The 72,089-nt window shown below is 40.4% G+C and overlaps 1 protein-coding gene across 2 annotated transcripts; it reads right to left on the bottom strand.

The window, feature by feature from the left end:
* Positions 1-35,477: 35,477 nt before the first annotated feature.
* On the bottom strand, positions 35,478-58,113 carry LOC148016671 (serine/threonine-protein kinase SAPK2-like). 2 transcript variants are annotated; one of them, XM_087663708.1, is made up of 10 exons: positions 57,839-58,113; positions 56,786-56,950; positions 56,607-56,681; positions 56,432-56,533; positions 56,281-56,334; positions 56,093-56,185; positions 55,862-55,954; positions 36,559-36,663; positions 36,371-36,469; positions 35,478-36,268 (listed from the first exon to the last, which is right to left on the bottom strand). In XM_087663708.1, the coding sequence occupies exons 1-10, from the start codon at positions 57,887-57,889 to the stop codon at positions 35,999-36,001; spliced, it is 1,107 nt and encodes a 368-aa protein (XP_087519834.1). In that variant the 5' UTR covers positions 57,890-58,113; the 3' UTR covers positions 35,478-35,998. The 2 variants fall into 2 exon arrangements, with proteins under 2 accessions (XP_087519834.1, XP_087519835.1); XM_087663709.1 differs by having other exon boundaries at positions 56,813-56,950; positions 57,839-58,109.
* Positions 58,114-72,089: the final 13,976 nt, after the last annotated feature.

The following is a 72,089-nucleotide window of genomic DNA, read 5'->3' as shown; positions in this document are numbered from 1 at the left end:
ACCTCAGTCCTTGACTGTTTATGATAGTTTTTTGCAACTATTCTCTGCAAAAAACTAAGGTATTTCAGCCCTTTACAACCTCAAAAACATCCCAAACATGTGGTATAACCCGTAGGTACATCAGTCAGTACATAGACTTTGCGGGTATTGTAACTCTGTGTCATGCAAACTTATTGCAGTAAAGAGAATACGCAATCTGAAATCTGTAATTTTTCAGTAACCAGCAGTGAATTTACTGTCAAAAACCACTTTAAAACATGTCATACATGCTCCAAACTTTCCCAGACATTTGCTAGTATATGTAGCCAACTAGACATAAAAACATGCATATCCAGCAAGTACAAGTGACATAAATCTGCTCACAGATTGTATATAGCCTATAAATTGTCAAACCAAGATGTATTTCAGCCCAAGAGATCCTCAAGCCACTTCAAACATATGCCACTATGTGTAGGGATCAATACCTAACCATACGGGCAGTCCCAGACTCTCTGTCTTCAAGAAGTAATGTCAAAAAGTACATGGACTATTTATGACCAGCCAATACCCTGTGAATACATTTGTTTCCAGATTTAGATTTTATTTTTTAAGAGCCTTCAATGCTCATCTCAATGCTCATAGCATTCAACAATCATATCCCGTACCATACAACTCCGTGTAGGTAACAAAAGGCTTGTACTTCTTCAAGGCAATGAGTATATGATGGTGACAGTTTTATGACAGGATGATTGTGAAGAAGCCTTTAATACCCTAAAATAGTGCCTTATCAAAGCACCTATCTTACAGCCTCCTGACTGAACGAAGAAGTTTCATGTGCACGCAGATGCATCAGTCGAAGGGCTAGATGTTGTCCTATGTCAAAAGGGCCCCTCTAAATTAGATCAACCAATTTATTATGCAAGCCGAAAGGTCACTGATAGAGAATGGAACTACACAGTGACAAAGCTTGAGTGCTTGGCAATGGTGTTTGCACTGGAGAAGTTTCGACACTATTTATTGTCAATGCATTTTAAGTTCTACGTGGATCATGAAGCCATGTCCTTCCTGATGAACAAAGCAGATGTCAAAAGATGACTGCTGATGAGATGGTTGCTCCTATTCCAGGAGTTCGATTTTGAAATGGTCACTAATCCTAGCTGTTCCCATGTCCTAGCTGATCATCTATCACGGATCCCTCAAACTGCAGAAGAGGAACAGGATGATCCAGACCTTCCTAATGCTTCCTTGTTTCTAGTTGAAAGAGTTACTCCCTGGTATGCAGACATAGCCAACCTCCTGGCAACTCAATAGTATCCTAATAGCATCTTAAGCTGTGAGAAGAAGAAGCTTCTATTAGAATCAGCCCCCTACACCTTGCTAGGCGATGCACTGTACAAGAGAGGCAAAGATGAAGTGCTGCGAAGATGTGTTGCAGGGGATGAAATCGGCATAGTATTGAAAGCATGCCATGATGAACCATGTGGTGGACACTTCGCCAGAGAAGTGACAGCTAGGAAGGCTCTGTTAGCAGGATACTGGTGGCTGACCCTCCACAAGGACGCATATGACTACTACAAGAGATGTGATGCTTGTCAGCGAATGGGGAAGCCCACCAAAACAAGTGCCATGCCACTGCAACCCATTCTTCCCCTAAAGCCGTTCAAGAAGTGGGGGATTGATTTTGTGGGTCCCATTGATCCACCCACAAGATGGAAGCAGAATAGATACATATTAGTATGTACAGATTATGTCACAAAGTGGTGTGAAGCTAAAGCTCTGAAGCGGGACGATGGTAACAGCATAGCTCAGTTCATGTACGAGAATATTATCACCCGTTTTGGCAATCCCCTTGAGTTGATAAGTGACAGAGGTACTCATTTCCTTAACAAAATCATGGAGGAGCTGATAGAGCTGTATAAGATCCGCCATCGCAAGTCCACTCCCTACTACCCCAAAGCCAATGGCCAAGTTGAAGTCACCAATCTCATCCTTTGCTCGATTCTGACAAGAACGATTGCCGTACATCATCGTGACTGGGATGATCGACTTACAAAGGCCCTTTGGGCATACAGAACCTCCTATAAGATAGCTATAGGACAGACCCCTTTTCAGCTAGTGTATGGTACAGAAGCCATCTTCCCTGTTGAGCTGGAATTTCCCTCTTTGCGAATGGCAGTTAAAGAACGCTTGGGAGATGATGAGTCACTACAACGCCGCCTCCTGCACTTGGAATGCTTGGATGAGATATGATAGATGGCCCTACAGTGCGTGGAAACCACTCAACCGCGATGCAAAGCCTATTATGACAGTTTTATCAAGCACAAGGAGTTCAAAGAAGGTGATCTTGTCCTGGCCTATGAATCGAGATTTGGCAAGTTTCCTGGCAAGCTTCAGCAATGGTGGATGGGCCCATACAAGGTACTTGATATCAATCTTAACGGCTCTGTTCAAGTGCAGACCGTTGATGCCTCTGATGATCCTTTCCTGATCAATGGTTATCATTAGAAGAAGTACTTCCCTCCCTGGGGATCTTGACAATCACAGTCGACTTACCCTCTCTCTTTTGGGCATCACAATGTCCTTCTCATCGTGCTTTTGATAGCCCTTATGATCTTCCTCATGAGGCGGTCTCGTTCTGCTAATCCCTCGTAGATACATCTCAACCCGACCTTGTTCTCTTCTCATCTAATTCAACAACGGTGGCGAGGTTAGTCCTGACATATGGTATTTCTACCATTCTCTTTCTTAACGAAAAAAAAAAGAAAAGAAAAAGAAAAAGAAAAAAAACAAACAAACTGTTATGGGAGAAAAGGAAGAAATTCCCTGTCATAACAGGCCTCGTTTCAAGAAAATGTGGAAACACCCTTGGGCAGGAAGCTGACTGTGGAAAAGGTGGTAACACCCCGCAGTTCAGGATAGCTAACTCACCAACAGAACCTTTTCAGCAAGAAATTTGAAGCCACCTCCCTTGGTGTACTGTCTTTGCAATATTAGTCTGTCTACCCTTATTAATAGATGATATTTCTTACAAATCATTGAAGTACGAGACTTGTTGGTTGCCTCCCTGGGTACGCCTCGTCTTCAATATTCTGCTAACAGGATGGGGACGTGAGTATGGGCTGCCCTCTGTATCTTTCAACAGAGTGTAAGACAGAGGGTGGGATGAGTGACCAGTATTTTCCTTCAAATCAAATTAGAGGTGCGATGTGTGAACAGAGTGTTGCACGCACGGGATGGGCCTCTCAATGCACAATGCACGATATGTTCATGTGCACTACACCATAAGGCTCCCTGGCCTTCCTTCTTGCACTGTATACCGGCACAAGGCGGGGTGGACAGTTGCACTATCAAAAGCGCACAAGCCATATGCCCTCTACACAAGTAACAGTGAGGATTACATCAATGGGGTTCAGGAATGGACTGCTCTCAGTATCTTTCAACAGAGCATGAGATAGAGGGTGGACTGAGTGTGACTAGTGTTTCTTCAATCAATTATCGAGCGGTGAGGATTGAGGGACGTTACGACCATTGGCATCAGGTATTGCATTTGTATATCTATTATGGATGATAAACCTTACTGCATTTGGTCACCATGTCAAAAGGGCCTCTCTAAATTAGATCAACCAATTTATTATGCAAGCCGAAATGTCACTGATAGAGAACAGAACTACATAGTGACAGATCTTGAGTGCTTGGCAATGGTGTTTGCACTGGAGAAGTTTCGACACTATTTATTGTCAATGCATTTTAAGTTCTACGTGGATCATGAAGCCCTGTCCTTCCTGATGAGCAAAGCAGATGTCAAAAGACGACTGCTGATGAGATGGTTGCTCCTATTCCAGGAGTTCGATTTTGAAGTGGTCACTAAGCCTAACCGTTCCCATGTCCTAGCTGATCATCTATCACGGATCCCTCAAACTGCAGAAGAGGAACATGATGATCCAGACCTTCCTGATGCTTCCTTGTTTCTAGTTGAAAGAGTTACTCCTTGGTATGCAGACATAGCCAACCTCCTGGCAACTCAATAGTATCCTCCTGGCATCTTAAGCCGTGAGAAGAAGAAGCTTCTATTAGAATCAGCCTCCTACACCTTGCTAGGCGATGCACTGTACAAGAGAGGCAAAGATGAAGTGCTGCAAAGATGTGTTGTAGGGGATGAAATCGGCTTAGTATTGAAAGCATGCCATGATGAACCATGTGGTGGACACTTCACTGGAGAAGCAACAGCTAGGAAGGCTCTATTAGCAGGATACTGGTGGCCGACCCTCCACAAGGATGCATATGACTACTGCAAGAGATGTGATGCTTGTCAGCGAATGGGGAAGCCCACCAAAACAAGTGCCATGCCACTGCAACCCATTCTTTCCCTAAAGCCGTTCGAGAAGTGGGGGATTGATTTTATGGGTCCCATTGATCCACCCACCAGATGGAAGCAAAATAGATATATCTTAGTATGTACGGATTATGTCACAAAGTGGTGTGAAGCTAAAGCTCTGAAGTGGGACGATGGTAACAGTGTAGCTTAGTTCATGTACAAGAATATTATCACCCGTTTTGGCAGTCCCCTCGAGTTGGTAGGTACTCATTTCCTTAACAAAATCATGGAGGAGCTAATAGAGCTGTATAAGATTGGCCATCGCAAGTCCACTCCCTACTATCCCAAAGCCAATGGCCAAGTTGAAGTCACCAATCACATCCTTTGCTCGATTCTAACAAGAATGATTTCCGTACATCGCCGCAACTGGGACAATCGACTTACAAAGGCCCTTTGGGCATACAGAACCTCCCATAAGGTAGCTACAGGACATACCCCTTTTTAGCTAGTGTATGGTACAGAAGCCATATTCCCTGTTGAGCTGGAATTTTCCTCTTTGCGAGTGGTAGTTAAAGAACGATTGGGAGATGATGAGTCACTACAACGCTGCCTCATGCACTTGGAATGCTTGGATGAGATACGGCGGATGGCCCTACAGTGCATGGAAACCACTCAAGCGTGACGCAAAGCCTATTATGATAGTTTCATCAAGCACAAGGAGTTCAAAGAAGGTGATCTTGTCCTGGCCTATGATTCGAGATTTGGCAAGTTTCCTAGCAAGCTTCAACAATGGTGGATGGGCCCATACAAGGTACTTGTTGTCAATCTTAACGGCTGTGTTCAGGTGCAGACCGTTGATGCCTCTGATGATCCTTTCCTGATCAATGACTATCGTCTGAAGAAGTACTTCCCTCCCTGGGGATCTTGACAATCACAGTCGACTTACCCTCTCCCTTTTGGGCATCACAATGTCCTTCTCATCGTGCTTCTGATAGCCCTTATGATCTTCCTCATGAGGCGGTCTCGTTCTGCTAACCCCTCGTAGATACATCTCAATCGGACCTTGTTCCCTTCTCATCTAATTCAACAACGGTGGCGAGGTTGGTCCTAACATATGGTATTTCTACCATTCTCTTTCTTAACAAAAAAAAAGAAAAGAAAAATAAAAAGAAAAAAAAACTGTTATGGGAGAAAAGGAAGAAATTCCGTGTTATAATAGGCCTCGTTCCAAGAAAAGGTGGAAACACCCTTGGGCGGGAAGCTGACTGTGGAAAAGGTGGTAACATCCCGCAGTTCAAGATAGCTAATTTTCCAGCAAGAAATTTGAAGCCACCTCCCTTGGTGCACTATCTTTGCAATATCAGTCTGTCTGCCCTTATTAACAGATGATATTTCTTACAAATCATTGAAGTACGAGACTTGTTGGCTGCCTCCCTGGATACGCCTCGTCTTCAATATCCTGATGATAACAATAGCCGACATAATCTTCCTCACCAACCCCTTGAGTGATGTGAGCTTTCATCCTAACAGGATGAGGACGTGAGTATGGGCTGCCCTCTGTATCTTTCAACAGAGTGTAAGACAGAGGGTGGGATGAGTGACCAGTCTTTTCCTTCAAATCAAATGAGAGGTGCGATGTGTGAACGGAGTGTTGTACGCACGGGATGGGTCTCTCAATACACAATGCACGATCTGTTCATGTGCATTGCACCATAAGGCTCCCTGGCCTTCCTTCTTGCACTATATGCCAACACAAGGCGGGGTGCACAGTTGCACCATCAAAAGCACACAAGGCATACGCCCTCTACACAAGTGACAGTGAGGATTACATCAATGGGGTTCAGGAATGGACTGCCCTCTATATCTTTCAACAAAGCATGAGAAAGAGGGTGGACTAAGTGTGACTGGTGTTTCTTCAATCAATTATCGAGCGGTGAGGATTGAGGGATGTTATGACCATTGGTGTCATGTACATTTTTGTTTCCCTATTTCACCCTATCCCTGGGGCTGTTTCTTGTCCGTTTGCCTTTATTCTTTGTTTTGTGATTTTTCCATACGAACGTACCCTACGTTCACTGAGAATCACATCCCACCTTACATCCGTGTTCGTCCCTTTGAACTGCCCATTTTTCCTTTTTACCAACCCCTATTTCGATGAACGGTTCTAAAGTTATTAATTTTTGAAGCAATTCTCGTAAATTGGCCGGTTTTCTATGTGAACGCATCTTTCTTGCTTCGGAATACTAGTCTGATGTGCTAGCCTTGCCCTATCCATTCCCCTGACATTTTTCCTCTTTACTCCATGTCATTCCAATGCACGGTTTATCCGTTATTAATTTTTGCGGTTTATCGGGCTCTTTTTCGTGTCTATTTTCCACATTTTTCCATGTGAATATGCCCTATTTTCCTCGAAATTCCAGTTTAAATTGACAAACGTGTCCTACCAGCTTCTCCCTACTTTTTCCTTTTTCCTCCCCCCTCTTCTGACTATCGGATTTTTTGTTATTAATTTTTTTGAGTGTTTTCGAATGCATTTTTCGTGTTTTACCCATATGAACCCCTCCCAATTTCCCCCAAACTGATGCACTAGCCCTGTGAATCCCTTTCTTTCGGTCATTTTTTCTTTTTATTGTCCTCTATTCTAGTGCACGATTCTTCCCGTATTAATTTTTGAGTCCATTTTCGGGTCCGTTTTTTGGGGTTTTTCCCATGTGAACGTGTCCTATCTCGATCAAAACTGTGTTTTTCCATGATAGGATCGTTGAAAACATTATTCTACATATTTTTCCTTCTTTCTGCACTTCGTTTCGACTCGCGGATTTTCCGATATTAACACACGTATGTGTTTTCGGGTTTATTTTTTGCGTTTTTTCCATGTGAACATCCTGATTTTTCCCCGGAACCCGTGTCACATTTTTCTATTATCTTTCCCTTGTCTCCTGACACATTTTTTCTTTTTACGGTTTTTCGATCTGACGTGCAATTTGAGTTTTATTAATTTATCTTCATTTTTGCCGTGTGGCCACGTTTCTCGTGTCGGGCGTGAACGCGCCTGTTTTTGGTTTAACACGCCTTGGGACGCCCCCGTGGCGTCTGTGGCTCGCAGGTCGTCGTCCGCGCCCCGTCTGATCCCGCCGATGCAAATTCTTTTACCAACCATCATAACTTTTAATTTTTTTAATTAAAAAAACAACAAAACAAAAACAAAAACACACCACCTACCACCCAAAAAAAAAAACAGAAATGAAAAAAGAGAAAAAAAACCAAGAAAAAAAATGAAAACAAAAAGAGAAAATAAAAAGGAACACAAAAAAGAAAAAAAGAAAAAAAATGCAAACAAAAAGAAAAAAAACAAAAAGAGAAAAAGAAAAAAAAAAGAACAGACCACATTGTGTCCGTTGTTTCAAGATAAAGTGGAAAGATTGCAGTCCAGGATGGATTTGTTATGGTCTACATTTGAGCACTTTCAGGAGTATGTTCCTCCGAACCATTCTTTCTTTGTCCACTATCAGTTGCAAAAGTTGGCCTTCTATATGAAGCTTTCAACGATGGATCTCCCTCTTCCAGAGGATGGTTGGAGTGGGGCTTGGTCTTCTGATTTGCTGACAGAAGTTGTCCATATGGTCTTTAAAGATTATGTGACGACAGATACCATGTTGTTGTCTTACATGTATCTACGAGGTGATCTGTTGATTTCAGATGATGTAGATTTGGCTTGGTATGTGGGGGATGTGGTTTTGCAAGCTGTCTTATATGTCAACTATTTGGAGTTGAGGATAGATGACATGTTCTAGTGTTATTCTTCTAAAGTGGCTACTTGCCCTGACACTTCATAGCATTCAATGATTGATTCTGTAGTCCTGAATCAACGTCAGAATACAGCTTCTACTTATGTGCAGAGCACTAACCAACTGAGGGTGGATCTCCTAACTTATCTTTCCAAGAACCATCCATTTGATTCATCCTTCTTTGATGCCTACCAGAGACGATCTATTTTAGGTCCCTCTATTCCTAGCCTATTGTACTATCAACAAATGGCTCATCGCTATGATACTTATTTTTCCCTTTATCAATCCAACTCGGCAGCTATCTTACCTCTCCTTTTCCAACCTTAGGGTTTTCCTCAAATTCCTATATTTACCTATTGTTCTTTCATTGGAGATCGAGTATTTTCCCCTTCTCCGCCATGTCCTTCTCTATCTATTAATATACCTTCTACTTTTCCTGCTTATCAATTGACACCTTTCCTAACTGATTCACTTAAATTTTCACCCACTCCTTTAGCTTATTCCTCCTTTTATGATTTTGCCTACCTATCTCTTCATCCTCTTTTACTTATTCCACTTCCATCTCCTGCCACTTCTATTTCTCAACCCCCTCAGTTGGTTAGTGGGTACGAAGGATTTGATCAGCAGAATTTGAGAAGAAGAGGATGGAGCTCAACTGATTCTCTCATGGGACCACAGATTAACTAGCCATTAATTCTAGGGTATTGGACAACTGCTAGTCAAGCATACCAGAATTACCTCCATTTTTCTCACCAATATTCACAATCTCTAGATCCTTCAGTGAGATTGACAGCTCATTTTGCTTGATATCTATCATGTATGCATAGGCATTCCCATAACGATCAAAAGGCCATTCCAAAGCTTTGTATGAATGTCAATGTGAACATTGATCCCCAACAGTTGGATGTTCTATATTTTCATGCCCTATGTCTACCTAGCAGATACCTTGTTTTGCTAGAAAGGATGTGTTGCCTTCAGTTCTTTCAAAATCCTCCCAAGACATTTGTGGATGAGTCCTTATCCATGGATCATTTTCGAAATCACCAAGCCTTCAAAAGGGATCACATTCATTGATGCCTTTGCAATGTATTTTGGGTGATTCTTAATGATATATATCTCTTTTTGGAGGTGTCATTCAGATAGTTGTTTTAATATGAAGAACTGGATGCATAGCACCTATTTTTCATTATGATGACCTACTCTTGAGTGTGTGAGATAACCTAATCTGTAGGCTAGTCGATCAGATTTTGGGAATTGTTTGGTAAGGACACATGGTATCTCCTAGAATGTGTTCAAAATGAAAGAGTGGAGCTTGTATTGTGTGTACTTTATGTTGGAGCAATGAATCTTGGGGCCAATCCTCGAGGTGTAGGAGAGTCGCAGTGGAGCCGCAGCAATCAGTCGAGAGATGCTTTCCTATGTTTGTGCTACGAGGTACTATGCCTATATGTTATGGCATCTCCCTCTGAGGAGAAGGGATAGTAAATGTTGGACTATGACTTAATACAAACACAGGATCGACATTATCATTTAGTGTAGAGCGAGTCTCAGACGCTCCTGGCCCATGAGGCCGTGTGGTGGGGTTGTATGTTGTGTTCATGAGGTTCGGCTAGTGTCATAGCCATTGCACGTGGCCCACTTTAGGTCCCATCAGGAAGAAAGTAAAGAGCAGGCAGAAGCAGTAAACAAGATCTATAATCTTTGGGCTGCATTAGAAGAAATATCATTGACTATTAACCTTTGACAATTGCTAGAAATAGTGCCTACATGTCGAAAGCAGCTTTATCATAAATTAGTTCGGCTTCGAAGGAAGAGGATCGAGATTAATGCTTCTAAAGGAAGTGCAAATTCTTCCAAAAGAAAAGCAACTAAGGACGTAAAAATAGTAGATTTGTTTGTGGATCCATGAGCTCCAGCTATAGATGCTACTATTAATGGCCACTTGCTGAACGAAGTACACTTAGATGGTGGCTTAGCAATCAATTTGATGATAGAACAAACAATGCAAGAATTACAATTGAAGAATCTAGAACCTACCCATATAGTTTTACATGTGGCTAATCAAAGGAAAGTGATTCCTTTGGGGTTACTTCAAAATGTGAAATTTGCAACTTCTTGCCTAGAATTTCATGTGAATTACTTAGTAGTTCGCTCATTGTCAAATATCTCTTCATATTCTATGTTGATGGGTAGACCTTGGTTATACCAAGCAAGGTGCACTCAGGATTGGTATAAAGGTTCAATTGTGATTAGTCCTCGAAATGATCGGGTTAAAATACAAGTTATTTAGAAAGGATTTTTGAAAGAGTCAAGAGATAAGATGGTTAGTGAAATGGATGAGAAATCCAACAGTGAATTCTATGATTCAGAAGTAGAGAGGACCGATAATGAAGGGCCTTATGCATGGTTATTTAAAACATAGCACCCAACAATAGCAAAAAAAGTAGAGGTAAATACGTTACATCAGCCTCACAAGGTAGAACAGATGGGTATTGGTGAATATATTGTAACATTTTCATCAGACAATGATTCGAATAGTGACATTACTCACTAGTTGTCTATGTCAAAAGATACAACCCTAGACTACTTAATGCGCTCTACAGGGGAAGTGGAATAATTTAATGATTCGCTTGAAACATATTCCTGATTATCCATGGATCAGGAAGAAAATAATCAAGAAGATGTGTTTTTTACATATAGCAAGGCAAAAGCGATTTCTATGGATGAATTAGAAGAGGAAGAGATGTCTGAGTTAGTGACATTTCATGTAGATGACATCTCAACTACCTCTTTGGAAAATATGGACAAATTTGATGTTACTGAGAATAATAATGGCATGCCTGAGAGTAGGGTTTTTACAGCTTTCCCTTATGAGGAAAATGCTCTACCCTTTAGATTTGAACAATTGCCAAATATAGTTAAAAGAACTTATTGTCACCGGTTAGAAAGAAAGGAAAGAGAATGGAGGAGTAGAAATAGGTGCAAACTGTTACAAAGACCAATATTGCATGATGATGAGGATGACTCAGCTTCAGCTTTAAATAGGTTTGCATAAACATCTAGTGAACATCATGGTAATTATGTTAGGATTATTAGAGAATTAAACAAGGCATTGGAAGTGGAACGTGAGGCAACACTGACTATTGTAAATGAAGCAATGAAGAAAATTGTAGAGTTGTATTTAGAGAACAAAGGTCAAAATTTAGTAGTGGGGAGTTGCAGATGGAACAAGCCTTACCTATAGATAAGAACTATTTGGATGAATATGAAAAGACTAATAGATTTTGGGAAAAGGATAAGTCTGTGTACTTTTAAACCAGAAACTCGAGTGAAACACCCTACTAGTGCTCCTTGGTTGTAAAATCCCTTTAAGCACTTCAGTGGAATTACGCAGAAGATGTATCATTGTTCTAAGGGACCACTAGTTGGTTATCAACGAGTCCAATCTAAACCCACTAAGATCAATATGCAAAATATGCCAGAGGTTGTATTACCTCATCCCAAAGAAAGGGTGATGGATTTTACTGTCTATGGGGATGGAAAGGAACCACAACTTAGATGGTTTGAACCTGCAACACCTAGGGATTTTGTAGAACTTAAACAAGTCACACATTATCTGGGTTGTCGAATTCAAGGTGATGAAAATGAGGATTTGCATTCATTAATTCTCAAGATTAAGGGTAACCAATGGTCTTGGAGTTTAGATGATCAAGAATGTTTATAAAAGAACAATAAAATCTTACATCAATATTGTCATAAGTTGCATGCTCAATATCCATGTGATTCAAAGCAGATACCTAGCATAATTGATTCTATCAAATCCTCATTTATAATGAAGTCTAATAAGGATTTAAATGCCACTAATGGCTGCTTGGAAAGATATATTGCAAAATCCTTTTTTGAGATAGCAAATGTCTATAGAATAGAGGTTGATGGTGCTACTCAAGATAATCTCGCTATTATAATTCCTTATAGGGCTTTACCCTTGGTACATTCTGTGAATGCGAGGGAAGAAAAACTAGAATCCAGTGCTAGGAATAGTTTGATTGAAAATGTATCAATGGGGATATCTGAGGATGTACCTACAATCAAGCCTCGAAAAATAGCCTCTTTGTTTCTTGAAGAGCCTGAAGTGGAAGTAGTTAAAATAGAAATGGCAGAAGGAAATTATTTAAATCTAGGAGCTCAATCGGAATCCCAAGATTGGGAAAGGTCGGGGAAGATTCGAGGAGGTATTATTAGCACATGTTAGGGAATTTTCTTGGTCTTATACTGAACTTAAAGGTATTAAAGCAGAACTTTGTCATCATTATATTGATCTAGAACCAGGTACAAAACCCGTATGTCAACGCCAACGATGAACAAATCTTGTGTATGCAGAACTGGTCCAAGCTGAGATTACTAATCTTCTTGATGCAGGATTTATTTATCATGTTTCATATAGTGAATGGGTTTCCCCTATTATGGTAGTACCCAAGAAGAACAATAAGAAGATTCGCATTTGTGTTGATTATAGAAAGTTGAATAGCAAAACACGTAAAGGTCATTTTCCTTTGCCATTTACAGATCAGGTACTCCAAAACTACCTTTACTACTGAGTGGGGTACATTCGCTTATAAAGTAATATCTTTTGGTTTGTCTAATGCACCTGCGACATTTCAAAGAGTTATGATTGTAGCCTATCAAGATCTTCTATGACAATGGATGGAATTTTTTCTAGATGATTTTTGTGTCTATGGGACGGCAAAAGAAATGCATGATCAATTGGCGCAAGTGTTTGAACGTAGTGATGAAGTAGGTATCTCCTTGAACCCTGATAAATGCATTTTTGGAGTGCCAAAAGGAACGTTGTTGGGACATATCATTTCTAAAGAAGGCATTGCTATGGATTTGGCTAAAATTTCTAAGATTTCTGCACTTCCACCTCCAACAAATCTTAAGCAATTATGTGACGGTCAGGTTGAAGTAACCAATCACATTATTTGCGGGATTTTAACTAAAACAGTTGCTTCTCACACACGAGATTGGGATGAGCGTCTGTATGAGGCATTATGGACCTATAGAAAGGTGACAGTGCAAAATACACCCTTCAATTTAGTTTATGGAACTAATACTATTTTTCTTACTAAGCAAGAGTTGCCTACTATATGAATCGCCCTCTCGTTACGATAAGGTGAGACTGAATTGTTGAAGAAATGGATTTTACAATTGGTAAAGTTGGATGAGGAGAGATTATTAGCTTTACAGAGCTTAGAAGCAATGCAGAAACGTCGTAAGGCGTGGCATGATCAAAACATTCAAATATGAGAGTTTGAAGAAGATGATGTAGTTTTATTATATGACAGTCGTTATTACAAATTTCTTGGGAAGGCTTAAAATTCGTTGGTTAGGGTCTTTTAACATTGTTAAAGTTTATGATAATGGTTCTCTTGATGTACAAGATATTCATGTTGAAAATGAGATATTTAGGGTTAATGGCCTCCGCCTTAAACATTTTGTGACTTAGTTTAGTTAGGTATAGTTAGGTAAGTGGTTAGAATGACCTTTAACTAATCTATATTTGGATTTCTTTTCTTTTCTTTTGGGGGTTTTTAATGGGATCCAGGTATGGCTTTTCTGTGGATGGATGTGCTTTACCCTCGTCTTGATGCTGATAATTCTAATCCTATTCATGTCAGCCTTATAGTATTCCATGTTTTCAAATGCATGACAGGATCTTATATCCACCGAGAGGAGAGGCATGTTGTAGTTCTTCTTTTGTGATCATTTTTTGTTTGCAATACCATCCACCCTTTGGTTATAGACCGTGTCAGCAGCATCTTTATATGCATGCATAGCTCTTGTGTTGGCAGTGTTGTACTTACTTTTGACGCTATGGAACCACTATAATGCAAGATGTTATAGGCTACACTTATCAGCACCACAATTATGATAGTGTATTCTCACATGAGCGTGGTGTTGCTCAGTCTAGGGTGGGTAGAGAACAATGGGAATTTTCCCGATATCAAGTTGTTTACCATTTCACTCCATCATATTCCGATGATCAAGTAAATGTTAGTTGTCCCTGTCGGGATTATATCTGTTGGTAGATGGATACGACCAAGGGCTACTCTTTAGGATGTTTACCAGTGGCATCATGTTATGACGATGCAGCTGCGGCTCCACTCCATGATGTGATGGAGGTTTTTAGCGATATTTGATGGTTTAGTTGATAGGCTTAACTTAGATAGTGCTATTGTTTGCAGTAGAAGATCTTAGGGAGTTTGAAGATTTTAGTTTAGATCTTTTGTTTTCTTAGAGTCTTTTGGGTTTTTACTTTATTCTACATATTTTTTTAAAAAAACATACAAAACAAATAATCCTTTTTTAAAAAAAACTTTTTGGTTTGTTGATACCTTTACATTTTAGGTTTTAGCGCACTTTCGTTTAGTTCGTCTTCACATGCTTAGATAGTTAGTTGCAAGCATGATTGGGATACTCCTTCAGTGTTGGGAGCTCATTACAAGAAAGTTTGACTAGATGGCCAGTTTCTAAAGGAGTTTCACTCTTTATTGATCTAACATATTAATGGTTTAGTGGTTAGTGGTTGAGTTCTGTGCAGGTTTTATGATTATTGTAGTTTGCAAACCACTATGTGATTATCTTCGCATTATCTTGGAGTTGTAATATCCATGTACATAACAGGTTGTTTTATATCTAATCTATCTATTTATGTTCGTTTGAAACAAGGAAAAGTTTAAAATATAACTTGATTGAAATCGTTTAGAGTTTTCCAACCTAAATACCTATAGAAGAAACACAAAATTCAATTTTTAAAACACAAATACAACGAAAGATACATAAACAATGAGACTCCAGCCCCATGGGATGGGACTTAACACCAGAGAGTGATTAAACAGGGGGTGATTTTGTATGGGTGTCTGATTAGGAATCCCATAGAGTTTTCCCCTGTCTTTTTTGTCGCTTTTCTAGCGATATGTGGGGTAGCTAACAACAAGGTTCTCTCCACGAAATTTTGACTAGGAGTAGCATGGATGAGAGATGTTGAGCTGATGAGTATCTTTGCTTATCATTTGCCCAACCAGAGTGACTAGTATTATGTGCTAGATTAGATTCCTTGAGTGAAGTTGTTGAGCTCACATGTTTGACCGTTCAATTAAGTGATGCATTATTAGCCTTCTAGTTGATCCTTTATAAAAAAAACTTTAAATCCAATCTAAATAATAATAGTTCTAAAGAGTCTATATATTTATTCTTCGGAAGGCAAAGAAAAAAAAAGTTTAAAAAAACACCCTAAGACTACAGGATTAAAGAAAAAAAGGGGGGGAAAAAACAAAAAAAAACACCAAAAGAAGATAACCATCGCCTCTGAGGTCCTGGTAAGCTATAGGGATTTCCTTGATGGGTGCCCTGCGTCTGATGCCTTGCATCTCTTTAGGGTGGGACCTTTTGGCAAGCAGAATAAATGTTACTATTTTGGCATTGAAAGAAAGCCACTACTATTTAAAACAAAAAAAACAAATAAACAAACACTTTGGACAATAGGGACCATTGACTGGTTGTTCTAATAGAACATGGAGGGTTAGCAACTAAACCATAGGAGTCCTATTTGGTGTCATAATATTAGATTGCTTTGTTTGGGTTCTTTGTTAGGCCTGGGCGTTATCAGTGCGGCTATTTCAGAAGCAATATTTTCCTAGTGGGATAGTAGTGTGGCATTTTCTTGCCTAGAGGGATTATTGTGGTTTAGCGGCTCTAGAAAGCTTCCTACTTGGTATATTCTATGCATTGGATGAAGCTATGTTATGCACTTAAGTTAGTATGCACAAGTTTTTATATAACTTAACTGAAATATTTGCTTCATATGACACCACTAAATATTTTCCTATCTTTTCAATGTCTACTAGTTTTCTATGTGTGGTTTTGCAACTCTTGTAGTTGTGCTTGCAAGGACACTTCGCAATTAAGTGATGGAGAGTATATTTTTTATTTTGAGGTTGCCTCGCAATGCTTGTGGTAGCTATGTGTGATGTTGGATGTTCATGATATAGCTGTGCTTGTGAGGACACTTTGCAATTAAGTGGGGGAGAGTGACAACACCTAGAAACAATGCCTAATATTACAAAACATTTTAGCGAAATTGTACACAATTGGCACATTGTTACCGACTTTTTACATTAATTTCATGCAAATGCGGTGTTTGTTGTTGCTATTTTTGGAGGATGTCTTTGCAATCTGGCCAAGAGATGTCAATACAAGGAAGTTTTTGTACGAGAGACAGGCGGAGTTTTAGACAAAATCTGATAGATTTCCTTAGTGAATCCCAACCATGACCATCTAAAATTTTCCCACAGGGAATTATTATCACCTAGAGAAGATAAGATCTTGTTACAAATTAGAGGTTTTCAAGGGGTTTTTAGCTTTGCCAAAGTCTTGAAAGGTTGAGATGAGGATGTTAGGAGTGCAATTTTGAGACTTGAAGCTAGGATATCTTAGTATTAAAGTTTAGAGGGGGAAGGGGAGGGTCTTCCTTCTCTCCCATGACTCCTCTCTTTCCAACACCAAATTTGGTTTTGCTTTAGTGAAAAGAGGTAGGCCTTGGAGCTTTGTGGTGGTTTGGAACATCACCTAAGTAACACTTGCATCCCCCTCGTAACCCGCAATGCAAGATGTTTCCATAACCAAAGTATCCTTGCCTTGGTCACCAAGCCAAAGTGTTACACTCTATGAGCTCAATGTGAGGACCATTGGACATACCCTTATTCTTTCAAGGGTTTGATGCATGAATCCTCTAAGAATACCTTGCACCTAGTCTACCCACAACTATATACAGATTTAACGACTCTATGTGATTTGGTGGTCAACAATGCGAACGAGATTTAAGATCGTCAATTTCAAAGTTCTAAAGGCTCTTTGGAAGAATCTTATGGTAGCAATATCTTCAAAGCTAAGTATTCATAAAAAGCTCATGAGGATATTACATTTCCAAGTAAGTCAAAGGCACATTTTATTGCAAATTTAAATGCAAAAGGTGCATTAGAGCTCTAGTTAGGATTGTACCATTAGAATTTAAAGTCCTTAAAGGCGTCCATTCTAAGGTTTCGAGGAGGGGAGGGAAAGGAAATGAATTGGAGGAAAATTTTAAAATTTAAAAAAAAAAAACGAGGCCGTTGCATAACGTCATGGGGAAGGAGGGGTTGTGAGGCAAGAAGGGGCACCCTAAATCTGCAAGAAAGAGAGAGAGATATCTTATCATCGTCACTCACTTTGGTCGACAATGCAATCCTTGGAGATGCCACAACCCATTATTGATAACCCAGATAATCAGAGGCAATATATTGATCATGGCTTTCTCTTAATCTGTCAATTCATGTTTCATCAACGCCAAGATGATGGTGGTGATGATGATCCCATGGTACTTTATACGATGGGAAACCAAATGGTGAATATAGCCTTCTATAATTCTGCCAACCTGATTCAAGACCAAGTCGAACAATAATGACGTTGTACATGATAAGATTGGATGATTTGATGATACACCGCGAATGAGAGAATAGGATTTATTGAGTTAAGCAACTGCATGAACGCTCTTGCATGATTAACTTTGATTGCTCATGCATAATTAGTGTTGATTACTGCAATGTGCAACATCACTGCATCTTCTCTCATAGAGAGAGAGAGAGAGAGAGAGAGAGAGAACATTATGAGGAGGCGCCATCTTGTTGGGTGCATTGGAGAGAGAGAGAGAGAGAGAGAGAGAGATAGGAGGCTTCTCGAGCCTAATAAAAACCAGGAAATTGACCAAAAAAATATAATTGGAGAAGAGAAAAAGGGGAGAATTAAATTCAATGCCTTGTGGAAGATCATCGCCATGCTTTCTCCCTAAACACCAAACTCGAGCTTCAATGTACCCACCTAAACTGACATGGTAGGCTGATAGAAGGAATCTCCGACTTTCAATCGCTCTATCTCACGTGCAGTTTGGTACCCAGATTGTCAAGATATTGAATTAGTCCCCTCCCCCTTCATACATCACCATTTCTTTCAAGAGAGAAGCCATAGTAATTAAGCCATTAATTAGACATCTTAATCCTAACTCATAAAAGACCATCGATATTGCAATAAAGACATGGGCGAGTTGGTAGTCTCGGGATAAGTGAAGGTGAAGAGCTCGCATTTGAGATAACTGGGTGGAAGGCAGACCTTGCCTAGACTACGAGATGCGCACCTCCAAAGACAGGATTTCGACTTGCGTGTTTTCAAGTAAGTGTCTGAACTGTATAACAAAAATGAGTAGTATGAAGTTTTAGCTCTATTGGTTTATAATTTTTATAAAATGTCTATAAATCTAAATTTCAACTCTGAATAGTTGTTAGTATTTATATATGTCTGATTCTATATTTTAAAAATAAAAAACTATTAAAAATACTTTAAAATGGCTTTCAAATGACATAAATAAATTTTTATAAAAGATTTCATTGAACAATTATGTGGTATAATATTTTTCTCATAAACTATATACTACTAAAAGTATTTTAAAAATTTGTATAATATTTGGAAGATATTTAATATATCTTAAAAATTAAAATCATTTATTTTAGATAAAAATTACAGTATTTATTGATAAAAATCATATTTTCAACTCAATAAAAATTAAGATCTTGTATAGAAAAACTAAGAATTTGGTTTCTGATGCTTTATAGAATTTTCTTGGGGTTAAACAAAAAGAAAAGTAAGTTTATGTTATTACTTTGAAACACTATTAATATAAAATATGGTGTTTTCGACTTCATGCAAATTAAGAGTGTTGACAAAGTATTAGGTTATACCATATGGGACAAGAGAAATATTCTTAAAGGGAAATTAGAGTTTATGGATTTGTGGAATGTTAAATGATTTGTTTTGAATGTTTGTTGACCAATAAATAATATTATATAGAAGCAGAGAAAAAATAATTTAAAATAAATTTAAATGGAGATGTGCAGATAGATCCATTGGATCTATGCTATGAGACCAATTCCCTAAGGGATAAACATTGCAAGCTTAGTATCCTAGTGTCCAGTATAGAGACATAGCCGTGAAGGTTAAAAACAAAAGCAAAGTACAAGACTAAGTAGGTTTACTAAAGTCTAGATATTTGCATGAGATTAATTGGACTACTACGAACGAATGTTGTAACTATCGAGGAAGGCTAGATAAATCATAAGAATTAGTTACCAATATCACCTATTCAGTGCAACAACTCACAGGAGTTGGCTTGGCAACCCAATTAAAAGTGGCTCGGTCTTTGGTCAATCATTTCTCCTTATATTTATTCCTTATTGTGTTTTTTCAAAAGACTATGAAGTAAGTAGCTCAGAAGTGAGCAATGAGAGAAATGCATTTGAAAATGTATATGTCTAGTAGAACTTGACGAGCAACTAATTGATTCAAATATTATTGTAGATAGATTAAACTTATCTATTTGCTATAAGAGGTAACTTCATATTAAGTCCTTGGATATTCATGACTTTACTTTAAATATATTTTTAAGGATTGCAACATGAAGTACATGAAGTTCAAACAATTATGGGATCCTCTTCCATAGAACATCCATCTCTTTACATTCCATCACATTGGGCACGATTGGAAGCTTGATCTTGATACCCACATAGTATATGTAGACTTGTACCATTTGGCTATGTCAACACGTTAGAAAGAGGATCTAGCCCATCTTCAACACTTCCAAATATTGATGGTGGATCAAGCATGCTTTACTTTATCAAGGCCTACCATTGGGTATATGCTTAAGCCAATGACACGTCTCACCTGCAATTGAATAAACTATATTTTTAAGTTCTTACCCACTTCCTTAGATATCAAAATACAAATGTTATTGATAATCCACCATGAATCACAAATTGATGGTTTTCTCTCGTAGAAGATTCAATACTCTCACAAAAGAAGAGAAGAGAGAATAGGGTGACATAAAAAGTAAGTCATAAATAAATTGGGTGAAATCTTGCCCCATGCATTGAAAGGGCTCTCCCCAATTCAATATTTATTAAATTGTTATTCATCTTCTGCCCAAAATAGCATATTGCATCCATGCTTTATTCTTGGCTTCCCTTTCCCTAATATCTAAACAATATCTAAAATCCTATATTATACATTTGGGCTCAAAAATAATAATAACATCCAACTTTAGAAACATACAACAAAATGTCCTACGCTCCAAGTGCACAAGTAGTACATTATAAAAATGCCATAAATAATTATTCACTCTCCATCCATGCTTCCCTTGGCGAATCATAATTTAAATGATTTTCCCTAATTCTTTGATCTAAATATTTATCCACTAACAACATTAAACACATTAATTCTCACAACGTCCATCTTGCATAATGCAACTAGTGCTACATGTTCACACATGCAAGAAGTCATGATTATGTGACAAATTTGGTAAAAAATAAAAATCCATACAAAATAAAATCAAGTCACTTTAAATAATTCAATAATCAATAATCAAAACATTACTTGGGGATAGAAAAGCAACTCTCCTCAATTGATAAAATAAAGAAGTTGCATGGATGATTAGTCATATGCAAGAACTGTCTCAAAGCAACAAATCAGTAGTAAGTCAACTTAGAAATAATAAAGGAATAAATCCCAATAAATTACAAAAGAAAAAAATAATTATTAAGTGTCATCTTAGGTAGTGAATTGGCACAAGAATAAGTGACCAAGGATTACAAGCATTATCTCGTGTGATGAATCAATGTTTGGTTAAATTTTAAGGTGCTTAGTATTAGAAACACATAAGCTTACTGAATACTAAAAGTACACTATCTCATATGTTTTTAAACTGTAATTAAAAACCAAATTACACTAAAACTAAGCAAGTTCTTATACATATTTGCATTAAATACAAACGATGCCCAATTTAATATATTATCAAGATCAATGTCATTTACTATAGGAGTAAACTCTTCCTCATATTCAATCCCCGAGAGAATTGGCCAATCATTTGCCTTGTCTTGTTCTTATGATTATTCGTTATTGATTTATTTAAAGTGACTTGATTTTATTTTTCATGGATTTTTATTTTTTACCAATTCATCGCACATACATGACTTGTTGCATGTTTAAATGTGTAGCACTAATTGCATTGTGCAAGGTGGATGTCAAGAGAACTAATGTGTTTTGTGTTGTTGTTGGACATTGTTTTGTGATTCGCCAAAATGGAAGCATTGGATGGAGTGCAAAAAAGTATATTTAATGTTTGTATAATGTATTACTTATGTTCTTGGAGCATATGAACTTTATTGTACACTTTTAAGGATGGGCATCAATATTTTTTATCCCAAATAGTTGTATATGATTTTAGATATTATTTAGATATTAGAGAAAGGGGATCCATTCACAAAAAAGAATAAACTATGGATGGAATATGCTATTTTGCTCATAGGATCAATAAATATTAATAAATTGGTTGATGAAAAAACTTTCACCATTGATTGAAGTTTGTCTTCTTATTGCATTGTGACTTGTGTGTGGAAAGAGAAATAGTTGAGAGAATGTCTATGGAGGCACACTTAAATTTGTAGAATGATCTTCGCATATATAATCATTGAATTCTCATCCATTAAAGCATTTTGTACAGGCATTTGCTACTTGATGTTGCTTTTGGTAGTTCCTCAAGGGAATGATAGTGCTTGATTTCCTAGGTATATTTGATTGGTTAATTTAATTACCTATATTGTTTTGCATTCACTCTATTAAAATGTAAGAGTACATGCAGTTGACATGCTTCAAACTCCATAGATAGGGCTTTGTCAGAAAGAAGTACCACTTGCTTGAGTTTAGTTTTATTGACCTTGATTCTAATTATCTCTACTTGTTGATAGATTGCTTGTAGGGTGTGTGGAATTTTTTTCTATTTATTTTGATTTGTATACAATTATTGAAAATATGTTTACTTTATGTACACATTTACAATCCATGACTCCATGTTACTCCAAGATGTTAAAGCCAATTGTAGAACTCAAGATTATACTCTAGTGTGGTGCAACAATCAAGGAGCGGTGGGAACTTCACTAGGAAACATAGGTATTGTGGGACATCGAGTAGTATCGTTCCTTGTCCTAGTCTATTAGCAATATGTAGCAAAGGAAGTAGAACTACATTGGTTGGGTCTCTTCGAGACTGCCATACGGCTCATTCACTCCCCCAAGATAGTCATTAGCTGGCCTTTGAGCTTAGCTATTGAAGCTTGATTATTGAACCAACATCTCTTGATTTGGCTTCCTTCCTTAGCTTGTTGTTTAAAGCCCTTTATCTCGAATAAGTCATGTTGACAAAGCACTTTGTTGAATATAATTGTTAAGTAGCACTCTTCAACTTCATTGTCTGAGATGTGCCATAGAAGTTATCTAGAATCTTATCATAGTGCTTGCCAAGATGTTCTTGCTCCTCCCATATTAGCATATATGCTAGGTGTTCCTCATGTTCTTTAGGCAACGTGCCCATGTCTTGTGGACATAGATGTGTGTGAGTAACTTCAACTTAGCATCCAATTCCATAAGATACACTATGGCATTCCTATTTTCTAAGCATGCTTGCTTTACTACCATTTCTTCCATGGTTCTGTCCATTGCCTTGAGCTTTAAAATGGCAAGAGGTTTAGGATGAGATAGCCAAGATTGAACAAGCACATGATTACTTGTGCTTTCAAGGTTCTTGTGTTTATCCTAAGGCTTCCTAACTACTATGTCTTGTTTCTTATCTGATGTGATAGGTTTAGTCACAACTAACGGTTGTGTTGACTGCTCTTTTTCCACATTTGATTGGGCATCATACATTGTTATCCGTGGATTAAGTTTATTAGCCATAGTTGGAAGCATCTACTTCTTAGAATCCTTGGAACTTTTGGACGCATTCATTGGATTAGCACTATGGGTAGAGGTGGGAATGGAGATATCTATGGATTGGTTGTGTGTCAAGGCTATCGACTTCTCGCTCTTCTCCTTAGGGTCTATTTTTGTGGCTTCTGCAATTGCTTGCTGCTATCATTGTTTCCTTTGCTTCCTTTTCTTTCTCTTAGATAATGGAGGTGAAAAATTAGTAGATTTTGTGCCTTCAATTGGTTTGGCAACTATATAAAGGGATAGCTTGTAAGTGATCTCCTTTTCTTTTGTCTCTTCATGGGGCTTCCCCAAATCATGCTAAGCAATCTTGTGAGATTGTGACAATTGAGCTATATTTTGTTTTAAAGAGTCTAGCTTTTCAACTATGCTTCCTTTATTAGGCATATTAACTATGGATGTTGGTGATTCTTCTTGCTTAGTTTCCACCCCTGGGGATTTATCCTATCCGATTGTGGATGGCTTGTCCCTGGGGATCTCAATCAGCATTGTCTCCCTTGGCTATTCCTTTTTAGGTTTTTTTTTAATGTTTAGGTTTGTTTATATTCCATTGAGGAGGCATTTGTTTGTGGTGCAACAAAGGTGGTCTTACAAGTGGTTTGAGTAACCACAACCAATGGTTTCCTACATAGTATTCTAGCATGAGGGATTGTGGAACCCATATCTTAGTACTAGCTCTCCGCTAACATCTTTATCTATGAGGTTTGGGCCTTTTTGTGGTTTTCTACGAGTTTTGTAAGTCCATCTTGTATCCTTGGTATCTCACTCCCTAGATTGTTTGCTAGAAGATTGATCATGCTTCATTTGGTGTGCTCTTACAGTAGCTCCTTAAGCAATTCCTTGCTTCTCTCACTAGGCTTTTCATCCATGTCAAGGAATTCTTCCTTGCTTTTCCCTTGAGGACTAGTTGCATTCCCTTTGTTGAATGTTTTGATTATCCACACACTTGAGAGTGTTAAGTGTATTCTTTGTGCTATATAGTTGACCTCACATTTCATTGCTCGCTTGAAGGCTCTACCAAGAAGTACTTCATTTCACATGCCCTCATGGTTCAAGACCACATAAAATAAGATAAGCAAGCTTTCAATCTCAACAGTTATGAGGATTATGTATTTTCCTTAGGAGAGAATATGGTTTTTCCCCATAGCGATTGAAAATTGCATTAGTCAGTGTAAGCTAGAGTTGGCCTACTTCAATCCAGGCTTCATAGATTAGAATATTGAGTATGTTCCTTCATCAATAACAACATCAATAGCATGCTCCCTTTTTGTAATAAAGTAGATCTTGAGATTAGCAAGAGATATTAGCATGGTCTTTCGAGTCTAGATCCACAAACTCAACCTTTCGAATGCCAATATTGGAAGGAGACATTAGCTTATTGTCTCCCGAGTCCAAATCCACAAACTCCACCTTTTGAATGCAAATATTTGAACTTCTAGTTGTACTATTGAATACAATTTGCATATTGGAATCGTGGCTTTTCCATGCAATGTTGCTCGTACTACGTTCAAGGTCAAGGTTGTTGGGTCTACTCATCTTTGTGGTTGTCTTCTAAGGATGATATATTTTGTTCAAGCTAAGTGCAACATGAACATAGTGTGTATGTGTTCCTATGTGGTCTAATAACCCTTGATAGCTAGAATGGTCCATTAGAGTCCTATGGTCTCTGTTTCCTCTATAGTTGGGTGTGAGATTCCCTTGTTCTTGAACATTCTTGGCCCTTTCTTTTGTATGCAAAGCTTGTGCTTCTGAGTCTCTTTGATCTTGGCTCATCTTTCATTTGATTGTTCTTGGTGGTTTTTTGTACCTCTCGTATCTACGATCATTCTAGCATGATTTGTTGTTTCCTTGTCATTATTTCTGGTGCGCAAATCGGATGCCGTATGTGTACATAGCGAGCACTGGAAGGTCCCCAAGAACAAAGAACTCTACTTTTTGCTCAAAAACCAAGAGAGAAAATTTGCACGACATAAAGCAAGAAGACTAATTAGGTACAATCTCCCCCCATGCCTTGTATGAGTGCTCCACAAAGCATGTATTTAATATATTATTCATCTCCAAGCTCAAAAATAGCCCAAATTTACAATTAGCACGCTTTAGCTTTTGTGTTTGCTTTTGTCCAAATAAAGAATAAAGCAGTTGGGCACCCAAAGAGTCGGGTTGTGCCCAAATACAATGTCCAATAATGAATATTTAAATTGTGCGCCCATGCACATACAAATTAATAAATATATGTCAATCGCTTTAATAAATAAGCGTGTCAAAATATATATTGGTGCCACGCCTAAGATGTGCGTCCATCAAAAATGATAATTTCTTCTAAATAACTTGAATGCACGCTATCGCCCAGTGCTTTCCAGTGCCACCACCACCTGCTCTACACATCAACTGAAGCATTCACAATTGTGAGAAATAATAAAATTAAACCGACAAAAGTGAATACCTAGAAGTCTTCAGCTACAAAATAAATAAATAGGTTGGAATTCATTCCTAACCTTAATTTATTATGAGTGCGCACTCTAAACTTATAAACGTCCATTAATTTAAATATGTATTTTGCAGAATCACCCGCTATGGAATCACCCACTTGCACATTAAATTAACGAGACACCCAAAAAGGACAGGCGTCCCCATCGACTTTTCGCACAAGAAATCCACCTTGTGTACGAGCCCCGACAATAAATATAATTTTACGAAATCCACCGCAAAACCTCACGGAATCCACCGTGGAATATGCCTCCTGGCATCAGTTTCTCATGTATTATCCTAAGTGTGACCTATTGCTCAATTAGGCTTTCCACTTCTCAATCCACAATGCCTCATGCATAATCAACTTCCTAACACCATGTATTGTAGCCCCTTTCTTCAGTTCTAGTAGACACAATGGTTCCTTTATTTGACTATAATATTTTCAGCACCCTTAGATAAAACCAAGTGGATTCTAAAATGGAATACGATGTTTCTCATGACTAGTGTATATGGTGGTGGCCCTACTTATAAAAATCAATGCCAATTATTGTGACTTCTAGTTGTAACTTATGTGAAATTTGCCCCAAAACATGGAGTGCTTGGGTTATCTGGACTCTTATGATGCAGCTAGTTAAGGGTAGGGTCTAACCATGGGAGTAGCCTAGGGTTTCAAGATCTCCTCATAACTCCTAAGCTACTATATACATTAGTTTCATGCAACTATGAGCCATGTGAGTGAACCATGGTCACAAGTTACTTGCGATTGAAATTCTGGCTTTGAGCTTTGGCAAGGTTATGGATCAATGTGTGAATCCACTACCATGATTTTCATGCTAGATGGCATTGTTATGTGAGTTTAATTTTTTCCCTCAACAAAAATTTATATGAGATATGTTGAAGATTTCACTCATATTGCATGAAGCCTATGTGGGAATGGAGTGCTAGAGAAGTGGTTTGTGTCGGGGCACCCAAGGTTGAGGAGTTTTGATTCCTTAAAGTCAAGAAAGGGTATTAACCAAATATTATAGGAGCTTACTTTTTTCCTCAAAAGTTTCTTAGGCAAGCATGTAAGCTTAAGGTATTCTAGTTTAATTCGCTAGTGTGTGTGAATATCATACCAATGCTTTCTCTCTTGATAGTACTTGTTCACCGTAATGCTTGCCAATTTAGGTCCTCCACATATACAATCTTGTTATCCAACCCCTTGTGTTGTTGCACTAGAGTCAAAGCATAAGCCAAGCAACCAAAAATATACAAGTGAGCCACAAATTATTTTTTACCATAACAAGCCTCATACAAAGTGATACATTGCAATGTCTTAATGGGACAATGACGGCCCCCTAGAAAGCCCCTAGATTTAAGGTTTAAGGTGGATATTTATATATTCTTCATCTTTAAATTATCATCATAAAATTTATATTATCATCTTTCTTAGTATTCCAACTAATAACCTTTTTTGCATACTTAGAATTCACTAAACATCTCTATTTAACTTTCATTTTGAACTACAAGCTATAATATATAATTCCATTATCTTCAAGATTTCTACCAGAGAAAGAACTTATTTAAAAACTCTTAATTCATACTTAGCTACTAATACCTTAATACTATCACTAATATTTACTAATTACTATTTCAATCTTGAACTATATTTAACAAAGGAAGTACATACAAATGAAGTCCATTCTTAATAAAAAATTGATAATCAAATTTTGAACAATAAATAAACTATAGTTTCTTTTCAATTTTTCTTCTAAATCACTCATTATCAAAAGTTATTGATTTTTCATTACTACTACTCAGAAAAATAAAAATATTTATAATGATTACATCTTATAATAATACATCAAACCCTATTAACCAGGCATTCCTTATACTAGATGTAGTTTTAGTACCAATTTTCATCCATAAACTTTTCCATTTACTCTTAATATTTACTAATTACTATCCAAAACACCCAAAAACTGTTATTTTCACCATTAAAATTCAATAACTTTAATTTTAGAAGTTTTTTTAAGTTAAGATTTAATAGATAAATCCATCATGACTTAATTAATATCACTAACTACAGTGAAAAACTATCATTTTTATACTAAAATGCATATATCTTTTGGTAGATTTATCTCCAGCATATAAAACTTAGTTTTTTGGTTCCTTTCAATGCATTCTAACTCTGTTTTAATTTACTTCTTATCAAATTATACAAAACTCTTAATTTTTCCTACTTATGGCTTTAAAATGCAATTTGAATGCACACAACCATAGATCATACTTTCTATTCATTTTTTATTCACTTTTCAATGAAAACATTCATACCTGATTAAAAAGATAATTAAAGATGATCCACCATAGTTGAGAGTGCTAGTGCTTGCTCCTCCTCTCCCAACAATCTTCATATTCCTTAACCTTTCACTTCCCCCACTAATACGAACTAATCTCTCCTTAATCTTACTGAAAATTTCTCTCTCTACACTCAAGAATCATGATCGAGAATGGTATGAGGCTGAAGGAGATATAAGAGAGAATCAAATACAGCCAATCCATATTGGAAATGAGGCAACACCTATAGCAAATCAGCAAGAAACTCCCAAAACGATGGCACCCATTTTTTCTTGTCTTCTTTCTCTCTCTACAACTCCCCTCTTCACTTGACAGCCCCCCCTCAACTTCTTGAATAACCTCTTTTCAAAAATGATTGTTTTCCCACCTGAACCAGTTTCTTTGATATCTCTGGACCTAATTTGTCCCTGTCCACGCAGCTTCTTGACCCTACTCCATGTATACATGCTAAATTATACCCATATTTATATCCATCTCCAAAATATCTACGCTTTTCACTAAAAATTTTCCTGCATCTGCCTTCTATCACTTATTATTTTTGCGCTCCCTAAATTCTTCATCTAAAAATACCCCGACTCTCAACTTCTAATTCCACCTTAGCACAACCCAAATATGGCTTTATAACCTTATTTTTAATTAAATTTTATGAAAAATAATGCATAATATAGAGGCAAAGCCCTTCAGTTTTGCCAAAAAATAGTGTAAAAATGGCATAAAATAAGCAGTTATCATTCCTCCCTCACTAGCTTGAGTGAGCTCCCGCAAACTAACAAAAGGACAATTATTCAAGTCTTCAAAAACAGCTTCAATAGCAGCAACATCCAAGAAAGCTTCAACAGGTCATGTGAAAAAAATAATTATTCTTCCCCTTCAAACCACAAGCATCCCCGCGAGCATAGCTACATCTGCAACAATCCTGCAAGGAACACAAAGGAAACAAGTATATTCCAACAAAGAATAATCTCTATCTTATACAATTAAGAACTAACTTAATGTGACAATAAAACCAGTCTCCAAACCACTATGTCCACTGACGTGCATGACATAATTCCCAAGCAAGAATCCAACCAAAAAGAAAACCATAAGAGCTACTAAGAAATAGAAAACCTCTCAAAGCAAAGAAATGCTACGCAACTCTCCTTCCAAATATCCATAACAAAGACTTTGCTTACTCTTGCAAGACCAACACTAGACCTGAGCAAAACTGATATAGAACACTCCACAAGATAGAGTCTCTAGGGAAGAAGTGCTAACCCTCCATGAAAGAAGAGACAATGTGTCTAGTTACTAATTGGTTACAATATAGAATATAAGTATTAGTACACCTCTATCTCCTTTTATCATAGGTTTTTTTTTTTCAAATACTTGTTTTCAGCAATGCTCAAAAGGTTCCAACCCAAAGAGATTCAAGGCATTGGATGTAGGGCACCCATCAAGGAAATCCCAACAGCCTACCAAGACCTTAGAGGCAAGGGATTTCTTTTGAGAGTTTTTTTTTCTTTCATGTCATGGCTTTGTTTTTTTTTTTTTTCAAGTATCAATATAGGGGGTTAAATATATTTAAGAGTTTTTTTAAAGTACTTACATGGTCACTATTCAGCAAGCATTGAACCTTCAAACATTTTAGCTCAACAACCCTCCTTGAGAAACTTAATCAAGAAAGCTATACTAACTAGTCAGCTGACAACTAGGCTAATCTCACAAGACTCAACAAAAGTAACTTCATCACAAACAAACTAGTCAAAATTTCACGAAGAGATGGTTTGTGACTCAACAAATCCAAACAAAAAATGAAACAAATCCATAGGGGATATACTCTAGTGAGTTTTTAGTCAGCCAGTTCAAATTGGAAAATACGCAGTCATGCATGAGTCAGGAAACCCCCCCCCCCCCCCCTTTTAGAACTTAACATTGATAAGTACAACATTCTTATCATAACAAAACAAAACAACTAAAAAGTGAAAATGCAATAACAAAAATTTCAAAACAAAACAAGAAAAGGAAATACCTGGTAATAATGCATCATAACTTCATAGTGCCCATAGCCAATTGAAAAGAAAACCTACACTAAAAGGTAAACCTGATCATACGTGCATCTAACTACTGAACTAAGTGAAAGTTAATTAAGCTATTGTGTGAAAAACTAAAAATAACAAAGGAAACCTTACATTAAAATAGAATCATTTTTTAAATATTTTGTTGTTATTTTGGTTTGGTTTTTTCTTGTTTTAAAATTCATGTAAAGCATAACACAAACTAAGTAAACTAAGGTAACAAAGAATCTAAACAAAAATCATCACAATCCCATAAATCCTCTTAAAAAAACAATAAACATAACCCAAAATCATCTAAGCTGTCAACATCAAATCTATCAAGTAAATCACAACATGCAGGATGATCCTGAAGAATCCCTAGCATCCTCACATCATATGTATTAGAAGCATCATCAAGCGCATCACTAGAATTCTCCATCATCTCATGGAGGGAAGCATCAGCTACCAAACTGTAAGGTGGCATAGGTGCCACATGCAAATTTCCTAAGGTACTACCCTCAACCAAATCCTTGTGAGCACAAATATAATCCCAATATGGACAACTATCATCCAACTCAAGATCAAGATAAGAGGAAGTAAAACGATAAAAAGCAGCCTGATAACGAGCAAATGCATGTTGCTCTCTATCCACCCTATAATGGGCAACACCACGCTCAAGAGAAAATATATTAGCATAATCGTGGCGCTGATAAGTGTACCCAATAGCTTGCTACATGGCAGTGTTACCATAACATCCTAAATAAGTTCGACACTGCCAACACAATACCTGAGCGTGCACATAAAGATGCCGCTCACAAAGCCGACAACTAAAATGAGGATGGTACTGTAAACAAAAGAGAACACAAAAGATGTACCACAACATGCCTCACCTCTTGGAGCATACAAAAACATGTTATGTGTCTGAAATCGTGGAATACTATAAGGCCATGTATGCATAGGACCAGGACTATCATCATCAAGATAAGTTCTGAGGGCATCCATCCACAAAATCTCCATACTTGTATCCCGTAAAGAATATTTTTTCCCCAACAAACAAAACAAAACACCAAAATAAGCAAGAAAAACATTTTAATAATTTATCTATACCATTCAACCCAAACTTCTCAACTAAGTCACAAAAGGTTTCAAACAAAGACCATTAACTCGAAAAGATTCATGCAATGCCTCTAAGTCTTGAATTTCCACATAACCATTATCATATACTTCTTTAACTTGAAATGGACCCAACCATCGAATACGAAGTTTCCCTAGAAATTTATAATAACAGCTATCATACAACATAACTAAATCATTCTTCTGGAAATCCTTAAGCTTCAAACATCTATCATGCCGAGCTTTGCATCAGTTATAACAGGCTTCAATACGATGTAAAGCAAACATACGATCTTCTTCAAGATTAACTAACTTACACAACCGATTGGTAAGATATTCCCGCTCTCCAAGGCGATTAGACAATGCAACACGCAAAGTAGGAACTTCCAACTCAATAGGAAATACAGCCTCAATCCCATAAACCAAACTAAAAGATGTATTATTAGTCATCACCTTGTAGGTAGTCCGATAGGCCGAGAGTGCCTCAGGCAAACGCTCATCCTAGTCACGTCTATTCTCAACTATTGTCTTGGTTAAAATTGTCATCACAATACGCTTAGTACCGTTGGCTCGTGGATAATAAGGAGTAGGCTTCCTATGTTTAATTTTATAAAGCAAGAAATGAGATCCACAATCAGTAACCAACTCTAGGAGACAACCAAAGCGAGTAATAATATTCTCATAAAGGAATAGAGTGACATCATTGCCTTGATCAATTTTAAGCTCTTTAGCCTCTACCCATTTAGTTACATGATCATTGCACACTAAAATATATCTATATTTATGTAATCACCTTCATCCATATGTTCACTTTCTAACTACTTACGCAAGTAAGCAACACAAGCCTTGTTTCTTCCTTGATACAAACATGCAAGAGTATCCCAAGCATCCTTAGTTATCTTACATGATTAAATACGTGGGATTGTGATATATTTCATAGACAATGCAATCAAAGCATGAGTTTCTACATCTTTTCTATCCCAACAAATCTACTCAGGAGTAGGTGATGGTGGTGCTTTAGTATTAGTTGGAGCAAAATCTAAACCTATAGCATCCTCAACATCACATATTTCTATTACTTTTGCTATACTTAATAGTTTTAAAATACCAGTAGGATGTCAATCAATTCCATATCGAATGTTTCAAATCCCCTTTGCAACCAATACATAATACATCATATAAGCCCATAGCGGATGGTTGGTTTGGTAGTGTTGGATCAAAAGATCAAATCTCAACACATTTTATCCCAACAATCCACAATCAGACCCTCCACATAGCGGGCATGATATTCTCAACGAGTGGGTACTATTTGGAATTGAGTCTCTGCACCAATCAAGAGGAAAGAAAATTATGATTAGAACCATTTTCAAACAAAATTATAAATGTTTGGATGTCAATATGGCTAGTATCCTTTAAAATGTCATGCAGACCAATAAGTTTTATTTACGAAACAATCATTACAATTACTCATTAACAAAGCAATCCTCTACTAAAAAATCAAAAGAAATACCCAAAGCTTCTGTTATATTTACTGAAGCCCTTGAAGGTGGCTTTGCTTGCTTATTCTACAAGCACTCTTTGTCTCCACAAAAGTGCCATGTCTGATGGCATGCAAAACAATCAGCTCTAGAGAAATCCTCGATGTGAGTCACTTTGTGTTTATCATTCTTTTTCTTACACGGCTCCTATGGCGGCATATAAATACTAGGTTCAGAGCTTGAAAATGGAGGAAACTTGGTGGGACCCACCCATCAAGATTGGCTTCCCTGCAAGCGATCGTAGTTACCCTTGGTTCATGGAGTTCAACGCTTTTTTCCAATTAACTAGTTAGGATTCAGGGAACCCTAACTGCCCACATCCGTGAGAGTGAACAAGAAAAACTACATTAACTTTGCTCCTAGTGTGACATATGTCAAAATCATAATTTGGCAAGGTTATCACCCATCTCCTCTACTTAAAGAGTCAAGGTAGATCGAATTAGGAAGTACTTGACAACTCAATGGTCACTCTTCACTCTAAACCAACTACCATAGAGGTAATGGTGCCATTTAAAGTATTGTCAAAGTTTTTCATATACTTCTAGACATCCTCTAGGGAATTTAAAGGGTTACAAAGCATCTCATTCTAGTAGTCCATCGAATTGATCTAGGTAAAAATAAGTTGTCCATCTGGCCACCCATGAGTCAATGTTAGTCTCATAACATTTATTTTTCTCCCCTTGAAAGGGATTAGGCTGGAATTGAGGCAATGTTTTCAAGGTTGCAGACACAAATGAAAAGTGTGGAGTGCGCACTTAGCCAATTGCCTTTGCATGTCTTTAATTTGAGCTTGCAAAGCTACCATAAGGGATGAGTCTACATTAGACTTCATAGAACAAGATCCTTCAAGACAACACTCGTGTGTGTTCAGGTTCGGGAGAAGCCAATTAGGCATCCTCCATGTGTAGAGAGGGGGGGGGGGGGGGGGGGGGGGGGGGGGGGGGGGGGGAATGGCTGTGTCAATAGAAAAGAGTGATGTGGGAAATGGGTGAGGGTTAGAGAGAGTTAGAGAGTGCAAAAGACCATTTTCGAAAGCAGAAAGTGTTTGAGAACGAGAGTAGAGAGAATAAAGGCCGCTGCAACAATATTATGGAGTCTATATCTACTGCCCCAAAAAAACAAAAAACAAAAAAAGGTGAGCTTAAAGGGCCTGCTCAAAAGACCAACTATCTGGGTACGACCTGTAATGTTGAGACATCTTAGGGGAGCTGCATCGCTTGTGCATTTATGTCGCCACCGCCTCTTCTCACCAGCAAACAATCCATCCGACACTCGCACTTTCCTGCCGACTTTCATGCCTACCATCTATCAACAACCAAGCGTTGCCCGCCACGCTTTCTTTCTCTTCCCCTAACATTATTTACACCAACACTAAACTAAATGTTAATCTTACAAGTCCTAGTATCAAACTTTTAAGCAAAATTAACATGTAAATTGACATTAAATTATGGTCTACCATAGCCTCGAATCGATAGTTTCCCTAGCTCCAACCATCCGTACCATCAAAGATAACATGTTACACACAAGGATCAACCTAACACCACTCCAAGCACGAGTACTAGACCAAAAGCATACCTTGTCACGTCTACCACCTGCAACATATGCCCTCAAGCATGCCCCACCCTAAACAAGTTAAAAGCATACGTATCAAACATGAACCATCACGATCCCATGAGCAAAAGTGGTTTTGTGCATGTCATCACGTCTTGCATCAAATGGCAAGTTCACTCTTGATACCAATGAAACATCTACTTAGGATCCGACTTGCACATGAGACAACACACATTCTATATCCATAAGTGTAAAGAGACTAAACATCACTCACACCTACCAACCATAGAGCCAAATGAGCGTACCCCAAGCCTAGGAGCTAGCAACACTCTTCGAGTCATGCCCACGTTTCAAGGACTAGCATCCCATACCACTAGTCTACACTATCTCAATGTACAAAAGTCCAAGAGTGGTGATCACACAATGATGTGCACAATAGGGCCTTGACTCCTTAACATAGGGCTCGACTACCCTATCCTTGAAGGATCTTTAGCGCATTTGCACTTAGCCACTTTATGACCATTGTGACCAATGCCACTAGCACCCATCCAAACATTCAAGGATGTAACACATACCATCTACCAAGGCTAACTTACCGACTCCATTGGAATTCAAGAAACCATTAGAACCTAAGTCCTTAAAATAACACAAATTGAACATGGGAATTTTTTGTGATGCCTCCTATACTTTATTTTTGGGGGAGTTTTTATAGCTCAATACAAAGTGCTTCATACAACCATTGCCATAATTGTGGTTAAGAGGATGTGCTACCACATTATGCTTCTACCCCACTTGACATACTGAATCAAGCCACTTATGACCATCTTAAAACCTCTTTAGTTACAACCAGCTATTCTGATATCTAATATATGTATTCTTTCTAGCGTAGCTCTTATCTAAAGCTCTTTCAAGGCCATGTGATATCAAATTCATGACGCTGATGCAAAGTCGTGTCCAAACATCCGGAGGCCTACCAAAGTCAAGAGTTCCAAGTGAACCCCTCAACAACCATGTACCTCAAGAACACACATACACACACAAAAAAGGTGATTAGGTCAAGTCCAATGTTTTTGGCATATCCCCAATAGAGCAAGTGGCTGTGGAGCAATGTAGACTTGAACTTACATATTTTACCACATAGAGGATCGGTTTTCTAAACCCTGCTATCCCAAGCCAAAATGAAGCTTCACTCAGTGATATTTCACAATGTAAGATGAGAGTTTCTCAAAGTTGCTAATTTAGGGGATCTTATTTTCACGTACACACCTCTTTCCTTGCGTAGCAAGAATCTTGTGTGATGCTGACATTTTCACATTCATGTTGCTTTTGTTTTCTGTCATGCCGCCCCATTATTAGAAGGCCATGCACAATTCTAAAACAAAATGTCAGCAATGCTCTTTTGAATAGAAATTGGAAAAGGTTAGTAAGGTGCCCACAAATCGAAACACTTCAAAGGAACAACATAACCTTTTGTATTATATTTGTGAAAACCAAATAAACCTGCACAGAAGTTGGAACACATGACAAAAACACATATAAGTGCTTATTTTGTAACAATGGTCTATAACCCTTTTAAGGCAAGCTTAATGCAAACTTGAAGATTGTTGGACACTTAATGCACAAGCACTTTGCTAATGTGTTTTCAGTTCTAAGCAGAGGGATACAAAAGGCCTCATAAAATTTACAAAGATTGTATAACATGTGCATCTTCCTTTCTGTGCACTCCAGCTTCTTTCGCTGTAAAGACAGTGCTTCTGACTCATCCCAACTTATTGTCCCTGTTGACTGATGGCTCACGCTGATCGCACAAGGAACCATGCCCTTTTCATAAACATGGAATGCCAACAGCAACTCTGACATACAAAGGAACCCATTTGTATTCCTGATTATAGCTCGAAAGAAGATCAAGCTCATTGTGGAGTATTGAGCATAGCTCCGTCTTCTTTAACAGGACATACCATACACATCTTCACATTGCACAAACAAAGTCTCCGCTACCTTCTGCATCAGGATCAAAGTCCATCTCATCAACATCTAAGGCAGGATCGTCTACTACTGTATTCCCGATCTTTGCTCCAGGAACTCGTGCCTCCTCCACTATCCGCATGATATCCTCAACACTTTGTAGCGAATGATTTGGATCATCATGATTATAGCTAACATCAAAGTCGTTCTCTAAATCCCGGGGCAGATTTCTCAAAAACCAAGGATGGTTTTTAATCCCTGCAATTGTGATCCTCTGTCCAGCCAAAACAGCATATCAACAATATATTGCAGAGGCAATTTTACAGGAAGACAATGATTACAGATGCTGAAGTGCAATGATTACAGATGCCCAAACCTTTGCTGGGTTGGCCACAAATATCTTCGAAAGAAGATCGCGGCAGTCCGCTGATATACGCACATAGTCTGGAACATTATATTGCACGTTCAAAATTCTCTGATAAATCAAGAAAGCAGCAGTCAAGAGCTGCACCAGGCAGATAGAAATCACACATTATAAGTGCCAAGCACAATAACAGAACTTACACCAATTGTCTTCTTGAAATTTCGAGGATCTTGAGGATCTTCAAAAGGATAAGCACCCACCAACATCACATAAAGGGTAACACCACATGACCATACATCTGCAATCTGCAATAAACGATTTTTTAATTATGTTCACCGCATCAAATAACAAATATAAATGACGAGTAAGAACAGTCATTTGTAAAAGGTGTTGTTGAGATCAGTATGATCTACATGTGAATCAGATCTATCTTGGTGTGAAGTAGACCCACCTTTTTAAAAATTATGTTAGGTGCTCTTCAGGCATCCTTGGACCATACTTTCTGATTATTTTTAGCAAAGGCTGGATTGTCCCACTCTTCTCTGTAGATATACATTTGATTCATCCATACTTTCTAATGCTCAATATCATTATTGCTCTCGTCTTGTTTTCATTCCTCCTTTCATATCACAATAATGTATACATCACAATTTATGAATCGGGTATTGAGGTTTAACAATTTGGAGCCAGATCAAAGTGAAGGGCAGATAGAAACAGCAAGATTCAATGATAAAGTAGAACCATTTAGACCACCATTTCAGATTTTACTCCACAGACCAACTGAAACCAGTCTTAAAGGAACCCAAAAGGCAGTAATCACAAACTTAATCTATAAAGCACTTGACCTCGATCATGATATCAGCAATCAGCCCTACACTGCCTGATCATTTGGCCACCAGTTGCTCTCACCAACTGTGGCTCTCTAGCATGAGATCTGACCAGATCTGCCACAAAAGCATGCAATTTCTGCTCAAAACTGGAAAAGCACCTGCACACAGTCCAAAGCAGCTGCTAACAGCAACACTAATCCCTTCTTTTGACAGAGAAGGCCACACACAACCATTGCAACCCTAGAGAACACGTCTAAGCTGTATGAAGCAGCCCACATCAGTTACTAGCACAGTGTGACCTATTTCAGCCTTACACGTTGCTATCCAGCTCTGACCTGTGCCTGGAAAATATGAGAAACAGCCAGACTTTGCATGCTCATGGGGAAAAGAGAGAGAATAGCCAGGATGCTGTTAAAACAGCCATGAACCCTCCCTTGCATGCCTCCACTTGCCCAAAATTGGTACACTCACTTTGCTTACATTATTCCTAGCTGTTTCATCACATTTTTCCCATGTCCTATAGAACTTATGCGCTGTCTTGCCCATCCCATGAGCTAGGAGTTAATCACATGTTAACCTTGAACTTGGAAAAACACATCATGGTGATACCAATAGTGGAGGCCATGAAACAAGAACAAGTGTGAATGATGAAGTAGAAGAATTGTGACCTTCTCTGCAAAATCCCTTGCTGTGTCCAATCAATGCCCTTACTTCTAATGCCAGCAATGCTATTGTATCCTAATCAATTGTCTTCAAGCTCCTACAACATGCTGCCATGCCAGCCCCATACCGCAGCAAACACATCCTTCAGTGACCACATCAACTTGTCTTTCGTATGGAGATCTCCATCATGACAAATACCAAGGGCAGCCTTCTCCCTCAAGAGCCGCCCTCCTTTCCATCTGGAGTCCCCATCTCTCTTTGCCTACATCTATTTCTCACCTCTCCCTAATAGCATCGTCCATTCAGGTGCCCACCTTTCCAAGCCAGTCAATGTCCAAAAGCTAGATGGGACCAATTATTCCCTTTGAAGTCACAAACCTCATGCCATCCTTGACATACTTGACATTTGGGAGTTTGTCACCCTCCTCATTGTTAGCAATCAATGTCCAAAAGCTAGATGGGACCAATTATTCCCTTTGAAGTCACAAACCTCATGCCATCCTTGACACACTTGACATTTGGGAGTTTGTCACCACCCTCATTGTTAGCAGTCTAGTCAGCTCATGTGTGAGTCTGGGATGTGCCAAGCATTACTGAGTTATTTAGGTCATTTTTTAGTGGCCATTGAGGTGATTATTTTAGTATTTTATGCTGACCAACTAGCATTAAATACTGGCTGACTGAGGCCATTGATTGCATTCTTTTAGCCTATTTATTTAGGCTCCTGCTCCACACTCTGTCACTCATCACTTGTAGATCCAATGCATGCCTTCTAGAGAGAGGGAGTTGATGCCTATACCCATGCAACCAGTGACTCACTGTTGTATGTGACTGCCTCGTGTTTGGTACATGGATTCCATTCCCCAAGTACATCTCTAAGTTCTCTTTTGCAGTGTTCTTGTGTTTTCGCTTTTCTCTCTCTTTTGTCTTGTGTTCAATAGTCTATTTCAGCACTCTTTCATGCTTCCATTGCTACATCCACTTCTGACGTGGTATCAGCTTTCAAGATCTACACTCTTGCTGTTGTTTTCTGCTGATTAATGCTGATCACTGATTTCCCCTGACTGCTTCCACCTCCTTACAGCCTGGCTGCACCTATCTGCTGCAAATTGACCTGCTTCCAGCCTCTGCCGTCTGCGTTTACTGCATTATTTGCTCCTATTGCCTGCATTTTGTCTCCAGCAGTTTGCGTTTCATTTTCTGCATTGCTTTATTGTGGTACTGCTGCATTTAATGCCTGTTTTTTCTACGTTTTGACTCATACAAGCTAGGCAACTATATTTTCCAGACCTGTTGGCTGCAATCTGTACCTTTTGGCTGTGTTTGATCAGATTTTGTCCTTTTGCAGCAGTTATTTTGTGATCAGCTATCTCTACACTATGCATGAACTCCAATCAGTGCAATCTATGTTGTGCTTTAGCTGTATTCTCTTGCCTCCTCTTCTTTCCTTTCTTTTCTCTTTCTATCCTCTCCAGATGGCTCCTCCTTATTGTTCTACTAATGAAAAACTTTATGGCCCTGATTATCTAAGATGGAGTGCTGCTATGAAAGTATGGTTTGTGCAAAAGTGGTTATGGTACATTTTCTCTAGAGCTTTTGAGCACCTTAAGCATCCCTCTCCTCTTCCAACTAATTTTGATGAAGACAACTATGAAGACATTGTGCTCGTACAAGATAACAATGATGCCCACACATATTCTCCTCTTCTTCATTGTATCTCTAAAGAAGTTCTTTTGGCGATCTCCTCCTCTAGGATTGCTTTAGCAATATGGGCGAAACTTCAAATGTTGTACAAGGCTCCCTCAACTATGCATGCAATTACCCTTTACAAACAACTCTAGCATGTGAAGTTTGGGCCGAAACATACTATCCAATCCTTCTTGCTTCATGTTACACAAGTACCGAATCAACTTCGACACATGCAGTCAGCCCTTCCAAGGGCTCATCTTGTGGGGACTGTGCTCTGCAAGCTCCCGCTGAAGTTTGATAGAGTGGCCAATGCTTTACGGGCCTAGATATAATCAACACCCATGAGTTTTACGCATATGTCCTCAATGCTACTTGAGTATGAGGCATCTTTAATATGGTGGCTCCAAGGAGGCATTTACCACTAGGGTGACAAGAAGAAGTCAAAGGCCCAATGTTATCACTGTGGTAAGAAGGGACATTTGCCCAAGGTTGGCAAACAATTAGCAGCTTTGAGAAAGAAGTAGCAACATGACACAAGCTCCTCTGCTGAGTCATATGCCTCCTCTGACTCCGACTCGGATCCTCCAGCCCAAGCAAAGGCCAAGGTGCAAAAAGGGTCATCTTCTTCAAATCACATGAAGGGCTTGGGAGCGCCTCTTGCTCTTGCTTTCTAGCACAAGTGATGTGGTCATCCCTCACAACTCTCCAATGCTAGAGAGAGAGAGTGAGATGGTGGTGAGATAGGGCAAGTGAGCCTTTCCGAGAAAGTCACCCATTCCAATATTGTTTATGCCAATATACACTTCACTGGAAGTTTTCCATAATTGGGCTAGCCATCTAGCCCCCAAAACCTTAAGGTGATGGATGACCTCTGATCTATCCAATTATGGAAATCTTCCTCCATTTGCCCTAGGATTCCAACCTCGTCTCACTTCACCGTCATTGCATTAATAGAGAGCTAGTTTTCTCTAGCAAGTGTGGATTGCATTTCCAACACCCCCCTCAAGCCACACCTCAAGCCACACCTCGTTGCATTAATAGAGAGCTAGTTATCTCTAGCAAGTGTGGATTGCATTTCCAACACCCCCCTCAAGCCACACCTTGGTTGAAATCCTAGTGCCACCCAAGCTCAGCAACCTCACTCTAATACCAAGTTGTTGCACTGATCAAACATGGCTAGTGGCTATGCCTCTAGATTCCACTATCCATCTGCACAAGGATACCTCGGGTCAACCTTTCAATTCTCTCACACTTATCGTTTTGTTGTAGGGAAATTACTTTGGTTGATTCATACTAAAACCAGCCTTCCTTTTATGGATGGGTGGCAATTCCTTGATTACAACTTAGATACAGCAATAACATTTATTACAAAACTGAGAAATGCAAATTAACTTACAATCTTGAACAATGGACACCCTATTAACCCCAAAATTAGGGTCCCTTTTGGTATTTATTTAGCTTAATTGAAGAAGAAATTGATGTACAATGGAATTTTCCCAATCCCTTTCAGTATTCCAACTCCCCTTGCTGTCCAAAATGACTAGCAAGTCTTCAATCTAATTTGCCCCTTGATTCAGGCGGTCAATTTGCCTTCACCCGCTTTGATGGAGATGAAAAATGCCCCAAATTCATCAATTGGCTGGTCCCTCCACTTGAATTTGACTGAGAACAGCTTCAGCCCTGTTGAATCCAAGTCTTCGAGCTTCCAATTTTTGGCACCCTTCCCAAGGCTGCTACTAAACCCTAATTTATACCGCAGGTTAGGGTTTACAACAGAGAAAATCTGAAATTTCTCATTCTTTGGTGATCTCAATGCTGTAATCTTTGAAGCAAGGCTGTAGAAAGGCTAGGAGATGAGAGAGAATGTTGAGGAGAGAGAATATTCACACTTTCTTTACAAAGAATTGAAAAAAATCAGCTATTTATTGCTGCTGCCCTGTCTCAACATCCTATAGATACTGTCACCTTCTGTTGATTGGTCTTCTCCTACCCCTAGCTGCCTCAGAAGGTCCTCCAATGGTTGCAGATCAGATCAGCAGCATCTCCTCTCTCTAACAATATCTTCTCCCTCTCTCTTGCAGGCTAAATGCACTAAAAATGCCTCTCTCTAAGCTCTAAAGACATTTTCTAGCCTTGCACGGGCATTTTTGACAAGTGATAGCCTTTTCAAATGGTTTTTCCAGCATTATCCATAATTAAATATTAAATTTCAATCTTTAAATACTGAAAATTAATCTAATAATTATTTCGATGCCCAGAAAAATAATCCGACTGACCAATAATTAAATTGGCTAGACAGCCTCCATTCTCAACTATCTCTGCACCATCTTTGACCGTCAAATTGGCATTAGAAACCATTAAATGCCACTTCTCTAGTGTCACCAGCTAACACTTACGGCCAAATGAATGACCTAGACTAACAATTGACACCAATTACCACCAAGTACTTGTGCAGCATAACTTAAAGCAACTTTTGCCTTCGACATTCTGTGATTTTCTCAAGTCTCGAGCTCGTAACTATTAACCCCAATTACATCTCACATGTGCTACATTTACTTAACCATGTGCTTAAAAATTAATCCACATGTTAAGTGAGGTTTCAAAAATACATGTCCTCATGACAAGTCGTACCTATTTTTGCAACATGGTGACAAGTTTCTATCTTTGTCCCATAAGCATGCATCCAAAGATAGATTGCTTACAATCTCCTCCAAACGTGGTCAAGGAAAAATGACAATGTGTAAGGTTAGAAGAGATCTTGCTATGCTAGTAACATCTGTGGGCTACTTTGGATAGTTGCGTGCATGCTTTCTCCTCCTCAATTGACAACAATGTGTTGGCAGCTGTCTTGGATTGCATACTAATGCTTTTTATAATTTCACGTATCTTTGTAGCAAAGGATTATCTGTATTCTCTTTTTTGTATACAAAGGACAAGACCTGAACAACATTGAGCAAGGCTAAGTTGATGTGTTTGCCATTAGCAATAGCTTGAAGCTTCTCTATTCATCGTAGACTTTCTGTCTAAGTTTGTATGCACGGTATCCAAAGCACTCTCTCTCCAATGGGTACAAAGTTTGCCATAACCAACAATCTTGGTCCATGTGTACTTACTTTTTGAAGAGATTGTGCAAAATTTGTTGATGTTTTCAAGGTAGATTTGGTCAATTCTAGTGTTTGTCTCAATTGGTGAGAACAACTAGAGGCTTAGTGACTAGGCACAACTATTCTAATCTATGAAGAGTAGGTACAATAACAAGATATTAGTTAGAGAGTCCTAGTGACTGAAACACACAGTTTCAAAGTGGAAATCAAGGTTTTTGTACTTGGATTGAATGGCTCCAATAATCTTAATGAAATACCACAAGGGCCTCCAACCTGTGAAGCCAATCTGCACTGTCAGACACCAAGTACGAGCACTCTGGCTCCCTTGTGCTATATCTGTTAAATTATGTTTTTGTTGATTTCACGTTAAGGTGAGTGACTTGCAAATAATTAAGTTTATGGTTACTACCCGTTAAGTTTCATAAAGGCCACTTTCACACTAATCTCCTATGGTGCAAACACCTAGAATCGCCCTATCAAGCACTCGGATGCCACATGTAGCACCTGGTCACCCATTTGTTTATTCCATGCCACCCACTTGTCTAACTCCTCACACAACCTTGCATTCATCTACATCTCAAGAATGTATTTAGTGATAAGACTCATTTCAACAGGGCTTAGCATTACTACTTGGTCAAATTTGACGTGGCATGTCTTGGACTCTCAATGTGCCACTTGTCAAAAAGCAAAAAGAGACCTTGTCATGCAAGCTGGAGGAGAACTAAGTAGGGCTGATTGAGAACTCAAGAGAGGCCATGCCAACCAAGACGACTCCTATTGTGTGTATTTTGTTGAGCTAATATAGGGTATTATGCCTCGATTTCACTCACAACTTCAAAATTTCTTTTGGGCCTTCAACACATCTAATCAAATGCAACATGACTTACGATCGTACCCAACATTATCAATCTCAACCATGAACACTAAGAATTCAAGATCACTAAGACGGACAATTTAACTATCAAGTTGGTAAAGTATTGGTGTCTACTCGCCAAATTCACAACAATTGGCCCATTAAAATCAGATGGCAATTAAGTCACTTATTCATGAACAAAGTATCACCTAAATTCTTCTTCTCCTTCTTTTTCCGCAATACTATCAAATCCTTGCAATCCTTGCATAGATGTCCTTTCTTACCACAATGATAACTGTAGGCTTTCATCTTCTTCTTGTTACCCTCTTTGAAGCTGCAAAAGCCTCCTATTGGCCACCATATTGAGATGGAAGCCTCCCTATAACCGCAAAGATGCCTCATGCAGCAAAGCTGACAAGAATCAATGATATCTGAGCCCATAAAGCATTGGCTACTCAATCAAACTTGAAAGGGAGCTTATAGAGCACAGTTCCCACAAGATGAGCTGCTAGAAGTGTGAATTGCATGTGCCAAAGATAATCCTGTGCATGTATAATCCAAAGCAAAAAAGACCAGATTGCATCCTTTGGCTTGAATTGCATAGTCGACAGCTCACCATAGAGAGTCACAACTCACATTGTCGACAAAGCCTCATACAACATCTATAACTTCTCCCTCACGTCTAAATCTATCCTACAAGAGATAATTGCCAAAAGGACCTCCTTAGAAATGCACTTGGGAATAGCAAAATAGGCACAAGCATCATCTAACTCCCAAGGAAGCACTACTTCCTTGTAGTTGTCGCAATCCAATCCAGCAATAGGATTTGGTATCCAAGGACACATGTCAGCTCCTAAAATAACATAGAGTAAGAACTTTTGCACAAACCATGCTTTCATTACAACACTCCAAGTGAGAGTCAAATTCATGAAGCTGATCATAAGTTGAAAATCAGGGAGGTGCCATTGTAGAGGATAGGAAGAGAAAATGAAGAAAAGAAGAGATGTAGAGAGAGAGTACAGCCAAAACAGGCCCAAGAAGTACTTTGCAAAGAGTTCCCACAATGTAGGCGATTGTTGCACATAAAAGGATGGCTGCAAAACGAAAAGAGTTACACACACAAGACCAAGGTACAGCCAACAGAGCATGATATGCAGTCACAGCCCATGAAGCAGATATACAGCCTGGAAGGACTGTCAACCAGCCTGTAAAAGGGAAGAAAACACAAAATGCACAGCCAGATCAGGAGAACACAGGGTGCTATACCCAGAACAAAGGCTGGACTGTGCTCAGAACAAGCCGTTTCAGCATCAGGAAGAATCATCCCCCAGCAAATGCTAGAAGAAGATCAGCAGCAGTAGAAGGAGATAGCAGACCTGCAGCAGCAGAAAATAGGAAAAAGTTCCTTAACAAGGGCATCTGATACCATGTCAGAATAGGGTGCAGCAATGGAAGTGTGAGAATCTGCTGGAATAGACTGCATAAACACAAGAGAAAAGAAACACTGCAAAGAAAGAAGAATACTGCAAAAAAAGAACTCGGGATAGAGATGCTCAGGAAATGGAATCCACATACCCACACGAGAGACAATACAAGATCGGATGCTGAGTCACTGGTTGTGGGCACTGGCTCTCGTTCCCCAATAGGACTTGCAAATATCATGTATGTTGAATGATTGGAGGGGGAGCACCTAGCCAATAAATAGGCCATGAATATGCACAGGTTGGCTAGCAATCATGAGGGTACATCATAAATGTCAATTGGCCAACAAAAATGCTGGCACCATAAATGAGGCAACCAATCTACAACTGGAAATAAAATGATAAAGAGCCCACTAAAAGCCCAAACTCACACACGAGCTGACTAATTTGTTAACACAACATGCCTATTCTTTGATAGTGGGAACTCACACACCTAAAGCATCTTCATTGAAGTAGAGGTGTGCATGTCTTATGTTATCGTGTGGTATTTATGATCATTGTTTGTGTTTGAAATTGGAAATAAATCTGCAGGGTGAGTAGAGATTTGCACAGTTTGACAATCGTATATCAATTGCTCCTCTTTGATTAAGTGACACACTTGTGGACCGGTATGGAGGCTTCTTCTCCCAAGGCCATGTTACAGCCTTCCTTGGGGCTACCGAGGCTGTTCGTCTCTCTCTCTCCCTCCTCCTCTCTATTTCTATGTCCCTCTCAATCCCTTCCCTCTCTCTACGAAGTCTCTACCTCCCTCCCTCTCTCTACCCCTCCTCTCTATCCCTTCCTCTCCCTATATTCTCTCTCTTTTTTTTTCGTAAATTCTCTCTCTCTCTCTCTCTTTCGTAAAAGGTAATTGTATTAATTACAAAAAAAATACAAGATTACTTGATTACAAGATACATGATGACACTAAGCCATCATGTGAAGAGGTTCCAGTACTACGAGTTACAAAGTCATGGCAAAGACGCGGAGGAAATTGCCATATGCCAGGGACGTAAGTCCTCCCTAGAGAGCATGTCAGAATGCTGGAGAAGATCTAGCTGCCAATACAAGAGGCCCTTAAGCCCAGCAATATGCCGCTGAACATTATAGGCAGAATCAAAAAGAAAAGCATTCCGAATGGTCCAGTTATGCCAACAGCCCCAATATCGAAGAAAGTGATACATGAGCTTCATATATGGCTGTGCCGGAGTGGGGTATTTGGGCTGCCCAAAAACCCAATCAAAGGGGCGTAGTGTGAAACCAACCACCGCTCGCCAAACGGCGGACAAGAATAACCAGACTTTCTTAGTGATGGGGCAAGAAATAAATCGGTGCCGGGCGGATTCCACAGTAGTGGTGCAAAAGAAGCAGTTGCCATTGGAGATTCGTCGCTTGGAAAGAGCTGAAGCAAGCGGAAGACCACCAATCATCTCTCTCCAAAGAAAGACCTTATATTTGAAGGGTGTCTTGTTCAACCAGCCCTCCATCACAGTTGCCCTCCACCATGACCGGGATTTACGCAATCCCCATAGAGTATTCGCTTTAGTAACCAGCCATTGATGATCTTTAATCAGAAGATGATACACCTGTTTAGCAGAAGCTTTGCTTAAATTCAGCCGGCCTTCGAAGTCCCAATCCTGCCAGGGATGATCCGAAGCAAGGGCAAGAAAGGGTTGTCTGCTCTGGATCACCATCAAAAGCTGTTCCCATAAATGCCTATATCCACGAGGGATCCTGAAAAGCCTCCTAACTGTACGAAACGATATTAGCACATTGCGACTGGCAAGGGTGGCATCCGCGACTGAAGATAAGCCCAAATGTGCCATCCGGTTGAATTGTGGTCTAAGCTCATGTTTACCTTCCCATGAAAGTAACCGCGAGACTGCCAGCAATTCCAATTGAAAAGAATTAGTAGCTAAGCGATCCTCCGCTGGATGCCACTGAGTCTTCTGGAGGACCAGTTTCCAGGAACATACCAAATGAGTAAGCAGCGATGAGGAAGAACTGGAGAACCGCGAATCAGCATTAAGAACATGCCACCAAAAACTCCGGATTTGGGTATTGCCATGCAGAAGCCCATGATCCTCAAGGAAATAACGGGCTATAGCGACCCACGGATGATGATCCGAGCACATGGCGCGGAAAAGAGACCAACGGAGTGCCAGCATGTGAGTTTGGGCATCTAAAATAGCCCCTCCACCCATGCGTTTGGGGGTGCACGCATGCGACCAAGAAATCCAGGAAATACCTACATGCAAGGAATCCTTCTTCCATAGCATGAAACGAATAAGACTGAGTAAGAGCATTCAGAGTCGTAGTAGTCCAAGGCAGCAATGGCAAGAAATATGTGAGCATTGGCAACATAATTGAGGCGAACATGGAAGGGCCAGGCCTGAGACTTCCAATACAGAAACTTAGCCGCCATTTTCTGAGAAATCCACTGCAAAAGCTGCTTTGGGGGAGCATCAACACCCAAAGGGTACCCAAGATGCCTGACAATGGAGCCACGAGGAACAACCATACCCTGCCAGTCCAAGGACTGCAAATCCAACTCCATGCAGCTGAGAATGGCTGATTTGAAAGCATTGATGCGAAGGCCGGACGCCTGACCAAAGAGAGCCCGAACATCCAATGCTTTTCGAAGGTTATCCTTGTCCGCATGCAAAATCATAAAGCTGTCATCAGCCAAGGATTGACTAATGAAGTCCTGTCCAGAAGGAAGCGACAATCCAGCCAACTGAGTAGAAGCTGCCATATGAGATAACATCGAAAGAACTGGATGAGTCGCAAGGGCAAAGAAGAGAGGGCTCAAAGGGCACCCCTGTCTGACCGAGCGGGCAAGGACAAATGGCTCAGTAATGCCTCCATTCAGCATGACTCGCGAAGACGCCGCAGCACTGATGGTGTAGATTAGACGAGACATCTGAGCACCAAAGCCCATAGCAGACATAAGTTCAGCAACGAAAGACCAGTCCAGATAGTCAAAAGCCTTTTATAGGTCCAATAGAATGCCTTGCATAATCAATCGCCAATTGCGCATTTAATACATTGTGTAAAATGTTTCGGCCCTTAATGAAACCATTCTGGAGAGGGTGCACAATGGCAGGGAGATGCTTATGGAGCCGATTCACCATTACTTTGGAAAAGATTTTATACATAGAACCCATCAAAGAAATTGGGCGCCAATGTTTCAACGTAGACGGCGAAGGAACCTTTGGAAGCAGTTAAATAAGTCCTTCTTTCCATAAGGAAGGCATGATCCCCGTTTCCCACACCTGCTGAAACAAAGCCTTCAATGGTTTCGCCAGTTGGGTAGCAAAAGCCTCAAAGAACTCATTGGTGAGACCATCCCAACCCGGACTTTTATCCTTGGGCAAGTGTAACAAAACGCCCATAACCTCTACCTCATAAATATCTAACTCCATAGTAGCTTGCATGTCCAACGGAACCTGATTGCGGACCAGGTCATAAAAAACCGAACGGGCCTGAGTAGTTTGGGCTGAAGGTGGAGAAGTGGAACCAAGAAGGTCGCGGAAATAATCCCTACACATATGCGCAATAGTCTGCGGATCAAGGATCAGGTGGCCTTCTGCATCCTCGAGTCTGGTCATATTCTCTCGAGCAGGAGAGGCATGGAGAGCTCGAAAGAACTTATGAGTCTGACACGCACTATCTTGCAAAGTCTCCGTCAGATGTTGCAATTTGGCCTGCTAATACGATTTCAACTGAAACTCTTTAATAAGATCAGCCACCCGCATTGCCAGTACTAGCAGAAATGCGTCATCCGAAGTGTCCACCAGCAGAGAACGAACCAAAGCCAGCAGGTCCTCCGCTGCTTGTCGACGCCGCCGACAAAGAGAGGCATGATGGATCCCATACTGCTGAGCAACCCGCTGCACATTAGAGAGCAATCTTTCAAATGAAGCAGTGCCCTGAGAGGAGAAGTCCAATAAGAATCTATCAATCAATTGCTGCATATAGCCCTGAAAGATTGCATGCTTCAAGTAAGACAAGTTGAAACGCAAAGGGAGTCTCTCCAAAAATTGCTTGAAAGGTGCAATGGGTTGTGCAAGCAGCTTAAGCTGCAAAGGGAAATGGTCCGGCAAGGCATATTGCTGCAACACTTTCATTTCGAGCATCTCACGAAGAAAATCATCATTCTGCATGATGTATATGCGGTCCAACCGCGACCATGTTGTTGCATACTGGGCAGAATGGAAAGTAAACCCTGTAGAAGACGGGTGTAGCCAGGACCAGAGATCTTGCTTAAGAATAGCAAGAGCCAACTCATGCCACATACGACTTTCCGGCGCGTCCATTACCGAATGCTACGATGTGGACTGGGAAGAATCAATACACATATTAAAACCCCCCATCAAGAAGCCCCGTCTGCCAAGTGACAAGGAGGTCTGCAAAGTCTGCCAAAGCTCCCGGCCAGATAAAGGATCATTCGGAGCATAGAGGCCAAGTAACCATAAGATCTCCCCTTCGAATAAAATTTCAATCACCAGAAAGCGGCCATGTACATCATTTTTAATAAGAACAAGCTGATATTTGTCATGTACAATAAGAACAAGCTGATATTTGTCATGTACAATCATGAGCACACCCGAATAATGCATGGTCTGTGTCCCTGCATAGAACAAACGGAAGCCATGGCAATCCACAACTTTTCCGGCTTCTCCGTGACTCTTGTGCTCAACAACACACAGGGCATCCCACTGATTCTCATGCAATACAATCCACATGGCATGTTGCTTGTGGCGAGAACAAATTCCTCGCACATTCCACATGGCTATTTTCATGTGTAAATCAGGTACGAGGCACAGCTTGCCTCGATTTGACTTTTTCTGCGAGAATGTCCAAGACTCCCTCATCCAAGAAATCCGCCAACACAGCAAAAGAGTTCTGAGGACCAGATTTGGAGGTAGACAGCATATCTGCTGGCTTGGGGATGGAACGGGGATAATGACGATCCCACGGGGTAATATGACGTTGCCTCTGGTATCAAAAGCCAGCTTAGCAGGTGGACCCTTTGGACGATCCGAATGCATTCTCCTGGTGGGCTGAGGACGGGGGGCAGAGGAAACCATAGCAGGAGCAGAGCGCTCTGAAGAAGACATTTCTTTCCTGCGCATATAGGTACGCATGGAATCTTGTGAGGTAGTAGGCACAGTATTCTCCAAGCCAGCAACAACCCTATTGCCTTTTTTGCGCGTACTTCAACCTAGTCAGTGGCGCGAATCCAGACCTGAAACCTGTTGTTTACCTTTGTCCAAAACTTTAGGTGGGTGGATAGCATCCAGCGAGACGGAGCATCACACACCATATCTTCCATGGGCAGCGCAACATGGCCAGCATCTAAAGTGTGTTGCTGCTCCGGGCATTCGGCCATAAAATGCCCCAATTGTCCACAGGAAAAGCAATGTCTTGCAAAATTGCCCCATTTCAAACGAAAGTGTAACGGATGCATGCCAGAGCAATTGAGACGTAACCAAGCAGGCCTTTTCCTTGCAGTGTCCCATAACATACACAACCGGTTGCGATTCACAGCCCTTAGACTTGGAGGGACCAGAACGGTGCCCACAGCGGCCATAGCGTCCTTCAACAGTGGCCAATAGACAGCCGGACAATTTTCCACTTCAACTCACACAGGGCATTCACGTTGCAGCAGACGCTGAAAATCTGCCATTGGGTGCCATGGTACAACATGGACCAACCGGCGATCAAAAAACAAAGGCAGTTTAGACAAGAGAGCAGCACGGTGCGTCTCAGATTTCAACAGCACCTCAAAAAAACCTCGGGGCCCAACAAAAATCTCTTCAACACATTCCCCTTGTAGCAAACTGTGCAGCCACTGGCGAATACGGGAAAGCAGTGGGATTCTACCAGTGAAGAAGAGTATCACAGCGCGATCATAAAACACCGAAAAGGAGCGAAGGACAGTTTTCGAGTCCACAGTGGCTTCCAGAACATCGTCAGGTGCAGAGTCAGAAAAGGCTGCCTGATTATGTTGAACATAATCGCCAAGCAGAGTGTTGGCAAATTCCAGCAAATGCTACCAGTCAACATCCTGAGAGTCCACAGAATCCGAAGCAACCTGAGCATAGGAACAATCCTGATGATCCATTGTCTCTTCCGAAATATGCTTGGTACGTTTACCTATAGGCTGGATGTCAGGACCAGGGGGCATCTCTTCGGTGCACGGAACCATATCCTCAGGTTCCTCAGTATCAGAATCCGGACCAAGCGCTGCCACCGTTTGGTCTATAAAATCCAGATCCAGACCACCCATATTGTATCACGATTGGAACTCGAAGGAGGACTGCCGCGCGGTGAAGAGTGGGAGACACGACCCTGTCCGCCTCAGTCGTGACCTGTCCCAAGAGGGCGTGACCTGTCCCCAGAGGGCGTGTGGCAGGGCATAACCCTAACAGTGCAGGGGCAGGAGGGTGGAGCACAGGGCGGGCAGTCGATGGTAGAGGGGGACAGTCGGGGGCGCAGGGCAGGGGCCAAGCGTCAGCAGAAACCCTAACACACAAGGCGAAAGGGCAAAGCGCAAGCGAACCGCAGGCGAACCGCAGGCGCAGACCCCACAGGGCTTCAAAGGCAGGCGACAGTGCAAGCGACGGGCCAGGCAGTCGTCAGAGGCAAGCGACGGGCCAGGCGACGGGGCGTCAGAATCAGGCGACGGGACAGGCGACGGCCAAACAGTCGTCAAAGGCAGCACAGGGCGACGCGACGGCAAGGCGACGGGTTGTCAGTCTTCAACAGCACAAGGCGACGCGACAGTAGGGCGTGCAGAACCGGCGACGAGAACCGGCGGCTCTCTCTCTCTCTCTCTCTCTCTCTCTCTCTCTCTCTCTCTCTCTCTCTCTCTCTCTCTCTCTCTCTCTCTCGTCAGAAGTGGAGCAGCGGTGAAAGCATAAACATGTGCTGAAATAAACTGCTGAAACACAAGACAAAAAGAGAAAAGAAAGAACACGATACAGATGAGAACTCAGATGTATGCACGGGAAATGGAATCCATATATCTGAACACGAGACAGTCGCATACAACAGTGAGTCACTGGCTGCGTGGGCACTGGCACTGGCTCCTCTCTCCACAGAGTCTGCAGATGGTGAAGATGAAGTGACTGATTGAGGAGGAGCCACTGAGTATAAATAGGCTGAAAAAGTGGGGAGCAATAATGCTGGTCGGACATCATTAATGCTGGCCGACTGGTGCATAAAATACCCCAATGGCATAAAATGCCACACCAGAAAAATACCTAAAATACCTAATAAAAATGCCCAGCCCAAATCAAGCTCAGACTCACACATGAGCTGACAAATACTCTGCTAACACCCTCTCTCAGATCATGAGTGATCTGATACAATACAATAGTACAATGAAAAGGGATCAGAAACTATATAACATAGAACCACCAAGTAGAACCATGGATACCCAAGGAGTGGGTGATCAAGCCACCACCAAGGTGCCTCGGAGAGAACCTGATGTCGATGTCGATCGTACCAAACACCTGAAAATAGAGAAGATCATAGCATGTCTCTGTGTCCATCACCAATGTCTCGTAGTAGCATACAAGACCATCCTGTTAAAAATGCCCCTGAACATAGGTGACCATGGATTCCCTGCCTTTGACCAGACCACCAAAGTGTCCCCTCATGTGAGCTCCAGACGAAAGCCTCCCGCTCTCTGTCAGATGACCAGCTCATCATGAACCTGGATGCCAATCCCAACTCCAGGATTTGATTCCACCAGACTGAAGTCGATGCGTCAGGGACGTCCCTCTCTGGAACCTGTGCACCTGTATAAAAGTATAGATGAGGCGCGGTTGCCCCATCTGAACACCCGCTCACACTCCCTCTCTGGCACAAGAGAGTCGTGAGGGATGACCTCATCACCACCACTAGAAAGCAGCCGAGGAAGGGGCCACCAAGCCCTTCCCGCGATCCGAAGAAGAGGATCCCTTCCGCGCCTTGGACTTCACCTTGGTCGGAGGTCGGAGTCGGAGTCTGATGAAGGAGAGGACTCATCGGTAGAGTCAGCATCCCGCTTCGTCTTTTGCTCCTTCCTGGAAGCCGCTAACTTCTTGCAGTCCTTCCGCAAATGTCCCTTCTTGCCACAGCGGTAACACTGGGCCTTCGACTTCTTCTTCCCGTCACCCCTCTCTGAAGCTACATAAGCCTCACCTCCATAATGTGCCGGAAGCCGCCCCTGTAATCTCAAGGATGCCTCATGCTCAAGAAGCATCGAGGTCATATGTGTAAAACTGACAGGAGTCGATGATGTCTGCGCCCGCAAAGCATTGGCCACTCCATCAAACTCCGGGGGAAGCTTGTAGAGGACCGTTCCGACGAGATGCACCTCGGGAAGAGCAGATTGCATGTGCCGAAGCTGGTCCTGTACACGAAGAAGAAAAGACTGAATAGTATCTTTCGGCTCAAACTTCATCTGCTGGAGCTGGCCATAAAGTGTGACGGCCCGCATGGTGGAAGATGCCTCGTACATCTGCTGCAACTTCTGCCATACTTCAGGAGATGTCCTACAGGAGGTAACCGCCGGTAAGACCACTTTAGAAATACACCGAAGCAACGCCGAGTACGCACGGGCATCGTCCGAGTCCCATATGAGCACCGCTTCCTCATGATTGTCCTCATCAAAGTCTTCAGAAAGAGGAAAAGGACGGAGAGGACGAGGAGTAGCTCCACAGACGATGTACCATAACCGCTTCTGCACAAACCAAGCTTTCATGACAGCACTCCATGTGAGATAATCAGGTCCATGTAACTTATCATCAGTGGAAGTGCACGGAGGAGCCATATGGAGAGGATAAGAAGAGAAGTAGAGAAGAGATGGAATTTAGAGAGGAAACACAGCCAAAACACAAGCACAGACTACAGAAAATGAGAGTTCACATGCAAGAGAACCCAAAATCTGATCAATAGAAGACAAAATCTGCTGCAGAAAGTCAAAAAATCAGTCAAAAACTGCCAAAAACAGCAAAAACGGCCTGAAGTAACAGTCACCCAGCCACGAGAGACGCTGAATCAACAAAACGCAGACTGTAAACTGCAGAAAAACAGGTAGAAAACTGTCGCCAGCAGTTGCAGATGAAAAACGCAGGCAGCAGAGGGTGCGTAGGCAGCAGAGGGTGCGGAGGCAGCAGGCGATGGCAAAACTGCAAAAAACGCAGGCTGAAAACAGCCCCAAAACAGGTCGCCTGGCTGCGACAGCAGTCGTCTGATCAGCAGGGGTACAAAACAGTCCTGAAATCAGCAAGAAAACACAGCAGAAACACAAATCCTGAAAACTGATACCATGTCAGAAGTGGAGCAGCGGTGAAAGCATAAACATGTGCTGAAATAAACTGCTGAAACACAAGACAAAAAGAGAAAAGAAAGAACACGATACAGATAGAACTCAGATGTATGCACGGGAAATGGAATCCATATATCTGAACACGAGACAGTCGCATACAACAGTGAGTCACTGGCTGCGTGGGCACTGGCACTGGCTCCTCTCTCCACAGAGTCTGCAGATGGTGAAGATGAAGTGACTGACTGAGGAGGAGCCACTGAGTATAAATAGGCTGAAAAAGTGGGGAGCAATAATGCTGGTCGGACAGCATTAATGCTGGCCGACTGGTGCGTAAAATACCCCAATGGCATAAAATGCCACACCAGAAAAATACCTAAAATACCTAATAAAAATGCCCAGCCCAGATCAAGCTCAGACTCACACATGAGCTGACAAATACTCTGCTAACATCTCTCTCTCTCTCTCTCTCTCTCTCTCATATAACACTTTGCACTACTATTGCATCACCCATCTATCTATCCCTTCCCCTCTCCCTCTTTCTCTTTCCCTCATATAACACTTTGCACTACTATTGCATCACCCATGCATTTGTTAGCAACCATATCAGTCAATATGGTCATCTCTTGGATGTGAGCCTCAATCTGAATTAGGCGAGGACATTTGCAGCTCCAACATTGTATTTATTTGTCATTTTATCACTCCTAGACACTTTAGGCGGAGTTCATACCATTGATTTCTTAAAGGGTGGACACTTTGACAGGGGTCAGTCTAAACTGGGCAGCCATATTTTGGGCCCTTACCAGCTAGTGTGTCAATTGTCCGATATACTGCAGTAGAATCCTTGTCTTTGAGTTTGTAGCTAGAATTATCATCCACACATTGATATGAGGTTGTCATGAGGACCAACAATAACATAGCAAAGAATGGTCATTATATATAATGTGTGTGTGTACATACAACACACACACATGATAAAGAATGCCCTTAGGGATAGATTGATAAGTACATATGACTTTCTTAGAAGACTACTCCAAGCTTAGAACACATTTAATGTAATGACATGCTAGACACATGGATGCAAAGCAGTTGATCTTACATTTTAGTGTCATCATAGCTTGAGGTAGCTATCAACTTAACATTGCTTTTACGACTATACATGATGTTTGAGACTTGTACAGCGAAAGTAAGTCTTTACTTCTAACTCAAGTTGACTGTGACCAAGGGAAAGCAGAAATTCATTGCATAAAAAAATAATCTATGAAGACCATGCTTATTTAACAAGAAAGCAAAACTGTTTGCACACTGAAATGATGGAAAAATATAACTAAAACATACAAGGTTACAAAAGGTAGAATTTGACTAAGATACAGAATAGCAGAAACTCTGTGCATCAATTCGACAAACAGTACAGTAAATACAGATTCAGAACAACCTAGTTAAGTACAAAGGACTAGTAAGCAATAGGCAGACTCAGAACGATACGACTCAGCAACTAAGAACCAAACTAGATTGTCATTACTTAAGTTTGTTCCAGTCAGGTGTATCCAAACCCAAAGATAAGTTAACGCGTGCACCTCACCTTACCATCATACTCCTTTCGAGATAAAACTTCTGGAGCAATGTATGCTGGGGTTCCCACCGTGGACTTAGGCTGAGAATGTAACAGAGATGACTGCATCAAAATCAGCATTCAGATTAATTAGACAACTAACATGTACATATCCATCTGATGACTGCAATTGCATCGTTTAAATAACTAGTAACTTAAAACGATCAAGGCCATCCTCTAGCACCAAATGTAATTGTGCACCTTTGAGTAACCAAAGTCACATATCTTCAATCGAGGGGCAGAGCTTCCATCAAGTAAGGTATTCTCCAATTTAAGATCACGATGACAGATTTGCTGACACACAATCCCCATTACAAAATGTCAACGGCTCTTCACCTTGGAAGTTGCTATTTCAAATAAAGACTCAGCATCATCAGAAAAGAAATTACCATCTCATGACAATAGCTTACTCCTGATATCAGTTGTTGAAAGAAGAACCTGGCCTGATTCATATAAGCAGGAAAAAACCATGGAACTATGAAAAGCTGATAATGTACAAAGAAATGAATCATCCAACAGCATCACAGTTTCTGAACCAACCTCATCCTCACTAAAGCGACCAGCATTGCATATGCGTTCAAACAACTCCCCACCAGCAGCATACTCCATCACTATAGCCAGATGTGTAGGGGTGAGGCAAACCTGCATGTCATAACTCTATTTCAGCCACTGCTGACATGGCAAAATCTAACAATTGCCACTATGAGGAGCTTACCTCCTTGAAACGGATGATATTTGGGTGACGTAAGGACCGATGGTTGATAATCTCCCTCTGAACATTCTCATCAATCTACACAGTGACGTGTCATCAGAAAAATAATTACACTAGAGGACTTGAAAAGCGGATGCATCAGATCATCAGAAAGGTTAAGAACATCAAACAACAAAGCCCACAATGTTTCTCTTGTGCATATGAAGCACCTTTGGTCCCCGCTCTATGTATTTAACTGCAACAAGCTCTTTGGTTCTTTTGTCAAGCAGCAGCCGAGCAACACCAAAGTTGCCGGAACCAATCTCTTTAACTACCTCAAAGCGCTCCATGTAGAATGCAAACAAAACCTGCAGCCAATTACAGTTCCCCTCAGTTGTGCAGGGCACATAAAGTCACATAACATAGCCCGGATTGATGGACAGGCAGACACATTCAAGCCATTGATAATGCCTATTTGAGGGTGGACCTTGAGAAGGGAAATGGAACCAGAAATTATGACAGCAAGCACAGCATCTTCTCTTTCCGCTCAATTGGACACAATTATCTTTGATGTTTGTCACATTTTCATCTAGCTACTCCGTATGGGCCTCACAATTCCAGCCCAGGCGTTGCAGCAGCCATTGCTACACTCTTTCCTCGCCAGTAATACACAATCCTGTAGCATGTACCTGTCTCAGAGTCGGCAAGCTGCCAGTGGAAAGGAGGTGACGGACTTCTAAAGAACAGACAGTTCCTAATCCTCGTGCATAACAATAGTTTCAATATGGACCAAGGTAAGCTTGTGCCAACTACGGAGACGGAAAAGGTTCAAAAAACCTCACCTGTGAGCTTATGATGCTGAAAAGGTGATACACACAAAGTGGCTATCCACACGAGTATTGAGAACCACCAGGCCAGCACCAGCAACGACCCCCCAATTGGAGAGTGGTGGTGGGCGGTACGAAAGAAGACGGCACCTGAGATCCTGTCTGAAAACCCACCTCTCAGCTCCCGCTGCCTTCAGATTAGATTGAACGCCGATGATCCCCGGTCAAGGATCCCCTGTTCTAACCTCTCAAGGCTCCCCTGCTCTAGCCTCTCTCTCTTCAGCCGACCCTTTTCTCCTAGACCCAGTTTTGTTTTCAATCCGTCTGAACACGCGCACGTCTTTCTTTCCCCGTCTTTTCGATCGTTCAACGAAAGAAAAAAAGAACTGGCAGAACTCTGCTGCAAAACAGAGAGAGAGAGAGTCCTGCCTCTTTCGCTTTCTTCTCCTCTTCCAATTGAGATAAGCATTCTTCTCTCATGCGTCCATCGTCAATCAGATCAAATCACCGCAAGAACGAGCAAGAGGTGGAGGAGGAGGAGGACAGGTCACAGGACAGAGACAGAATGCTGGAGCCCACGTCAGCCTTTACACCACAAGAGCCTTGTTTCCATGAGAGAGAACCACGAGAGCCCACGCCAGCCTTTACAGCCCAAGAGCCTTGCTTCCATGAGAGAGCCCGCTGCCCCTCTCGCCAATCAGGTCACGCGTGTGGCAAATCGAGACTCCAGCCTTGCCTATAATGCGAGACTTTCTATTAATATATTCAGATATTTACGTCATCCCCAAACGAAGGGCTAGCGTGTACTCACTCGTGTTTTTTTTGTAATTCTTTGAAAGACAAATATATAAAGATACATAAAGTTATGCATCTAGGCCTTAGGCCATTAAGGTTTGCTAAATCCTTGGGTAGGGGAGGTCTTTTTCCAATCCTAAAGATGGCACCATTTCTACAAGACCAAATGTGCTTCTTCATAGTTATGGCTTTGACCATATTCAGCAGCTTGATCATGGCTTTATCATTGCCTCCAAAGTCACCAAAAAGAGTTGTCTTCATCGAGAATGTTTCCTTCAAATTGGCTGCTTTGAGCCATTGTTTAACTACAGTTCAAACTGGTCTAACACCAGGGCAATCCCAAAAAAGATGTAGGGTAGTTTCTTCTTTGCTCTTGAACCAAAATATAGTAAGGAGGATTTTTGAGTATCTTAGTTAGTCTGGATCTAGTAGATAGTGTGTTCTCAAGACTAGCCTCCACAAAAGAGCATTAAGCTTGTTGGATTTTGTTGATTTCCGAACGCGCTTCAGTCGCCTATCCATGTCGCCAATTGGGAGAGGGGAAACTGCTTCTTCCAAGATGACCAAGTCTGCATGGCCACCTGTGCTAATGGAGTTTTAGCTTGATTAGCCTTCTTGAGGACCCACGCACTCGTTCCAAATTCCATCACAAGGGATTTTAGGAGATGCATCGTTTTAGGTTTGCCAGGGGGAAAATCTTGTTTCATGTAGCCAATCAATCTGAGGAGCCATTGTAGCTCCTAGTATGTGAGTCTATACTGACATTGGACCACATGAGAGTTCCTCTAAGACCCGTTGCTATTATCCCAAAGATTTGCCCATTTTCTAAGGCCTTTCTTTGCCATCGTCTTCACCATCTCAGGTTATTCATGAACAAGAGCCAAGGGGGGTCATATGGGAAAGGAGAGAACCATATGCTCAAGAGCTGAGAGATATCCCCCCTCGTTTAGGGATTTGGAACCCACTTCATTTCCCTTAGAATCGAATTCCACAAAAGGGCAAAGATCCTGCGCCACTTTTGATTATGGCATCTTGATTCTAAGGAGCCCTATGACATCCTACGATCACACTCCATGCCAAACTCTTCCATACACTCTCACTTTGGTAAGCCATTCTTTTCTAGTCCAAAACTCCTTTTTTCTTTATAGTGAGAATCAACCAAGGAATCTGTGCTATTTCCCTTTTGCCATCCTTCACACAAACTCTTTGAACATCTGATCAATGTGCTCCCAAGAAGACAAATGGAAGGGAAGCATAGTTGCTTGCCATAAACATTGCGAGTTAGGTAAGGATGGAGTTTGTCACTACCACCCTCCCAGTTAATGTAAGCTGAAGTTTACTCCATTTCTCCACCTTAGCTTGTATCTTGGTCAAGAATCGTCTATATCGCTAGCTGGGAGACAATTCTACACCAATAGGGCATCCAAGATGCCTTATGGTTTCCCCACATTTAACCATTCTAAATCCTAGTCATGCAGCGGAGGAGAAGTCTCATTATAGGTGAGCAATAAGATCTCGGCCTTGGTAATGCTCACTTTGGAAGTTGAAGCTCCGCAAATTCCTAATACAACCCCATCAGTTTATCGATTGAGTCTTTCTCAACCTGCACAATACTAGCATTATCATCAACGATGAAGATGTATGCTACCATTTGCTTCCCATCAAGAAGAGGAAGACCTTTAATGACCCCATCAGCAACCTTCCTATCCAAGCATCTTAACAAGGGATTTGTGATCAGGGCAAAGAATAGGGATATGGGGGGGGTAGCCCTGCCTTTTGAGTGTGTGGGAGAAGCGAGTATTTGAGCAAGCTTTTCTGGGCAACCTTCATTTCTTGTTCCACATAGTCCACTTATTCCTCCTCTTCTCCTGGGCATATATCAAGCACCACTACTGCCACCACCACCACCATCGCCACCGCCTCCTCCACCACCACCTCTACCACTACCTCCATTGCCACTGTCACTACCACCACCACCACCATCACCTCCACTGCTTCCACCACCACCGTCCCCACCCATGTTGAGTACCTCGAGTACTCTCTCTCTCTCTCTCTCTCTCTCTCTCTCTCTCTCTCTCTCTCTCTCTCTCTCTCTCTCTCTCTCTCTCTCTCAAGTAGCAACTTCTCTCTTTCTCCCTCTCTTACACACACACATACTCTCCCTCAATTAGCAACTTCTCTCTCTCTCCCCCTCTTAATTTTGCAAGGATCATGCATCCATTTTTCACAACCCTCTTAATTTTAGAAGGGTCAAGGGTTTGCATGAGGTCCACTGTCTTAGACACTTTTAGTTGTTAATATTAGGATGAAAAGATTATCACATTGTTACTCCCACATGCATATATATATTCATGTACCTCTCACTTTTATGTGCATGATTTACTATTACATCTTGATATATCACTTCCATTGTGCACACATAAGTGAAACTACATTGCGTATGTTTTTGCTACTTTCAATTGAGCATTATTGTGTGGACTTACTACAAGAGGATACGATATCAAACAGTTTGTTACACTTACTACAATAACGTGCAATATCTATTATTATTCACATTGTTCGAATAGTTAATATCAAGATAAGAATATTACATTATTGTTGCTCAATCCAATGTGCACATATACATTCACATGCCCGCATGTATCTACACTCCACCCTTCCCTAAATATTTCTCATGTGCTTTATTTAATCCCTAACAAAGTTTAGAACTGAACCATGGAAGCACGCTAGCTCGGTCTAGTAGGGAAGCATATGCTGTAGGAGGACTATGTCCATGGGGTTTCCCTCAAATGGGGGTGGGCATGTAAAGATGTTAGGTAGGTTACTCTACATCTTCTCCATGCTATCATCCACAAATCGTGTTGTTGTTGGCCAATCAATGTCATTAAAACATTTCAAGAAAAGGGGCTTTGTGTAACTCCTTTCGGAAGAAGTGGTCATGGGAGTTGCTCTACACTTGCCTTGTCCATATTGAAATACAAAGGTTGGTGCTTGCTTTGACAACTTTACACATTCATTTCTAACAAGTTGGAGTAGCTCACTTAAGTTTCTTTCTTCATTGAGCTCCAAATGGCAATGTCAAACAATGTGAATATTTTTTTCAAAAAATTTGCGAGCCTTGGCCTTTGCAAAATCACCCAATACCTACCCACTTCCAGGGGCTTCACCGGTAATAATCACTTTTGCTTTGGCTGCTTATGTAGAAGCACCCCATTCACATTAAACACAATTAAATTTTGGATTGTGGGAGGTAGTTGTACATACGTACATTGTCGTAGTGCGTAGTGTTGAGGGTCACCACAGGGATTTGGCAAGAGAATAATGTATGGGGGTTCAAGAGCTTTTACTCCGGAGATGGTAGAGATAAGAGAAGGGTTGAAGGTTTCAAGCCAAGTTCTTGAAGATAAGAGGCATCAGGGTGTAGATTCAGGGAGAGGAGTAGACGGAAGAGAAGGGGTTCGAAGAAATTGAAGACATAGAAGAATACTCCCAAAAAGAAATAGAAAATGAAAAAGAATACTAACAGAGATGAAGCCTGTCAGTTTCTTTCAACATTAAGGAAAAACATAACTCTAATAGATAAAAACGTGTACAAAATAATACCTTTCTCTATGTTGCTCAGATCGCCAATCTGATGCCTCCATTAGCCCCGAAAGGGGGGCTAAATATCAAGACACCTGGCCAAATTTAGCCAGATCAATCCTTCTTCATCTTCTACTTCGAAGTGTTGTTTACTACCTGAAAACAGCGATCGTGCGTCATGCAATTTCGTCAATCTCTCTTTTTACATAAAATCCTCTCAAATTGACTGAAAGCTATATGTTTTCTTTTACATGTCATCCTAATCTAGAAGTTATTTATAGTTTTATAGATTTTTACAAGAGATAATATCTAGAATATCAAAAATTGGCTAAAAACTTGTCCAAAAAATTTCTAATATTTTGAACCATGGACACTAACACTAATGCCTAAAGTGGCATTGGCTATCTAAATCTAAAAGGAAGCCACGCTCTAGATTTTTTTTGACACGGTGTGTGCGGTAGCGGCACCACATCCACCCCCTCCTAACCTGCACATCCTCTGGCATGTGCCAAAGTCTTACGAATTTGCACTGTCAGAAGAAGTATCTTATGCCATGTCAATGTCTTCATCTTCTGCCTCTTCTTCTTCGTCTTTGTCTTCATGCTCTTGAATTATATTCAAGTCTTCTAGATCATATGTTGAACTTTCTCTTCATTTGAAGAGCTTGATTCTTTTTCCAGCTATGGGTATCTTCATGCTTGTTCCATCCAATTCAGCCAATGAATATGTGGCATTATCATGAACGGCGTTTACCGCATATGGATCAAACCGACACTTTACCATCTTCCTAGAAGCATTGTATTGATTGTCTAGGTTGCTGTCATAGACAAGCACCCAATCATTTTCTTGAATTGCTCTTGGCCGAAGCCGATGTCGCTTATCAAATCTTCTTTTATTCTTTAGTCTTGCTGTCTTTAGCTTCTCAATAGCTACTTGAACATCTTCAAGCCTTCTATCTAGCTGCCATATGCGCAAAGTCAGCAACTCTTCTCTACCGATGCCTTCCTCCCAAGGTAGAAGACTCCATGTGAGAATGGATCCTTCAATTAGCATAATTGGTTGTTGTCCATGCATAAGTTTAGTTGGCATATAGCCAGTCACTGTACTGTGAGTAGTCTGGTCAACCCATAATGCAAAAGGTAGCATTTTAGGCCATTCTTTGATATTTCCTCTACAAGACTTTGCTAGAGCTTTGAGAATAGGCTGGTGCCCTCTCTCACTTTTCCCATTGCCTTCAGGGTTGTAGGTTGATGTTAAAGCCAACTTAATATCCGATTGAGCAAAGAAGTTGTGTGCCTCATCAGCATCTAACTCTCCTCTATATACAGTTACTTTACCCACACAACCATATCTACAAAACACTTCTTCAAGCAAAAAACGACAAACAACTTGAGTGGATTTGGTTGTTAAGGCTTTGCCCTCAACTTGATTGGTTAGATCCTCTCTTACAAGCACTAAATATCGCATATTCCATATTCCTGTAGGCATGGTTATAAGACAAGGGATAAGTCGATTGTAACCCATCTTGATCCTTGACCATAGAATACATCTGACACACATAACATGTTTCAATAAAATGTGCTATGTCACGATACATGTTTTGCCACCAATATTTTTCTTTGACTTTAATAAAGGTTCCCCATATGCCTCTATGTCCTGCCCACAAGCTTTCATGAAATCCCTTCATTATCTATTGTTGCAACCTTTTGTTACCTACAACTCGGACAGGTGCTCCTTTCTTCTCCTTTGCATGCTTCCATAGATGTCATTCTTTAAGAAAAAAACCATAAGCTTTCCTCTTGATATGCATGAACTCCTCATCAGTCCAAGTCTCCTTCTTCATTGTGCTCAAATATTGGTCGATCTTCAGCTAATCTTCTTCAAGGAAATGAACTAGAACTTGAGCAATGCAATGAGCATGCTAGCTTCTAGTTGACTACCCTATTGTTTTTAGCTTTGGACCAGTATATGCAATAACTGAAAAGGTATTTTCAATAGCCATAGAATGAAAGTCTTCAAGTATGAATTCTCTAACTTCATCTTCTTCCATAAGCTCTTCTTCATTGTCATATCTTGCACGTGATAACATGTCAGCAATTGGATTCGCCTTTCCTGCAATATGCTTTAATTCAGGGTTGAGAGATTTAATATATGCAATCCATCTTAGCATAGCAATGTCGGGTGTAGAGCAGTTGGCAATCATGCCCAAGAGTGGAAGACAATTAGTTTCTACCACTACAGAAGTACCTATAAAGTATTTACGATCACACTTTAATGCTATTACAACTCCCCACAATTCCCTTTTTACTTGTGCATACCTCCTTTGACGTTCATTGAGAACTTTTGCTCCAAAACGAATTGCATACATGTTACCTTCAAGATCCTCTTGGCCAACAACCCATCCTATCCCAATGGGACTTGTATCCATAATAAGGATGATGGGTTGACCATTTGAATAATCATCCCCTTTGAGAGTGGGGGCTGAAATTAACAGCTTATTTAATTTACGCATAGTGAGAGTATGCTCATTACCCCAAGAGAATCTTTGGCCTTTTCTTAATAATTGATAAAGATTTTCGGCTACATGAGAAAAATGTGGTATCCATATGAGATAGAATACACATGCGCCAATAAATCTTCTTACTTTTGAAACATCTGTGCATTTTTCTTGCATTCTACTGATGGCATCTATCTTGATTGGTGAAGGATTGCGTCTATAGGGGCCACATAGATGACCGACCACTAGGATTTCTTCTACTCCAAAAATCGACTTAGCTCTAGAAAGGGTAAAATGTACCTCTTCTAGCCTTGTCAAAATCCTGTCACAATCATGAATATGGTTAACTACAAATGTCATGCAACCATCTTCATCAAGCTCCTCATTCTTTTCATTGACTTCAAATCCCTTGACAGGTATAGCATCAAGAAATGGAAGAGTAAGTTGTGGAATAAAGTCCCTTAAGACTTTGTGCATGGCATTCATCATATGGGCTACGGAGTTTGTTGCACCTTGTGGTAGAGTGCACATGCGGACCAATCCAAGAGGTGCTTCATTGTGGTAATGTCTCGGCTTTCTAATGAAAGCTAAAATTGGTCATATCCTGAATATAGGTCGCCCATAGAATAAATTGCTCTACCTGCAAAAGCTTTAGCAAACTAGTCAACAATGGGACCCGAACCAACATTTCAGATTGTGGCACGATTAACAGGCTATAGATCTTGAATGAATCATAAAGATCCATTTTTCTTAGGCACGGTAAACCATCGGTTTGAGTAAGGTGCTGAAGAAGGTTCCAAAATCTTCCTTCTGATCTTTTCATTTAGAAGTTCCAATAAATTGGGCAAATGCGCCCTTGGAACATAAATAGGTTTGAGGTTCCAAGGTACATGTGGAATTGTAAAAATGACCATATGAGCCATAATATTTGGATCCACACAGCCTATTTCACTTGACTGAAATGCAAAAGCTTTTCCATGTTTCATTAGCATTTGCATAAAAGAGTGTTTTTCAATCGGCGAAAGGAAAGAATTATCACCTATTTTGAGCTCTTTTATGCTTTTAGATGTGAACTTGTGACCAATGTTGGAAGAATCACGAAGACTTGGCTGATTTGCTGCCCTATCAGACAACCCTTCACTTTCAGAAGGCAGTGGGACTGCCACAGGCTTGTCTTTCTTATCCACCATCTTGTATTTTGTCTCCACTTGCGCTTCAGCCTTGTTGAGTAAACCAATGTCTTCCTGCTCAACAAATTCTTGAATTTTTTGATAAAAATCCAATGTACATATTTCTATGGATTGATTTTCATCTTGATTTTCTGTATGAGCAGCTGCATCTATTTCAACCAATGTGTCAGTAGTAATCAGTCCAAAAAAAATTCCTGAGATATCTTCATTTTCAGACATCATGTCATAAGTTTTTAGCTCCCTTTTTACATGACATAAGTATTTTCTTTTAGCTTTAGTCATGGCTAGAAAAGACTTATAACAACCCATACTATTGGCTGTACATACATACAGATTTGCTAGAGACACAGTTTTTGTAGCATAAGAAGGTTCAATATTTTTACATGATACACTACCATAGCCTCTTTTTATAGTAGTGCAGCCCGAAAACCCTTGAATTCTCGGGCATTAGAAGGCACAGGATAATCACGCAGTCGATCTCTGTTTCGATGATGGTTAACACACAATGAAATTGGACAGCTCGTTCATTATTCTTTCTTTGGATTCGAGCATAAGAAGAACCATCATCAAGAGCTTTTGTTTCCAAGTGGGCTTCAGAAATGTAAGGTTGCCCAAGAATGATAGGGTAACTACAAGAGTCTTGAACAAAAAATTGAAATTTGTCTTTTATATCTCCAATATTTACCTGCACATTAGGACATGCAGCATATAACTCTCCAGAAGAGTAGTTTGCAGCTCTCATTTGCTAACCTGGATCAATATCTATGGGCCATCTACCACTTTCATAGAGACTCCTTGCCATGACATTTATCTCTGAGCCATGGTCTAAGAGTGCAATACATGGTGTTTCTTTTTCTCCAATTTTGACGACTATCTCCGTTGTTGCTCTTGCCCAATGCATACAGGAGTAGTGACTGCTTGGAATGAGCTAAGCCTCGTCCTCCTTACTGCCCAATTGGTTTGGACCAGCTGACCATTACATTTTCAACTTTCACTTCTTTAATTTTTGCATTCATGCTTTCTTTATCTTCAGCTTCAATTACTGTAATTAATTCTTTAACTGCTTTAAGTTGAATTCCTTGTGAAGTCAGCTTCTCTTAATCCTGCATTAAAAACTCGAAGAACTTGCAAAAAAGGATGCACTGTTTCTTCAGCTTCATCACCAATATATTGTCTTTTCCTTTTGATTACATTAATAATTACATAATGGAATTCATGTTTGGCAAATTCCAAGAATTTTGCCTAAGGTGAATTCAATTTTGCTTCCTAGAATTTGTTCTTCTAGGACTCGTTTGAGATCAGTTGCAGATTCTATGTCAGACTACAATTTATAGCCTGGCTGCTTGCCTTTCTTCTTTCCTTCGGTCTTCTTTGTTTGTGGCACATATTCCATCTCTTGATTTGGGGTTATATTTTAAGCAAGTTTTGGTTGTTCAGGCATTCTTCTAGTTACCCATTTCAGAGGGCCAGAAGAGGAATACCCTGGTTCATCTTCTCTTCTTCTCTTTTCTTCAATCAAGACTTCTTTATAATTGACATCAGCCAAATGTGCAAAGGCGGAAAAAGAATCTACCGGTTCTTTCCAACCAGTTATTCCTCGAATGCATTGACTGGTGTTAGCCAAATCTTCTTTGGCCACTTTACCACATTCCATTTGATCTAGTGCCATCCATACTTTACATTGCACATTAGCTTTACATGCTTTTAAACTTGATTTAGTTGGCTCAATTTGCAACCCATAGATAGTTGCATCAATTGCTGCACAGGCATTCTTTATAGCTAAATCTTCTAATCTTTTCTTCATTCCACCATTGCCAAAATTTGGCTCCAGTGGTGGAAGACCGGTTTCAGCTGCATGAAATTTTTCGTCTTTCCAAAAGACGAGCTTCTATGCTTCAGCCTCACGAAAGGTAGAACGATCTCTCTTGTTATGTTGTTGGTTGTCACACCAAATACAACGCCTCATAAAGCCTTCTCTCATGGGTCTTTGAGTTGATGAACGTCCTCGTTCTTCGACTTTGACATCCAGCTTCTCCACCTTGGAACTAATTTCTGTAAAATTCAGATGAAGGTCATGCATGCCTTTAATGAGTTCATCCATGACATAATTTTTAGAAGAAACAGAAGAATAAAGAGTTGGTTGATTAGTCAAAGGAATAGGGGATTTTGAAGGTGGAACAAGCTCCATCGATGGAGTTGTTGAAGTTGAAGTAGAGCCCAATCTTAGTCGCATCCGCTCTCTTCGAGCAATCATGTTAACTGCATCGGTAACATTTGTCCATGTAGTCTTGACTCCTGATTCGGAGGTAGCATCTTCTAGGTGATCAACAAGCTTCTCTTGCAGAATGGGATTTGCAGCCTTAAGGAATAATTCAATCTTCTGACCTTCCATACTTTGTTGGTCTTCAGCATCAAGTTGTCCAAATTTACTTTCAAACTCATGGTATAAAGCGGTTGCAGCTAAACCTTTGTTGGGTTTCTCAATCCAATTAGTGAAACTTTTCTTCATCATTAGGCCATAGTCTTCTAAGAAGAATTCTTAGCGTAGGGCTTTTTTGAATGCAGCCCAATCCGCATCTTGCTAAAAAAGACCATGGATTCTTTCTTGAAGACCATGCTTGGCTAGTCTAGCAAAACAATGACTCCATGCATGTTGTGGTACACCAAAGAAGAGCATTTTTTCAACATTCAAGCGAATAAAAACAAAGACATTTTGACCATTAAATTGTTTTAATTCCCGCCCAACTTCCTCTAGGGCCTTGATAGTTGTGGAATCAGTCTTCTCTTCGTCTTGCCTTTGTTGTTGTTGTTGTTGTAATATTTGGATTTGTTATTGCTGAGTCTGCTACAGTATGTGCACCAATTGTTGTAGAGTATCTCTTGAAGAATCCCCCATCTTGGAGGTCTCTTACACCGACCTTCACGTCAGGTTCACCAATGTTGCAGTGCGTAGTGTTGAAGGTCACCACAGGGGTTTGGCAAGAGAAGAATGTATGGGAGTTCAAGAGCTTTTACTCTAGTAAGAGAAGGGTTGAAGGATTCAAGCTAAGTTCTTGAAGATAAGAGACAGCAAGGTGTAGATTCAGGGAGAGGAGTAGATGGAAGAGAAGGGGTTCGAAGAAATTGAAGACATAGAAGAATACTCCCAAAAAGAAATAGAAAATGAAGAAGAATACTAACAGAGATGAAGCCTATCAGTTTCTTTCAAGATTAAGAGAGAATATAACTCTAATAGACAAAAACGTGTACAAAATAATACCTTCCTCTATGCTCCTCAGATTGCCAATCTGATGCCTCCATTAGCCCCGAAAGGGGGGTTAAATACCAGGACACTTGACCAAAATTCAGCCAGATCACTCCTTCTTCATCTCCCACTTCGGAGTGCTGTTCACTGCCTGAAAATAGCGATCGCGTGTCGCACGATTTCGTCAATCTCTCTTTTTACATAAAATCCTCTCAAATTGGCTGAAGCCTACATGCTTTCTTTTACATGTCATCTCAATCTAGAAGTTATCTATGGTTTTATGGATTTTTACAAGAGATAATATCTAGAATATCAAAAATTGGCTAAAAACTTGTCCAAAAAAATTCTAATATTTTGAACCATGGACACTAACACTAATGCCTAAAGTGGCACTAGATCTCTAAATCTAAAAAGAAGCCACACTCTAGATTTTTTTAACACAGTGTGCGCGTACCGGCACGACAACGTGGAAAGGTAAGCACCATGTATTGGTATGACAAAAAAGAACACTATATTACAATCAAATATTGTACAAGTTTATCTAAACATGTTATTTTTGCTCTTAGATATCTTTTATCTTTAGCAAAGCGATATAGACATGCAATTCGTCTATTAGAATTTAATTACTGATGCAAGGTCACCACATCTCACATTGCAATCTAAAATGGTGTCCCCTTCTTTTGTATATGTTTGCAAGAACAAGCTCTAAAAAGCCGTGCCATGTTGCATGCCACCTATAGTATATGGCATTCATATAAGGGATTAGAAATCTACTAAATGTTAAAAATCATCCATGTAGTAGTTCAACATTGGAACTCATACTAACCTCTCACTGGGGATCAAGTGTATCTTGCACCCACTCATTTGTAGTAATGTTGTCTTTTGTGAACTCGGGAGGATTAATTCCATTGCAAGCTATACCTAAATGCATGTACGCTACAATATATATCACATGTACATGTATTTAAAGCATGAAATACTAAATTTAGCAATTACACTCATTGAACAGAGCCAGCAAGTGTGATACGTAAACAATATCTAGCATGACCCTATCATGACTTTAAAACTCTCACTTCTCTACCTCCAATGACACAGACAACATCTTGCAATGAACAGCATGTGCCATGCATAAGACCTAACACTGCTGCCCCGACTCCATCCGTTGGCATCCATCCTCCACAACCTACTTGATGAGCTCTACCATGGAGTGTGTTGTGGCAAGGAAAAGTAGCATCCTTGTGTCTTTGAGCACACAATCAGCTAGATGCATGGCATCAACTAACTCTGCCTTAGTATGGGAGTTCTACAATGGATTTCCATCCCCCAATCCATGCATGGCACTATCTTCAAGGAGACGAACCACCATGATATTGCATGCTATGTTTGTGGTTTCTTTGTCAACCTCAACCATCTTATGTTGGTTGGCCTCCTCCAATGCCTCTACCAATCGGGAGAATGCCTCACTTGGTTGATCACTTTGTAATGCATTTCCTGTCTCAAATGGGTCGCATAGAATAGCATGCCACTCCACCTGTGCCATTGTAGTGACATGGAAGGCAACAACTTGCAAGGGGTCTTCCATATGGCTTTCATTGTGGACCTCTGCATATTGACTCCTCAATTAGTAAGGTATTCTTCTTACAGAATGCTACTATAGATAATATTCTTGAGACACACTTGTTTACTTGTGTGTAATTACAGCATGTGTGAAATTCATGAGCATTGTTTCTTTACCTCTCTATGCATGGGCCATGTCCACCGATGTCACTGCAAATCCAAGACCTTTAGTTCTTTCACCCTCTGCACAGTATAAAATATTATTGTTGTTACATTGGTGATGAACAAGATTTATGTGCTTTGACATCATGAGTTTTGTGCATAAGCATGCTTACCATCTCGATGCTCTATAATACATATGTCAGTTTGACACAATGCCATGTCCTCGATTATTGCATCATCATTTTTCATCGTTGTCACGCGTCTCTCTATAGTGGTGTGTAAGGTAAGCCTCTCCACCACAAGATCCGGAAGAACTTGCTCTATCCTTCTATCCATGTTAATGACATGGACCTCCTCGGTGGTGTGTTCCACTACAAATCAAGTCCATTGGAAATATGTCAAGGGATAAAATAATACAAATCTTTTGGAACAACATGAATAAACATGTTATGAATGGCAAACTTGTAACTTTCGATTGTCTTACATCTATTGCTTGAGTGCATTGTTTGTTGCATCATTGGGATTGCGATATGTTCTTTAGTGGTATCAATCAAGGGGCCTCTATGGTTTATCTGAAGTGACTGTGAGAGCAGTCTCACCATAGTCATATCCCTAGTCTTTGTCATGTGCTCCTTTTCAGTTCTTTGCAATCGCTTCTTTTGCTGTGCATGTAGCTACGCTCCTGTTGTGCACTAAAGGACTCGATGCTTTGATGGTCATCACTTTTCTCATCAGCATCACTCTTCAGTACTATAAGCTTTCTCTTGCCCTTCCTTGTCATCACTTTTCTCATCAGTATCACTCTTCAATACTATGAGCTTTCTCTTGCCCTTCCTTATCTACATCATCAAAGTGTGCCCATCTTCTCCTGATGTCAAAATTTTCCCCCATGTAAGTGCAAGGCTACCTAATGTGAATGTCAATGATCGGGGTTGTGTTGCTCTCCCCCTCGCTCTTGGAGGGTGACTCCCCCCTTGCAATTGCATGTTGCTTGTGACAACAACATGTCCTGCTCTAGGTCATGGAGGCAAGTTAGAGTCCTTGGGAGACTCGTCCAATTGTCGCTCTCTTTCCTGAAAACAATGATCCAAAACAGGGTAAGAGAGGGAGAAATAGTGGCCATTACTAAAAATCAAGAGAGGGGTTACTTACCATATGTTCCATTGGCCATTGCACAATTGCATTTTCCTCGACGTCAATCTTAGTATCGCCTATGCCACGGGCCTTCACACCTCTTTGATGCATGATAGTGATAAGAACTCCCACTCGTTCAAGGAGCAAGCGGTAATATATCCAAGACCTTTGTTGAACTAAACCTTCTCCTATGCTTTCATCACCCTCGAAAAGGGTGATATGATCTTATCTTTTGAAATCCAATCTAGCCACGAATGGAGGGGTTTAGGGTTACTTCTTGCAGATATATTCTTCCTTGATTTCCTGCCATCAAATAACCAATTGTGATATACATAAACACAATAGCCAAGTAGGAACAAATCCAAGTGCAGACTCTCCTACTATATATATATATATATATATATATATATATATATATATAGAGAGAGAGAGAGAGAGAGAGAAAGAAAGAAAGTTATATTAACGTCTTCTAAAGACCAAAACTGGCCTATGAGACAAACTGTGATACAACTGATGAGG

This window comes from Lygodium microphyllum, chromosome 23 (assembly GCF_053477565.2).
Source record: "Lygodium microphyllum isolate KBCC chromosome 23, Lygodium_microphyllum_v1.1.10, whole genome shotgun sequence".
Classification (NCBI taxonomy): domain Eukaryota; kingdom Viridiplantae; phylum Streptophyta; class Polypodiopsida; order Schizaeales; family Lygodiaceae; genus Lygodium; species Lygodium microphyllum.
Note: the sequence above shows the minus strand (reverse complement) of the source record. Positions and strands in the feature narration are given on the sequence as shown.

What these genes read in the sequence shown, in the direction of transcription:
- LOC148016671 (XM_087663708.1), bottom strand. Translation starts at nt 57,889, where the DNA reads ATGAGAGAAGAATGCTTATCTCAATTGGAAGAGGAGAAGAAAGCGAAA. An exon ending in GTGACTTTGGTTACTCAAAG is followed by an intron (nt 55,955 to 56,092) that starts GTGCACAATTAC and finishes ATTTTGATGCAG; the next exon opens with TCATCTCTGTTACATTCTCA. An exon ending in GAAAGGAGTATGATGGTAAG is followed by an intron (nt 36,664 to 55,861) that starts GTGAGGTGCACG and finishes CGTTTATTGCAG; the next exon opens with ATTGCAGATGTATGGTCATG.